We start from the raw sequence: 72,089 nt of genomic DNA, 5'->3' as shown, positions 1-72,089 counted from the left end.
TATATAGATTGTGTATTGATTTGTTTGATATTCAGATATACCGCCTCGGAGATTTCCAGAAAGGGGTAGTACTTCGTCTGAACAGACAGATGCATCAGAAACTCAGCTAGAAGTAAAGATGAAAGAATTTCAGTTATTGCAGCCGCCGACTCTGAATGGTATCGAAACGTCCGAAGATTGCCAGAACTGGTTTGATGACATAGAAATACTGTTCAATTTACTTGATTGTACAGATGAACAGAGAGTTAAAATGGTACCTTATCAGTTACGAGAAGCCGTCAGGAGTTGGTGGATTACCAGTAGAAGAATGTGGGAACAGAGAGGTACAGTGATTTTGTAGTAACCCGATTCCTAATTTGAGTTAATTATCGGATTAATTATATTTTCGGTGGGATCGGAAGGACCGAACAAGTTTGGATCGTCCGATGAGTTCGGATCGTCCGAGCCAGTGTCGGACCGTCCGGGACAGGTGGCTGGACACGTGGAAGGGTTCTGGACACGTGGTAAGGTTCGGATCATCCGATTGGGGTTCGGATCGTCCGAGACAGGTGGCTGTACTCGTGGAAGTCATGCAAGGATCGGATCGTCCGATCAGAGTTCGGACCGTCCGAAGTGTGCCGGATCGGAGCTTCCGAAATGGTTCGGATCGTCCGAACATTGGCTATAAATAGAGGCGCGAGGCTTCATTTGTGACTCGCCAATTCAGAGAGTTCCATAGCATTTCAGTCGTTTCTGTGAGATTCTAGTCTTTTTCCGAGGTTCGGGCACTAGCGGGGAGCTGCTGGTCTTGTAGCGGAGCTGTGCTCTAGTTGGGAGCTAGCAGCATCAGTGGGCTAGCGACGGACGAAGGTTTGGAATTGTATCATTATTATTTCAGGATTATCTAGTTAAGTCTGGTAGATAAGTTTTAGTGATGGTTTTCACTTGATGCATAGGCTTGTTCTAGACCTGAGTAGAGGTGTTGCGTAAGGCTAGGCTTGCTGTGATAGAGGTACGAAAGTACTATCCGAGATATCCTGGTTGAGTATACATTCTTATATGTGTTGCATGATTATGTGGTGCATTGATATATGTCATATGATGCATGCTATTATGTCACGTTTATTACTGCACGTTGCATTTCATGTTGAGCCGTATCTCCTTCGAGATAGCCTTTACTGTTGAGCTGTATCTCTTTCGAGATAAGCTATATCTTGTGGGGCCGCTCAGCCCTGTCTTGTCTTGTGGACGCATGGACACCGAGAGTACACAGTGGCCGACGGGTCGGGAGGGCTTCGGTGGTCCGGGACATTTTAGGTCCACGTCTGTTCTTGCAGTTGATGCAGTGACCCAGAGGTAGGACCGCGCGGCACTATCCACTTGGCGCCTCTAGACTGAGCATTTTGAGATCTTTTGTGACTCCTGTTTCTTGACTACCCTGGTATCATATCATAGCATGTGCATTTCATATAGGTTTGTATACTCATGCTTTTGTACTGGGTGTTCTTATCGCTCACGTCCTCGGTTTTGTTTATCTTGGACACCCCATTTCCACGGGGCAGGCCTCAGGTTGGATGGCTCAGGAGGAACAGGAGGAGGACATTGAGTAGCTGGTTGGTTTAGTTTTTAGTGTTTTCCATATGATTTGATATGATTGTAGCAGATACTTTCAGTTAGTTGAGTATTTTGGATTTCGATTGGGTTGTATAAACTATTGTTGTTAACCATATTTCCGCTGTTATCTCTGATTTTTTATTAATTAAGTTAATTGCATGCTTAGTTCTCAACTAGTAGGTGATTCTGGAACGGGTCACTACATTTATGGTATCAGAGCATGCTTACGATTTTGGGATATAGATTTCTGTTTTGGGATTTTCGTTGACCATTTTACCCCATTCTATCTTGTAGAGATGGCTGACCACTTTGATGACGAGAGTAGTCAAGGGAGTGTAGGTCGTTGGGGCGACCAGGATGATCATAGGCGTCATCGTGAGCATCGTCATCGTCGGGATGGTCCTAGGCGTTTTGATTTGCATCGTTTTATTCAGATGGGGCCTAAGCCTCTAGTCGGTGGAGAGACTCCCGATGATGCTGAGGACTGGTTAGAGCGCATGGAGAGTTGTTTCCGTGCATTTCAGTGCACCGAGGAGCAGAAGATAGAGACCCTTAGCTTTCTTCTCGAGGGCCGTGCGCGCAAGTGGTGGCGATCGACTTCTGCGCCGATAGTCCAGTCCCAGGGTAGGGTGACTTGGGCCGATTTCCGTGCAGCTTTCATGCAGCTGTATTTTCCTCCAGCCCTTCGCCAGGCGAAGACGATTGAGCTCCTGAACCTTAAGCAGGGGAGTATGTCTGTTGATGAGTATCAGCAGAAATTCTTCGAGTTGTTACCCTTCGCTCCTCATATCAGTGGCAGTTCTGAGGCCAAGTATGACCATTTCCTCCAGGGTCTTAACCAGGAGATCTTTGACCGAGTCACTGTCTGTGATAATCCTACTTCTTATGATGGGTTAGTAAACCGGTGTCGCCAGGCAGAGATCAGTCTCCAGCGTGGTAGGGCTATTCTTTCTTCTAGACCTCCGAGTACTTTGAGGCCTCGATCTCAGTCTTTCAAGAAATCTAGTTCGTCTTCTTCTGGATCTGGATCTCGATCTAGCGGTGTTTTCCGTTTTGGTAAGAAGAAGGAATCTTGTGCGCATTGTGGGAAGAACCATCCATCGGAGCAATGCCGAGCAGCCGCAGGAGCTTGTTATCAGTGCGGAGAGATGGGGCATATTAAGAAGAATTGTCCTCAGTTGCGAGGTGGAGCAGGATCCAGTTCTGGATCTCAGACGACTGTTCAGCAGAGGAGGCAGGGTCAGGCAGTGGGTAGTTCGAATCTTCGACCTCGTGCCCAAGGTCAGGTGTTTGCGCTGAACCAGGATCAGGCTGCAGATGAGACCGGGAGAGTCATAGCAGGTACTTTTTGTTTATGCGGTATTCCTGCTTTTGTTCTTATAGATACCGGAGCATCTCATTCATTCATTTCTGCACGATTTGTTAAGCGTCATAAGTTACCGTATGTTTCTCTAGACGTTATTCTTTCTGTTTCTACCCCGATGGGTCATTCGGTTTTAGCCAAGCGTCTAGTGATGGGTTGTCCTTTAGATTTTGAGGGTAACGAGTTGACTGCGAATCTTATGATTCTGGAGATGGAAGACTTTGATTGTATTTTGGGTATAGACATTTTGACTACCTACCGAGCTACTGTGGATTGTTACCAGAAGCTTGTTCAGTTCCGTACGACTGAGAGCTCTAGTTGGTTTTTCTATGGTGAGGGAGCGCGACCTCCGATGCCAGTGGTATCTGCTCTGAAAGCCTGTCGTGCTTTAGAGGCGGGCGGGGAAGGCTACCTCATCTATGCGATTGATACGTCCACAGGTAGTGTTGGTATAGAGGATATTCCAGTGGTTTGTGAATTTCCTGATGTTTTTCCAGAGGAGATTCCTGGTTTTCCTCCGGTTAGAGAGGTGGAGTTTGGCATTGAGTTAATGCCAGGGACTGCACCGATTTCTCGTGCCCCTTATCGTCTTGCGCCGTCAGAGATGAGGGAATTGAAGCAGCAATTGCAGGATCTTCTTGATAAAGGTTATATTCGCCCGAGTGTTTCACCTTGGGGAGCTCCAGTTTTGTTTGTCAAGAAGAAGGATGGATCGATGCGATTGTGTATTGATTATCGCCAGCTGAATCGTGTGACGATCAAAAACAAGTATCCATTACCTCGTATCGATGACTTGTTCGATCAGCTTCAGGGTACCTCTGTTTACTCCAAGATTGACTTGCGATCGGGTTATCATCAGATGAGAGTCAGAGATGATGATATTTCCAAGACTGCATTTCGTACTCGTTACGGGCATTACGAGTTTCTAGTTATGCCATTCGGATTGACGAATGCGCCAGCGGTGTTCATGGATCTGATGAACCGAGTCTTTCGTGATTTTCTAGATCAGTTCGTTGTGGTTTTCATCGACGATATCTTGATTTATTCTCACAGTGTGGAGGAGCATGTCCAGCACTTGAGGATTGTGTTGCAGATTCTTCGCGAGAAGCAATTGTATGCTAAGCTGAGTAAGTGTGAGTTCTGGATTGATCGTGTAGTATTCCTTGGTCATGTGATTTCCAAGGAAGGAATTTGTGACACCCTGACCTCTTTTAAAATAAATACGCAGCGGAAATAAAATTTTCTCTTTAAAATATACGGAAGGAGTTTCAAAATACATATCATCAATATCTTTACAAAATAAATACATGATCATTTAAATGACATAACAAAAACAAAATATCATTCCTATGATCATGCCAAAATCCTCCTTCCAACGGTGTATGCATATGACCCCCGATCTACAGTCAACGTCCCGAGGCACCACTCTGATCTGCATCACATGAAAATAACTGAAATGAGAATAAATCTCAACAAGTGGAACTCTTATATAACAATGAACAATAACTCTGTAAAACATCTCTTTGAAATCATAAATACCATCAACTCTGAACTGTAAACTCTGAATATCAATAATATAGCAATAGCATAAAATATGATGGTATTTCTCTTTTGCTCTGGGGATTGATATCAATAGTATCTCTGCTCTGGGGTTGCTCGTATCCCAAATCGATATAAATACCGATAACTCTGAGGGATATAAGCCTCTGGGCGATGATCATCTAATATTGCATGCAATCTCTGACTATGTATTTATCAATCCGAAAACATTTAAATTCTTCTCTGGTTTTAACAATCACTTTGAACTCTATATATCTCTTTGTATTTCCTTTAATCAATAATGAGACATACAATGCCTCCAATACATATAACAATACATACTATGGATCAAATGAAAGGGAATAACACAATAAACTCTTTGAAACACATACATATAAAATCATGTGAGCAAAAGGAATGAATTTCCACTTACAAACCACAACAAACACCTCAACTTAGCTCTTGATCACCACCTACAACAAATAATCCACAAATAACACCAATATCAACTAAATATCCAAGATTACAAGCTAAATAATCCATAAATCCACATAAACAACCAACCTAAACAACTCTTAATTTACAACCTTAACAGAATCGCACCAAAAGCTTACCCAAGCTTCCTAGCACCAAGGAGAACGTCGATCTCAAGTCGAAATTCCAAACAAACGCTTGAATCGAAGATAGGAAGTGAAAGAAATGACCAAAAACCCTTGCAATGGAGAGAAATGCGAAAATGAGAAGGAAAGAAAAAGGAAAAGTGATGGCCAACCACTCCAAAATCGACTAAATATCTCGCCCATACCTTCACCGCGGGTGCGCCAACACAAGGACCGCGGGTGCGCAATGGCTACGGCATCTCAAAAAAAATCTGGAACTCGAACAGCGCGGGTGCGGCACTGCAAACAGCGCGGGTGCGGTCTCCACCGCGGGGGCGGTCACTACAACGCCGCGGGTGCGGTGTGCTCACGGCAAAACACTATTCCCATGCAACAAAAATCAAACCGAAACTCTGAAACGAACAACCAACATCAACCAACACCTCAAGACAATAAAACTAACAATACTATAGCCCAAAAATACAACTCTGAACATCTAATCAAATATCCCAAATAACAAACGAAACTTAAATCGTACCGTACACCGGGCTCGGCTATTACAATCTCCCCCCCTTAAGGGAATTTCGTCCGCGAAATTGACGTCACGGCACGAACAACTCAGGATACTTCTCTCTCATCTCATCCTCTGGTTCCCACATAGCCTCCTCTAACAAATGGTTCCTCCAAAGAACTTTGACAATGCCGATCTCTTTGTTCCTCAGAACTCTAACTGTGCGATCCAAAATCTGAATCGGAATCTCATGGTAAGTCAGACTCGGCGTCAAGTCCAATGGCTCATGGCGAAGAACATGGGAAGGATCTGTAACATACTTCCTGAGCATCGAGACGTGAAACACATTATGAACTCTGTCAAGATCTGGAGGTAGGGCTAATCTGTAGGCTCTGTCACCAACTCTGTCCAAAATCTCGAATGGACCAATAAATCTAGGACTCAACTTGCCCTTCTTACCAAATCTCATCACACCCTTGAGAGGTGCTATCTTCAGAAACACGTGGTCGCCAATCTCGAACTGCAAAGGTCTGCGACGAATATCTGCATAGCTCTTCTGTCTGGACTGGGCAGTCTTCATCCTTTCTCTGATAACAGCAACAACATCAGCAGTCTGCTGGACCAACTCTGGTCCCAACATCTTCCTCTCACCAACCTCGTCCCAATACAAGGGAGACCTGCACTTCCTGCCATAAAGTGCCTCATACGGTGCCATGCCAATCGTCGCCTGGTAGCTATTATTATAAGTGAACTCAGCCAAAGGCAACAAAGAATCCCAGCTACCTGGAAAGTCTATAGTACACGCTCTGAGCATATCCTCAAGAATCTGAATGACTCTCTCTGACTGACCATCACTCTGAGGATGATAGGCTGTACTGAACGCTAATCGCGAACCCATAGCTCTGTGCAAACTCTTCCAAAACTCTGAAGTAAATCTGGGGTCACGATCAGACACGATCGACACAGGAACACCATGAAGTCTGACAATCTCTGCTATGTAGTCCTCGGCATACTGGTTCATCGAATACGTCGTCTTGACTGGAAGAAAGTGCGCTGACTTAGTCAATCTATCAACGATAACCCAAATAGAATTGAAACCTCTCCGCACTCTGGGAAGACCAGTCACGAAATCCATCGTAATATGCTCCCACTTCCACTGAGGAATCGGCAACGACAACAATGTCCCAGCAGGTCTCTGGTGCTCAATCTTCACCTGCTGACAAGTAAGGCACTGAGAAATGAACACGGCAACATCCTTCTTCATACCTGGCCACCAGTAGAGTCGACGAAGATCCTGATACATCTTCGTACTGCCTGGATGAATCGAATACGGCGCGGTATGAGCCTCTGTCAGAATATCTCTACGAATATCATCGCCAACAGGAACACAAATACGACCTCTGAAAGTCACCAAACCATCACCATTCAAGGCAAACTCTGAATTACCTCTAATCTCTGCTCTATCTCTCAACTCTGTCAACTGAACATCAGTCGACTGCTCTCTACGAATCCTGTCCGTCAATGAAGATCGAATAACTAACGCTGAAAGACGAGCAATGGTGCCTGGAATCACCAGATCAATATCCTCTCTCTGCAAATCCATCAGTAACGGTCTCTGAATCAAAGAACTCAATGAAACACTCGACTTGCGGCTTAAAGCATCAGCCACAACATTCGCCTTCCCTGGGTGATAACTGATAGTTACATCGTAATCCTTGACAAGCTCTAACCACCTCCTCTGCCGCATATTGAGCTCTTTCTGCGAGAACAGATACTTCAAACTCTTGTGGTCTGTGAAGATCTCACACTTTTCGCCATACAGATAATGTCTCCAAATCTTAAGGGCGAAAACCACAGCTGCTAGCTCCAAATCGTGCGTCGGATAATTCTTCTCATAATCCTTCAACTGGCGAGAAGCATAGGCAATGACCTTACCTCTCTGCATCAACACTGCACCGAGACCCTTCTTCGACGCATCGGTAAAGACCACAAAATCCTCTGAACCACTGGGCAATGCGAGAATAGGAGCTGACGTCAATCTATCCTTCAACTCCTGAAATGCGCTCTGGCAATCTATAGACCACTCGAACTTCACAGTCTTCCTTGTCAGATTGGACAATGGCAGGGCAATCTTGGAAAAGTCCGAAATGAAACGACGATAATAACCCGCCAAACCAAGGAAACTGCGCACCTCTGAAACAGTCGTAGGAATAGGCCACTTCTGAATCGCCTCTATCTTCATCGGATCAACAGCAATGCCATCCCTCGAAACGACATGGCCTAGAAAAGAAATCTGATCCAGCCAAAACTCACACTTCTTCAACTTAGCAAACAACCTCCGCTCTCTCAGCAACTGGAGAACAACTCTGAGATGCTCTGAATGAAGCTCTCTGGTCTTGGAATAGATCAATATATCGTCGATAAAGACAATGACGAAGCTATCCAAATACGGCTTGAACACACGGTTCATCAGGTCCATGAAAACAGAAGGGGCATTGGTCAAACCAAAAGACATCACGAGAAACTCATAGTGACCATACCTGGTCCTGAAAGCCGTCTTAGGGATATCAGACTCCCTAACCTTCAACTGATAGTAGCCAGACCGAAGATCAATCTTCGAGAAAACAGTGGCACCCTGAAGTTGGTCAAATAGATCGTCAATCCGTGGCAACGGATACTTGTTCTTGATCGTCACTTTGTTGAGCTCTCTGTAATCGATACACAGACGCAAAGACCCGTCCTTCTTCTTAACAAATAGAACCGGAGCTCCCCAAGGCGAAGAACTCGGACGAATGAAACCCTTATCTAGAAGATCCTGCAACTGCGTCTTCAATTCTTTCATCTCGGTAGGAGCCATCCTATACGGAGCCTTAGAAATAGGAACCGTACCTGGAGCAAGATCAATAACAAACTCTACATCTCTATCCGGCGGCAAACCCGGAACATCATCCTCAAACACATCCGCAAACTCCCTCACCACATCAATATCATCAATATTCAACTTAATCAGTCTATCCATATCCACAACAGATGCTAGAAAAACATCACAACCTCTACACAATAGCCTCTCAGCATCAAGACACGAAATAAAAGGAAGGACCAGCGAAGTACCTGAGCTGGCGAGAACTCCTCCCTGGCCATCATCTGCAAAAGTCACCGTCTTAGCAACGCAATCAATAACAGCACGATAGGTCGACAGCCAATCCATGCCAAGAATAACATCAAAGGCAACCATCGGGATCACAATCAAATCAGCAAAGACCTCTCGATCAACAAAACGAACGGGGCACGCATACACTATGGAAGTCGGGCACAAAACATCTCCCGAAGGCAAAACAACACTAAGCTGGAGGGGAATAACAGAAGGAACTATACCCAAAGATCTCAAAAACAATTCAGACATAAAAGAATGAGTAGCACCAGTATCAATCAAAGTAGTAGCTACTCTGCCTGAAATTAAAATGGAACTAGAGATTACAGAAGAATTACGATTAATACCTTCCTTAGTCATCGAAAAGATACGACCCTGCACCTTCTCCTGGCTAGCTCCCCTAGGACAATCTCTGGAAATATGGCCTGGCATGCCACAACGATAACAAGAACGAGTGCCAAATCTACACTCTCCACGATGAGGTCTGCCACACTTGGGACACAAAGATCTCTCAGAATCAGACGGAGCAACTGGCACTGACGGTGGCCTAGGACTCTGATCCACCTTGCCCTTCCCCTTGAATCGATCTCTGCCACGCTGACCTGAACTCTGGCCTCTTTGAACATTAGCCTGGTGCCTCGCCTGTCTCTCCCTGGCGATATCCTTCTCGTCCTGCTCTGCTAGCAACGCCTTGGACACAATCTCCTTGAAAGTCACAGCCTTGGACATATTGATATCACGCCTGATCTCCGCTCTAAGGCCTCGAATGAAGTGAGCACCTTTATCTTTATCACTGGTAGCAATGTACGGAGCAAAAAGGCAACCCTCCTCGAACCTGAGAATATACTCGTCCACATTCAAGCTCCCCTGACGAAGCTCCAAGAACTCTGTGACCTTCCTCGCTCGCAGTGCATCAGGAAAGTACTTGTCGTAGAAAAGCTCAGTAAACTCAGACCACTTCAAAGTAGAAACATCAATGCCAACCTTGGTCGCATTCCACCACAAACGTGCAGCTTTAACCAGCATGAAAACAGCACAACTGATACGGTCTCTGTCCTCATAGTGGAGATGATCAAAAATCGCCTCCAAAGCCTTGACCCACTCTACTGCAGCTAAAGGATCGGAGCTGCCTGGAAACTCGGGTGGATCCATCCTCTTAAACGCAGAAAAGATAGCATCAGAACCAACTGCTACTGGAGCAACCTGCCCCCTACCTTGGCCTCTGCCCTGGCCTGCTCCTTGCAGTCTAAGCAACTGCTGGATCTGCTCACTGTGAACCTTAGCCTGCTCCTTCAGTAACTTGCCGAACTCGTCGACAACTCTCGAGGACGAACTATCCTCCCCCTCTGACGCCTTACGCTTAGGAGGCATCCTCTACTCTACAATGCTCACAAGATACCAATCAATACATAACAATAGATAGATGCAAAGAAAACATACCCGGACAGTTGAAAGTAGACGAAGTCATATGCATTGGTCCGAAGAACACCGCTCTGATACCACTAAATGTGACACCCTGACCTCTTTTAAAATAAATACGCAGCGGAAATAAAATTTTCTCTTTAAAATATACGGAAGGAGTTTCAAAATACATATCATCAATATCTTTACAAAATAAATACATGATCATTTAAATGACATAACAAAAACAAAATATCATTCCTATGATCATGCCAAAATCCTCCTTCCAACGGTGTATGCATATGACCCCCGATCTACAGTCAACGTCCCGAGGCACCACTCTGATCTGCATCACATGAAAATAACTGAAATGAGAATAAATCTCAACAAGTGGAACTCTTATATAACAATGAACAATAACTCTGTAAAACATCTCTTTGAAATCATAAATACCATCAACTCTGAACTGTAAACTCTGAATATCAATAATATAGCAATAGCATAAAATATGATGGTATTTCTCTTTTGCTCTGGGGATTGATATCAATAGTATCTCTGCTCTGGGGTTGCTCGTATCCCAAATCGATATAAATACCGATAACTCTGAGGGATATAAGCCTCTGGGCGATGATCATCTAATATTGCATGCAATCTCTGACTATGTATTTATCAATCCGAAAACATTTAAATTCTTCTCTGGTTTTAACAATCACTTTGAACTCTATATATCTCTTTGTATTTCCTTTAATCAATAATGAGACATACAATGCCTCCAATACATATAACAATACATACTATGGATCAAATGAAAGGGAATAACACAATAAACTCTTTGAAACACATACATATAAAATCATGTGAGCAAAAGGAATGAATTTCCACTTACAAACCACAACAAACACCTCAACTTAGCTCTTGATCACCACCTACAACAAATAATCCACAAATAACACCAATATCAACTAAATATCCAAGATTACAAGCTAAATAATCCATAAATCCACATAAACAACCAACCTAAACAACTCTTAATTTACAACCTTAACAGAATCGCACCAAAAGCTTACCCAAGCTTCCTAGCACCAAGGAGAACGTCGATCTCAAGTCGAAATTCCAAACAAACGCTTGAATCGAAGATAGGAAGTGAAAGAAATGACCAAAAACCCTTGCAATGGAGAGAAATGCGAAAATGAGAAGGAAAGAAAAAGGAAAAGTGATGGCCAACCACTCCAAAATCGACTAAATATCTCGCCCATACCTTCACCGCGGGTGCGCCAACACAAGGACCGCGGGTGCGCAATGGCTACGGCATCTCAAAAAAAATCTGGAACTCGAACAGCGCGGGTGCGGCACTGCAAACAGCGCGGGTGCGGTCTCCACCGCGGGGGCGGTCACTACAACGCCGCGGGTGCGGTGTGCTCACGGCAAAACACTATTCCCATGCAACAAAAATCAAACCGAAACTCTGAAACGAACAACCAACATCAACCAACACCTCAAGACAATAAAACTAACAATACTATAGCCCAAAAATACAACTCTGAACATCTAATCAAATATCCCAAATAACAAACGAAACTTAAATCGTACCGTACACCGGGCTCGGCTATTACAGAATTTCTGTGGATCCCAGCAAGATTGAAGCAGTGCTGAATTGGTCACGTCCTACGACGGTGGCCGAGATCCGTAGTTTTCTAGGTCTGGCAGGGTATTATCGTCGCTTCATCGTGAATTTCTCCCAGGTAGCTAGACCTTTGACGCAACTTACTCGGAAAGATGTTCCATTTGAGTGGTCATCTGAGTGCGAAGATAGTTTCAGAGAGCTTCGTCGACTTCTGACTTCTGCACCTGTTTTGGCGTTACCGTCAGGATCTGATGGTTTCAGTGTTTACACCGATGCCTCTTTTCAAGGCTTAGGGTGTGTGTTGACACAGAATGGTCATGTGATCGCTTACGCTTCCAGGCAGCTGAAATCTCACGAGGAGAAGTACCCTATTCATGATCTAGAGTTGGCAGCTATAGTGTTCGCACTGAAGATCTGGCGTCATTACTTGTACGGGGTTAAGTTTGAAATCTTTACTGATCACAAGAGTCTGAAGTATCTGTTCACTCAGGCTGAGTTGAACATGAGACAACGTCGTTGGATGGATCTACTGAAAGATTATGACTGCGAGATCAAGTACCATCCAGGCTCTGCGAATCTCACAGCCGATGCTCTTAGTCGTAAGGTGAGAGCCTCTGCACTTCAGACCAGTGCTATGATTAGTACTATTCAGGATTGTTGTTCGTTGGGATTTAACTTCAAACATCGGAAAGGTATGGAGAGCATTCGTGTTGCTACCATTTTATCTGAGCCAGCTTTGTTCGCTCGGATTCGAGATGCTCAGATGTCTGATCTGAAGACTCAGAGATTAGCTCGGTTAGCGGGTGGAGATAGCGGTTTCCATTATCAGTCTAATGGTCTTCTATGTTTGTCTAATCGGGTTGTAGTACCAGAGGATGATAATTTGAGGGAAGAGATCTTGTCTCAGGCTCATCGAAGCAAGTTGAGTGTCCATCCAGGAAGCAATAAGATGTATAAAGACTTGAGGACACGATTTTGGTGGAAAGGGATGAAGCGCAGTGTTTATCAGTTTGTTTCCAAGTGTCTTGTTTGTCAGCAGGTTAAGGCAGAGCACCGTCGACCTGGAGGATTATTGTTGAATCTACCTATTCCTGAATGGAAGTGGGAGCATATCACGATGGATTTCATTACTCACTTGCCATTGTCTTCGAGGAATAGTGATGCTATTTGGGTAGTGGTGGATCGACTCACCAAGTCTGCTCATTTTCTGCCTTATAACCGTGACTTCACTTTCGATCGGATGGCTCGCTTGTACATTCAAGAGATTGTACGTTTGCATGGAGTGCCAGTCAGTATTGTTAGTGACAGGGATCCTCGTTTTACCTCACGATTTTGGGGTAGTTTCCAGTCAGCATTGGGCACTTCACTGAGTCTGAGTACTGCTTATCATCCGGAGACTGACGGTCAGTCAGAGAGGACTATCCGTACGCTTGAGGATATGTTGCGAGCTTGTGTTATGGATTTCGGACCCGCTTGGCAGGATCATTTGCCTTTGATTGAGTTCGCGTACAACAACAGCTACCATCGTAGTATTGGTATGGCACCATTTGAGGCGTTGTATGGGCGGCGTTGTCGTACTCCATTATTCTGGGATGAAGTTGGGGAACGACATGTTGAGGGACCGGAATTAGTCCAGCAGGCTATTGATAAAGTTGCAATAATCAAGAAGCGGATTAAGATTGCCCAGGATCGACAGGCTAGTTATGCGAACACTAAGCGGCGACCTCTTTATTTTCAGCCAGGGGAGAAAGTGTTTCTCCGAGTTTCGCCTTTTCGCAGGATTTTGAGATTCGGTCTCAAGGGTAAGCTATCTCCGAGATTTATTGGTCCTTTTGAGATTCTGGAATGTGTGGGAGATTTGGCTTACAGGTTAGCATTACCTCCGTATCTGTCTGGGATTCATGTCGTGTTTCACGTATCCCTTTTGCGACGATATGTGGCAGATGAATCACATATTTTACATCCATCTGAAGTTCAACTTGAATCGGATTTGTCTTACGTGGAGCGACCAGTTCAGATTCTCGATCGCAAAGATAAGGTGTTGCGGAATAAGATCATTCCTCTTATCTTAGTTCAGTGGCAGCGTAGAGGCACTGAAGAAGCCACTTGGGAGCTAGAGAGTCGTATGCGTTCGGAGCATCCAGAGCTCTTTTGAGTTGTACTGTAGTTGTACTATGGATGTATGTATGTTTTCCGTTGTAATCCAATTATCAGTTGTGTTTGGCAACAATTGAGATGTAATAACAATGTTGTTATTTCAGTTTTGTTCATCCTATAAACTTGATTTCGAGGACGAAATCTTTTAAGGGGGGGAGAATGTAGTAACCCGATTCCTAATTTGAGTTAATTATCGGATTAATTATATTTTCGGTGGGATCGGAAGGACCGAACAAGTTCGGATCGTCCGATGAGTTCGGATCGTCCGAGCCAGTGTCGGACCGTCCGGGACAGGTGGCTGGACACGTGGAAGGGTTCTGGACACGTGGTAAGGTTCGGATCATCCGATTGGGGTTCGGATCGTCCGAGACAGGTGGCTGTACTCGTGGAAGTCATGCAAGGATCGGATCGTCCGATCAGAGTTCGGACCGTCCGAAGTGTGCCGGATCGGAGCTTCCGAAATGGTTCGGATCGTCCGAACATTGGCTATAAATAGAGGCGCGAGGCTTCATTTGTGACTCGCCAATTCAGAGAGTTCCATAGCATTTCAGTCGTTTCTGTGAGATTCTAGTCTTTTTCCGAGGTTCGGGCACTAGCGGGGAGCTGCTGGTCTTGTAGCGGAGCTGTGCTCTAGTTGGGAGCTAGCAGCATCAGTGGGCTAGCGACGGACGAAGGTTTGGAATTGTATCATTATTATTTCAGGATTATCTAGTTAAGTCTGGTAGATAAGTTTTAGTGATGGTTTTCACTTGATGCATAGGCTTGTTCTAGACCTGAGTAGAGGTGTTGCGTAAGGCTAGGCTTGCTGTGATAGAGGTACGAAAGTACTATCCGAGATATCCTGGTTGAGTATACATTCTTATATGTGTTGCATGATTATGTGGTGCATTGATATATGTCATATGATGCATGCTATTATGTCACGTTTATTACTGCACGTTGCATTTCATGTTGAGCCGTATCTCCTTCGAGATAGCCTTTACTGTTGAGCTGTATCTCTTTCGAGATAAGCTATATCTTGTGGGGCCGCTCAGCCCTGTCTTGTCTTGTGGACGCATGGACACCGAGAGTACACAGTGGCCGACGGGTCGGGAGGGCTTCGGTGGTCCGGGACATTTTAGGTCCACGTCTGTTCTTGCAGTGGATGCAGTGACCCAGAGGTAGGACCGCGCGGCACTATCCACTTGGCGCCTCTAGACTGAGCATTTTGAGATCTTTTGTGACTCCTGTTTCTTGACTACCCTGGTATCATATCATAGCATGTGCATTTCATATAGGTTTGTATACTCATGCTTTTGTACTGGGCGTTCTTATCGCTCACGTCCTCGGTTTTGTTTATCTTGGACACCCCATTTCCACGGGGCAGGCCTCAGGTTGGATGGCTCAGGAGGAACAGGAGGAGGACATTGAGTAGCTGGTTGGTTTAGTTTTTAGTGTTTTCCATATGATTTGATATGATTGTAGCAGATACTTTCAGTTAGTTGAGTATTTTGGATTTCGATTGGGTTGTATAAACTATTGTTGTTAACCATATTTCCGCTGTTATCTCTGATTTTTTATTAATTAAGTTAATTGCATGCTTAGTTCTCAACTAGTAGGTGATTCTGGAACGGGTCACTACAGATTTCGTGGGAAATATTCAGAACTGAATTTTATCGACGATTTTTCTCAGTCTCGTACCGAGAGGACAAGAAAGCAGAGTTTGAGAATTTGAGCCAAGGTCAGTTGAATATTGATGAATATACCGCCAAATTCTCTACTCTACTGCATTTTGCTCCTCAGATAGCTGGAAATGATGAAGCTATAGTAAATCAGTTCATCAGAGGGTTGAATTCGGAGGTAGTTGCATTTATGAATTTGCAGCGACCTTACCATTTTGCTGACATCCTGAGTAGAGCGAAGAGAGCTGAGGCGAGTCTGATTAGACAGCTAGGGAGGTTGTGTGTGAAACAACCCCAGACACAGCAATCCCCTCTCCGATTTGATCGAGGCAGTACGAGTGGAAAGCAAGATTTGCTGAAAGCTCGGAAGAAACCATTCAAGAAACTAGGAAGCGGTTCATCTAGCTCCAGCGTTTCTGGTCCAAGCCATACTGGAGTGTATTGCAGGAGTTGCGGAGGGAGACATCCCACCGAGCAATGCCAGGGAGTGACTGGCAGATGTAATATTTGTGGACAGCCGGGACACTTTGCTAAAGTTTGTCCCCAGAAGCGTTCCCGAAGATTGTAGGGAACAGAGTTCAATTGAAAACACAGAACCATAATTCACAACATGTACTATTCTTTATGATTCTATTGCATATGTATTGATATATACTAATGCATTTGTTAAGAATATCTTTAACTGAGTTGCATGTAAATATGCTGTATCTGTTGGGTTTATATGTACTGTAGTATTGATGTCCTTGCTTGTTGAGGAAATGTTGATATCAGAGATTTCTATATATATTGTATACTACAGTAAGATGAGAATGGAATAGAAATAGATTATGATGTACTTGTGTTTTCTGATTTGAACGCATTATTGATATGTGTATGCTGAACAAGTACAGACATATTGTAGAATTTTTCCAGAAATGGTAAGAGTCAGATCAGAGATGACTGATCAGTGGAGATACTACGATAAGGATTCTAGATTTAGAATTCCTTTGATATCTGTATTGTATATGACTCGATTAATACAGAAAGGAGCAGATTGCATCCCTATGTATTCGGTAGACCTACTGAAATCGAGCCTAGCATTGACAGATTTGCCAGTGATATATGAGTTGGCTAATGTTTGCCTAGATAAGATTTCAGATTTATGTGATCTCAAAAAGATAGATTTCAGAAATTGAATGGAGATTATGTATGGTTTGTATGTTAGATTCAGTACAGAATGATATTGAATATACAGAATAATAAATACCGAATTGAAAAAGTTGAATATCTGGAGATGGTAGTGAATATTCTGAGAATTAGAATTATTGAATACAGAAACTATTCAGATAAGAATTTCGCTTGAAACAGATTGTATTCAGAGTAGGTGATATCTGAAATTAGTATACAGATTGACTTTGACACAGTTGCGGTTATGATCAGTGACTGAAAGATATGGAGATCAGAAATATCAGAAATGTCAGAAATTTATGGTGTCTTATTTGACAGATTATCTCATTCAACTGTTGTTTTGTATCTGCTGGTGTATCGTTATTGTTTTAAATCAGTATTCGTGATACCTTATATTGGTTGGGAGCACATTTTATTTGCAGATAAGATATAGCAGTTGATCAGATGACATGAAGATATTTACCAGAAATCATTGTTTTATGAGTTCATTGAACTCACTAGATCTGTATAGGTTACTGATATTTTGTATCTGACTTGATATTACTGTTGTTTTGAATCCGTATATGATACAGATTGTTGTGAACCGTTGATAATATATACAGTTCAATTGTATCAGAGTTATTTTCGAGAGGTACAGTTATTCAGAAATGTGCTCAGAATGTTCAGAACTTGATTTCGATAATCAGAATAATGTATCGATCAGAGTAACAGATATGTGATTCTGTGTTTTGTATTAGGACTGATTATCTTGTGATGTCAGAATGTTTCAGAATTGTATAACAGAATTGATATCGATAGTTAGAGCCGAATATCAGGTAGGTATTTCTTCTTTAAATTATGTTATTAACTGATTTGTTTATGTCAGCAGTTCGAAGTTGAAATCACAGATAATGTCAGAAATGCGCTGTAGTGACTTCAGTTATCATGTTCGTGACTGAGAATGTATGATATTCGAACAGACAGTTTGATATAGACAGATTAAGTCAGTTGTGACAGATTTGTACTGAAATTTTGGCAGAAATTGTACTGAATTGTACGAATTGTCAATAAATGAAGACATAAATCAGAAGATTATTACAGATGTGTATGTTTCTGAATAGAAATAGGAGTGCATTTCTATGGCTTTTGTAGTGAAATTACCGCCATTTTCTCCAGATTGAAATATAATATGATTGTGATTGACAGATTGTTCAATCTATATCTATCAGTTTGTACAAGATGATGTACAAACATAAGCAAATGACACAGATTGATCTCAAAGAAATGATCCGATTGCACAGAATGTGGCAATAAAATGTATCAGATGGTGATTGTGATTCATTTTGCACATATGGCAGAGTATACCATACGTTATTTCGCAAATTTTTCACCGATTGACGGATAGCCATAGTGTACTATCCAGATATGGAAGATATCCAGAGAGCGGTAGTGCTGGATGTTAGCACTAGTTGACATGATGTATTGTTACTTTATGGGTAATTGTGTGGTGATAGCTATCAAAAGAGTACTGAGATAGTTACAGACGACACATTGTACAGTGAGTACTACAGAGTCCTTATAAAGAAGATTCAGAAAGGAATAAAGATAGCTCAGAAATGACAGATTTGATAAACCAACATCGGATGATGATGCTTGGTATTGGGAGTGGAAGATTGAATATATCCTTGATCGGGATAAACAGAATTAATAATCGTCAATAGTATTGATTTACTATGAACTGTGGATTGACATATACGGATGTTGTATAGCCAGTACTGCGAGATTGACTCTGTCAAAAGAATTTAGAGAAGTATTATGATGTTATACTTAGTGAATTCTTATTCCAGATTGGAATCAGAGATTTGAGTTTTGATTTAAACTTTACGATACATTCTTCTTCTAGTATAGCTGAATCAAGTACTTATGAGTTCGCGGGGACGAAACTCAGATCTACGAGGGGGAGCAGGGGGAAGAAAGTAAGGCCCCGAGAAATTAATCCGGTTAGCTGAAAAGATTTGGAATGATTCTTGTTACTCATAATGATAATTGATATGATTATAGACAGAACGATCAGCTGTTTGTGGAGAACCGAGGAGAAGATTTGACATGACTCTAAGGAGTAGAGTTCCCGCGCCACATGCGCGAATGTATCGGCGCACTTATGCGCGAGAATTACAGAAACATCGGCGCAATCATGACTGGTATTGTATTGATTACGAAAGTATGATTATTATATTGTGATGTTTTAGACTGACGGGGTTATCGCGACAGTAGTTATTGCCGTTGAAAAGAAACACTCAGTTTAAATTAGATTGTTCAGATCAGATTTGATTTCGATTGTATTCCAATATCGTTGATATAAATCAGATTGTATTTTATTCAGATATTGATCAGATTATGTACTGAGTTGAGTATTGATCAGAACAGATTGTGAATTGAGTTATTCATTGATACTATGTATTCGATATTGTCTTTTCAGATTGGATATGGACAGATTTGAATACAGGTCATCGTCTTCGTCAGACAGGGAAGACAAAGATATAATTCATGTGATATTCGGGAAGACATAACTCAAATCAGATCTCATTTCAGTTTCCCAATAAAATCACATACTAGATTAATGTTTATGTTTTGATATGATTATGATTTGTTTATAGATTTATATGCATTGCATTTCATATAGGAGAGTCTTGACAGACAGTCATACCTCTAGACGTTCGGTGTATCGTTACATAGGAGCAGACACCCTCCGATTGTAGATTATTCGATACAGATATGACCGAAGTCTAGGAATAAGACGTACGTTACCTCGATTGGGAGAGTAGGTAACAGACAGTGACGTCTTATTCACACCGGGATCCCTAGAGTCAGCATGGAGTCGAGTCATGACATGAGTTGATTAGAACTGCATGCGTAGATGAATGGGATTCATAGATTATGGAGCCCATTGTTATTGCTTTCAGTCATGATAGCATGTTTTTATGATTAGATTTGAGTAGCATGTTTATTTGATTTGAGTTGCATGCTTATTTTGATTTAATTTCATAGATTATGAAATCTATTGCTTTAATTTGATTCATGACAAAATATTTCATGATTCGTTTATGTATATGCATGTTTACCATGTTTTATACTGGGATTTATTCTCACTGGAGTATCCGGCTGTTGTCTTGTTTTGTATGTGTGCATGACAACAGGTGGGACAAGATCGGGGTCGAGAAGATGATGAGAGAAGACGAGTTTAGCGTGGTGATTCCGGACTTGGATAGATTTGGTTTTATTACTTGAACTTTAGTAGTTGAACCTTAGATTAATTGAAAAGACTGTTGTACATTCTTGTACCTTTATACTGAAATGTAGTTTTATACAGATATGTATATTATGTAGATGTCATTATCTTCCGCACTTTATTTTAAAAAGAAAAATTTTTAGACCCTGTTTTATCTTAATTGATAATTAAATCCCAAAGATGATTAATAAGAAAGATCAGCGTCCGGGTCCCCACACAATCACTCACACATATACATGAGAGTTAATCTTCAAAGTTTAGTCGAACGAGTTTTCACACAAAGACATTAAAAATTGTGTTTGTAGTCTTTGCATGAGAGACGTCAAACATTATGTAGATTATGAGATTGCGGCTTACAATCGAGAGTGTGCTAGGAGTTCCAATTATGCAAGAGATAAATACTAAGTTGAAATTGATTTTTACAAGGAGTGGTATAAATTAAAGTTTTCTAGTGGATCAATTCCAAGGGGAATAATGGATGATGTAGGAGTTGTTAATATCCGAACATCCATAAACAAATTCGTGTCTATTTATTTATTAGATTTAATTATTTTTAAGATGAATTGTTGAAGCATCTATGTGTTCTTCAAATACTCAAAATATTGCATACCAAATGTTTGATAAAATATTTCAACCAAAATGTTTTTACTCATTTAAATTGCATATATTTAAATGCTTTACAAAATATGTGATCAGTTTATACGAATGATTATTTTGAGTGTCTTTTACTTGGTTTGAAAACCAAACTCGATTTAATTTATCGATGTTCGAATTTCAAGAACTGAGTTAATGTAACTCAGCGATTATCCCCCAATCGATCCTATAATTATTGGTATATAATTGTCTTTCTCCATGATTGTACATATTTGAGCTTGAAAAATGAAGATTTAGATGATAATGAATTTGAAGTTGGTGTAAAAATTTACAAATTGTTGGTATACTTATATAGAAAATATCTGATTGCATGACATTAATAAACTTTGATTTCCGTTTAGTTACCTGATTAGAGGTTGATATTTTTGCTTTCTTAAATGATTAAATTAAATTTAATGATTAATTAATATAAGTTATGTATTTTGTGTTGTAACATCATCACAACTCCGTAACCAAGCAATTTCTTCTCCAATGTGATCAAATATTTGATACCATCTTACACGACGGAACAGGGGCCATGAAGCCTACCATGCATCTAACGGTCATAATCATTCCTCAATTTCTTTTCTTTCTTATTGACATCGTCAAAACATATATGACTATAACATTCCGATGGAGACATTTTACGTTGTCTGATCTCGTACTTGAATGGCTATTCCGTTTACCATCGACAACAGATGTTTCCCTCACAATACACATATCCGAAGATGGCTCATTTATCAATAACGACCGATGACAAACCGTGAATCTGGCTGTTAGATATGGTTCTGCTAGTTCGATTTATCGGGCAAACAACTTCATTCGAATCATTGTTTTTCAAACCATGGTCAACATTTTTTTGTCCCATAGCTAGATCATAGAATTTCATTCCAAATGAAAGATCAACAATATTTAAATAACAAACTCATGATCCACCGAAAAGCCTAACATGAAATAAATTGGAATACCAAATGTGTTCATTAATTCCACTGACATTTATTTGATGATTGTCATCTTTATTAATCTCACATTGCTTATCATTCAACGTTTTGATATTATTTAGACACAAACTCCAACAGAAAACACTGAATATCAAATGATATCTATAATATGCAAGACAAAAACATGAAACAAAACGTTGAATGATAAGAATGCAAGATCTTTTCCTTTTTGATATTATTTAGACACAAACTCCAACACTCACTTAAATTATATTTTAATTAAATTTCAATATATAAATATAATATTAAAATAACAAATTATTACTTATACTAAATAATTTATCGTCAACCATAGATTGTACGGTAAAACATTATTTTAAATTCAATGTTTTAGATACATAAAATATTTATTTCCAATTTTCAAAATAATCTCACATTTGTTATCATTCAAAGCTTCTCATTATTTAGATACAAAAAAAACGTTGTCTTATTATTATATATACCATAATTTAGTGTCAACCATTAGACTATAGTACAAAACAAAATATTGAATACATAAACAATATCAAATGTATTTTAAATAGGGAAGACGGAACAACACACGGGATACCATGATGCCTTTCAATGCGGAAGACCAAACAAGGATCAGAACACCACAAAACCAGGAAACATAATAAAGAAATAGAAAAATTCAGGAGCCATGCATTACTAAGGGTTCTGAGGTAAAAACAAAACCAAGATAAAGACAAAGAGATGAGAAAAAATCGCGAAATGTGCATTATTAAGGACCCTAAAGTGAAAACGTATTTGTGATTTTTATTCAGGCTTTTATACAGAATATTAGATAACCCAAGTATTCAGACTTTGCAGACTAAATCCCAAAGGAGGAAAAGCATGTTCATCCCAAAGTAAATCTAGATGAGATCGTAGTCTATACACGTGAAGTAAAATCTAGAGAAGGTAATAGCTATGAATGAAGATTTTAGTTGAAGCATAAAGGGGGCAAGTTTTTAAAAAGCCCTATTGTGTGTGTGTGTGTCTTTCTAAAGAAATAATCATAACACACAATCAGTCCAGGAGGAAAACCAACATTTTGCCCTTCAGATCAATTAAAAAGGAAAAGAAAACTGAAGGTTTCCAGTGCTGGAATTTGTGTAATTTGTCCAGACATTACCAAGGGAGTAATGATGCATTAGGTTTTTTTTTTTCCGAAACAAGTTTTGCGAAAAATGTGTATAAATTTGATTCACAGAATTCGTCAATTAGCACTGTGCAAGAATGTGATTGAATATGATACCTGTCTTCATTGTGATAATTATAAACCGATTCCTTCTTTCTCTCCTAGTTGGTGATATGGAAACTTAAATCCCTACTAAAACTAATCATACAATATTCAAATTAGCAAAGCAACAAAGTCAAGAAGCAGCATACGCGAGTAAAACCAAAGATGAACAACGTTAAGAGAGACAGAATCACGTGGAAGAGGCCAATGTTAAGCAGATGCGGAGGAGGGGAACATTTCCGCCCTCCCTCCGGACATTCTTTCAGCCTTCAATCCCCGTTCACCTGAAAAACAAACAAAAATTATTAAAAGTGTTAGTGGAGAGAAACACGCTTTCAATAAGTTCAAACAACACTTGCACATATAAATAGGAATTGGCGGTTACTGTGACTTTTTTCCTTTGAGTTTGAGCACTTCTTTTTTCTCTTCCAATTTTTTGTACTCGTCTGTTGACTAAGCTTAAACCAATGAAGATTTCTTTGTTCAATTGTTTTGTATTTTCTAATATGGTATCCGAGCTAATAACTCGCTGAGCCGCCGTTCCGATCTTCCATGACCAAGGGAAATCAAGCTTCGACCTCTTCTCAAGCTATGAACAATTCAAGCGGCCGAGCAGTCTCTGAAGATTCAACCAGACACTTCCCCTGCTCCCTCAGTCAACCCAGCGGCAAGCTACCTGAATCCTGATCAGTGCAGACAGCTCATTACCTTCTTGAGTTCACAGCTTCAGCTTGGTCATCCCAACACACTAGCCACACAACAGCTTGAACCCTCTGTTTCTTGCTTTAGTGGTACATATTCCTTATCCTTTGGTCTTAATCCTTCTCTTAATTCAAGTTGGATGGATACTAGACACAGGGGCAACTCATCACATTTGTTGCTCTTTGAGTTTTTTGTCTTCAAGCAAGTTATTCTCTTCAAAGGTTACTCTACCTGATAACTCTGTGGTTTGTGCCACACATATTGGCTCTGTGCAGCTGTCACCAGATTTATGTTTGGATGATGTGTTGTTCGTACCTCAATTTAATTTCAACCTGCTTTCTATCAGCTCGCCACTAGTAAGATTCCTTGCTCAGTTCGCTTCTTTTCTGATTCATGTTTTATTCAGGCACTTACCACCAAGAAAATGATTGGGATGGGTAGCAGGATGGGAAACTTATATGTTCTGCGTCGTTCCTGCCCTCCTTCTCCAACAGTTTGTAATGTTTCCTTTTCAAAACTGAAATTGTGGCATTATAGAATGGGTCATTCTTCTTTTCCTAAGCTGTCAGTTTTTAATAATAATTTTGGATCTAATTCTTTAGGACATGATGATGTAATGCATTGTTTGATGTGTTCTCTATCCAAACAAAAGCGATTATCTTTTATTTCACAAAATACACTGTGTAATGCTCTTTTTCAACTACTCCACATTGATGTTTGTGGTCCTTTTGCCCCTTTAAGCATTGAGGGATACAGGTATTTTTTTACCATAGTTGATGATCACACTCGTTTTACATGGCTCTATTTGTTAAAGTCTAAATCAGATGTTTTGAGATGATACAAACTCAATTTGGACATAAGATTCAATCTATTCGATTGGACAATGCCCCTGAACTTTTCTGACTTTTATAAATCTGAGGGGATCATTCCTTACCATTCTTGTGTTGAAAGGCCACAACAAAATTTTGTTGTGGAAAGAAAACACCAACACATCTTGAATGTTCTGGAGCGACCAGAATGTGTTGTGGAAAGAAAACACCAAAATTTTTGTTGTGGAAAGAAAACACCAACACATCTTTCATGTTTCAATCCAACATGCCCTTGCCATATTGGAGCGACCGTGAGCTTACATTAGTTTATCTCATTAATCGCACACCGTCCTCTTTACTTTCAAACTCCTTTTGAACTCATTTTTCATAAGAAACCTTTGTATGGTCATTTGAGAGTTTTTGGTTGCTTGTGCTATGGTTCTACCCTTTTGAGCCATCGCACAAAATTCTCCCCTCGTGCCATCAAGTCTGTTTTTCTGGGATATCCAAGTGGTTACAAAGCTTATAAGCTCCTTAATGTCCTTACCAACGAGGTGTACATAACCAGGGATGTGGTTTTTCATGAAACCATTTTTCCTTTCGTGGACCAGCCATCTCATTTTGCACATCAAGATGTTTTTTCTGATAGTGTCCTTCCTACACAGAAACCTGTTGTTCATGAAACCATTCCAGCACCTGGTCATTCATCTCGGTCACACAGAGTTGTCCATAGACCTTTCCATTTACGTGATTACCATTGCTATGCTGCTAGCTCTACTCTCATATCGTCCACTGCTCATCCCCTATCAGTTGTTCTTGGTGGTACTCGACTATCCAAAATTTATTCCACTTTCATCCACAATGTTTCGTCTGTCATTGAACCTCAGTCCTTTTCTCAAGCTGTTGATAAGCCCGAATGGTGTCAAGCCATGGCCACTGAACTTGAAGCTCTTGGTTTATTGTTTCCATACCTCCTGGGATGACTGCGATTGGATGTCATTGGGTTTATAAAACAAAATTTCACGCTAATGGTAGTCTAGAAAGATACAAAGCTCGTCTTGTTGCTAAAGGATACACGCAACAAGAGGGAATTGATTATCTTGAAACGATTTCTCCAGTTGCAAAACTTGTTACAGTCCGAGTTCTACTAGCTTTAGGTTCACTTCGGGGATGGTTTCTAACTCAACTTGATGTTAATAATGCCTTCTTACACGGCGACCTTTCTGAGGAAGTTTACATGTCCTTGCCTCCTGGTTATCACCGAAATGGGGAGACTCTTCCCAGCAATGTAGTGTGTAAACTACACAAGTCTATCTATGGTCTTAAAGAAGCTTCGAGGCAATGGTTTGCCAAATTTTCTTCAACATTAATTCAGATTGGGTTTGTTCAATCACATGCTGATAATTCCTTGTTTGTTCGCACTCGTGGTCATGTATTTTTGGCACTGTTAGTATATGCTGATGATATTGTGTTGGCCACCAATGACAAAAAGGAAGCCACGGATTTGAAAATGTTTTTGGAAGCTGTTTCAAGCTAAAAGACCTTGGAGACTTGAAGTACTACCTTGGTATTGAAGTTGCAAGGTCTTCGAGTCGGATCTCAATATGCCAGCGTCATTATGCTCTGCAACTTCTTACAGAAACAGGACTACTGGGTTGTAAACCACGTTCCACTCCTTTGGATGCTAACTTGAAGTTGAGTAATGAAGAAGGTGAATTGTTGACTGACCCTTCGTTGTATCGAAGATTGGTAGACAGGTTATTGTACCTCACCATGACTCGACTAGATCTAGCTTATTCGGTGAACAAATTAAGTCAGTTTATTGCTTGCCCAAGAGAATCACACTTACAAGCCGTGTATTCTGTCCTTATGTATGTGAAGGGCACTGTTGGACAAGGTTTGTTCTATAACACTTCATCACCTCTAAAACTTAGTTTCTTCTCGGATTCAGATTGGGCAACATGTCCAGATACACGTCGTTCTGTCTCTGGCTTCTGTGTTCTCATTGGAGAGTCTTTGGTTTCGAAATCTAAGAAACAACACACCGTTTCTAGATCATCTACTGAAGCAGAATACAGATCAATGGCTAGTGCTACATGTGAGGTCATTTGGATGCTTGCATTACTTAAAGATTCATGCATTCCATACAATGAACCTGCGGTGTTGTTCTGTGATAACCAATCGACCATACATATTGCTTCCAATCCAGTGTTCCATAAGCGTACGAAGCACATAGAGAATGATTGTCATATTGTAAGAGAGAAGTTGCAGCGTGGTCTCATCAAAGTCTTGCATGTCTCCTCTCATCTTCAGCTTGCAGATTTGCTCACTAAGTCCTTATTGCCATCTCGATTTCGCATGCTACTTACCAAGATGGGTGTTCACAACATTCACACTCCATCTTGAGGGGGAGTATTAAAAGTGTCAGTGGAGAGAAACACGCTTTCAATAAGTTCAAACAACACTTGCACATATAAATAGGAATTGGCGGTTACTGTGACTTTTTTCCTTAGAGCTTGAGCACTTATTTTTTCTCTTCCAATTTTTTGTACTCGTCTGTTGACTGAGCTTAAACCAATGAAGATTTCTTTGTTCAATTGTTTTGTGTTTTCTAATAAAAATTATAATTCTTTTTCTTTCTAGAAAAGAGAGAACTCGTAATTCCTTAATTGATACTAAAACTGAAAATGCAGATTTCTTTAAATATTCAACTTCAATGTATTCTATACATTATTAGACCAAGTAACATTTCGGAAAAAAATCATTTCAAACAATTAGTAGTTATAAGATACAATGAATGCTTCACATAAGTATTAGTGGAGCGATGACATAGCAAATCACAAGGAACACCAAAAACAAAACTGGAAGAAATTAAGATACTGATGAAGAACACATATAATATAGGAATATATATTTAAGAAACAAAAAAAGACATCATAGAGATGAAAATTGATTACTCTGATAGGCATAGCCTGGAGCTGAGGTGATGTCCAAGAGGCGACCCCGCCTCAGGCTTGATTTTGAGAGGAGTAAAAAAAAATTATTATTTAGAAATAAAAAGATTAGACTTGCGAATTCAATGCAATTTGTACAACCACTGACACTTACAAAGAAAAAAGTAAAAAAAATTTCTGAATTTTGATTAATTTTTATTATTTACCTTTTATATTTAAGTATATACTCAACACGCTTAGTTTTTGAAATTATCATTAACGAAAAATATTAATCTGACACGGCTTTACTGATAGGCTCTTGCTAAATTAAATGTACAGTAAGAATACGGACAGATACATCCTTATAAAAAACAACAGAATGTTGAAGCTCACATACCAGTGCGAACTCTGATTACGTCTGAAACTGGAACCACTGCACCCACAATCAATAACACAATTTGAAAATTAAGCAATTGTGCACCATGGGAGTTGGAAAGGAGGCAGAACGATGACCACTTTCACTTTTCTATGAAATTGATGGATAGAAACTAGGTAGATACTTGCAGAAGATTAAACAACCCACAAGCAATCTCTTATGATCCCCACACTTTTAAAGCTAAATAGACACACAACCACATGAGGCCAGCCAAAATACAAAAATATGGAAATTATATCATGATTTTTTAAATAGACATTTTGTACGCTCTAAAATCACTGAAGCACGGAAGACACAAATAGAAGAAAGGAAAAATCATACGATCAAATTTGTAACATCGATTAACTTGACTCACACATCAGTATACATCAATAGAACCCCACATTGTTCAATTAAAGACGGAAAAAACCACACCTGACGAACTATTTCTTGTACTCAGTTTAAGCTCGTAAAAGTTAAGTTCACGAGAACTCTAATTTCCTAATTTGAATGAATATATTTTCATAAGGATAAGCTAAGGTAAGCCTAAGCTATAAACAAAATTAAAGTACTCACCTATTTTACTTCTCAGTAAAGAGCCATAAATGTGCACTCTTGAAAAAAATATATAGAAGTGACAAATAAGTAGCATCATTTATAGCGAAACTGTGACTAAAAATGAAGAATAAAGGAGAATAACAAAATTTTTTTAGTCTATTTTAGCGATAATGTATTATGAGATATAGCACAAAACATGTAAGTGGAACAACCATGAGGAAACTGCCGCATAATGGCAGGGGCCTCAAGTTTGTGAAAAAAGGTTACACTAACCAAAACAAGTTTATCAATTGAATCATTGACAACAGAGGTAATTTCTTATCTTACAAAAAATCTTGCCATCACCAATCTCTCCTGTCCTTGCCTCCTCCATTATCTTTTCAATTACCGCTTCAACCTAAGCAATCAATCAGGAGTCATTATTAGAATGAACAAACTAGTATCTCACCTGTGTGATACACAATGTGTTATTAATTAATGATTAATTTTAGTAAATATGAGCGTTTGAATAGTTATTTAAATTTTTGATATAATGTAATCAATATATTTAAATACTATTATAAAAAGTTATTATAACAAAAATGTTTATACAATTGAGATAACGCTCAAAGGAAGATAACAATCTACTACCGTCATTTTTCTGTTTAGCAATTCAAAACTTTAAAAATTTTGTAACCTCATAAACTAACAACATACTTAAACCAATTAAATTTATAAATTACAAAAAAATGAATACATTTGATTAAAGTAGACAAATCATTTGTCCTCGTGATAAGTGCATTTTGTGCACTTAAATTATTCTTATATTTCATACAGATTGTTAGTCCTTTTCGGGCAGAATTACGCGTTTTTGTTATTATTGGTGTGATTGCAGGAATCTAGGTGAGACCACTGAAAGGGCGTGAAAAGGAGCGAAGATGGTGCCTAGTAGAAGAAATGTGAGCCAAGCGAGCAATGGAATGCAGAAGCACCCGCGCACATGCGCGAACCATACAGTGAGCAGCGCGCATATGCGCCATGAGGCGCGCATATGCGCGAAAGAGAACAGGCGAGTCCAGACAGCATCACGCACATGCGCCACCCAAGGTCGCGCACATGCGCGACCCATCCAGAGAGCAGCGCGCACATGCGCGACCCATCCAGAGAGCAGCGCGCACATGCGCCACTCATGGCGCAGGAGGCCCGCTCGCGCATATGCGCGCGGCGCGAACATTCAGAAATAAATAGGTCTCGGCGTGTTTTTTTTAGGGGTTCCGAAATATTATTGAGCGGCCGTCATACCACTCGAGAGAAAGGAGAAAAAGTCAGAGCGCACGGAGCACGGGACGCGAAGAACGGAGATAGAAGACGCTGAATCCGGATACGGAGACGCACTTCCATCTCTCGCCAACACGTTCTTAATTCGGTTTCTTACTTTTACGTTTTTAATGATTACAAACAGGTTTTGTATTGATTTAATTACGAGTATGAACTAATTCTATTTTCTAGAGATTGATGTAGTCTTGGTTGATCCTATGTTATTGACTTTTTAACTTTTCATCTAATTAATTCGTCGTGTTTATTTGTGATTTCTTGTGATTAATGCTTTTGGATTACTGGCCATAATTCGATTGATTGAATAATTAAAATCTAACACTCGAAAGAGGGGATTGAAATTAGGACAGGAGAAATCACATCATTAGATATTTATAACGTGCAAAAGACGTATAACTCTGACGAATCCATAAGAAGACCTTGGTTGCATTTATTACGTGTTGCTTGATTTTGAATAGACATATTAAAATCGGTAATAAGTAATACAGTTCTATTTATCACTCGACAGAGGGAGTAGAAACATTGCGAGTTCTTGGTTATAAATGCGATGCAATTTAATAACATGTTAGTTAATGCCGATTTAGCATAGGGGAAGCCAGACGAAATCATATATCTAGATTTACTTCCTCAGTGAATTCTATACTGCGTGCTAGAATTACAGTAATTGCTATTTTATTTGAAGTGATTACAAACCAACAATTCGATTTGTCTAAATAAAGTTGAGCTATGTCAATTATGGTAATTAATATACAACTTTGAATAATTACTCCTCGTGGGATCGATATCTGTACTCATACAGTACTAAAACTTGACACCGTATACTTGCGGTAGTGAAAACACGCAACAAGTTTTTGGCGCCGTTGCCGGGGAGTAAACTATTTAATTGCATATTGATATCATTACTAAGTAGTCTTTACTTTAATTTAGACTTAATTTTGTTTTATTTATTTATTTTGTTACGTTATAATTTTTTTTCTGTTTTGCGGTGCATGCTAAGATCGCACAGCCCTGATTTGCTTATTTTTGATCCGGAGATCGAAAGAACTGCGAGGAAACTAAGAAAAGCGAGAAGGGAAGAAATCAAAGCGATGGCTGATAACAGAGAAAACGACCGACAGATGCCACCTGATGCGATACCAATCAGAGATCACTTCCGACCAGTGATCAACACGCACTATTCTGGCATTGCTCGGGGGACCATAAATGCCAACAATTTCGAGCTGAAGCCTGCCTTGATCAATATGGTTCAACAAAACCAGTTCGCTGGAACTGCCACTGCAGATCCTCATGTTCACCTGAGAACCTTCTTGGAGATTACGGATACGGTAAAAATTAATAATGTTTCTGATGATATTATTAGATTGCGCTTGTTTCCGTTTTCTCTCAGGGATCAAGCTAAAGGATGGCTTCAATCGCTTCCCTTGGGAAGTGTCACGACATGGCAGGAGTTGGCAACGAAATTCCTTTCTAAATATGTCCCCCCTGCGAAATCTGCACAATTGAAGATTGAGATCAGCACTTTTAGACAGACTGACTTCGAGCAGTTGTATGAGGCATGGGAAAGGTACAAAGAGTTGTTGCGGAGGTGCCCAAATCATGGGTTTGAAGACTGGGTTCAGATCGAGCTTTTCTATAACGGGTTGAACGGTCAGACACGGACAACAGTGGATGCAGCGGCAGGTGGCACGATCTTTGCCAAATCGCCTGCTCAAGCCTATGACTTGCTTGAGCAGATGACTATTAATAGCTACCAATGTCCGTCTGAAAGGTCAGGAGTACAAAGGACTGCTGAGGTTTATGCTGTGGATCCTATCACATCACTCACTGCACAAGTATCAGCATTGACTACACAGATAGCGACTATGAATAAGGTGGATACATCAAACACTGAGGGACCACCGGTTGTTGTTGAAGAATCACATTTTCCTGAAGAAGTCCAATACATCAACAACAAGAACTTTGGAGGCTTTGGCGGATATCGAGGTAACCCTCCCCCTAATACTTATCATCCTGGGTTGAGAAACCATGAAAATTTTTCTTATGCAAACAATAAGAATGTGTTGAACCCTCCACCGGGATTCAATACATCAAATGGGGAAGGGAAGCCATCATTTGAGGATCTAGTGGGGACATTTGTTGTTGAATCTGGTAAGAGGATGTCTAGAACTGAGTCTAGACTTGACAACCTTGAGACACATATGGCGAGTATTGGTGCTACTTTGAAAATCCTTGAATCGCAAGTGGGGCAGATAACGAAGCAACTCACGTCTCAACCATCAGGCGCAGTTCAAAAGACTGCCGACCCAAATCTGAGAGAGGTGAATGCTTTATACATCATGAAGAGACTTGCGTGGTAGGCAGAGAAGAGAAGAGGGTTGAACTCACACCTGTTCAGGATGAAAAACTAAGTCCAACCAAAGGAGCCCGAGGTAAGAAATCTGAGAGGTATGATTTAAATAAATGCATTGATATTTCTTTACTTCCCTACCCCCAGCGATTTTTACAATTACAAGCTGAATTTCGAAAGAAAAAAGGTCTTGAAAATCTCAAGAACCTACACACTAATAATGAGTTTGTAGATCAGGTGGAAGGTGAAGTTACTGAAGGAACACGAAGAAATCTTCCTCAAAAGTTGCTCGATCCCGGTGAATTTATTGTACCATGTGAAATATGAGGTCATTTAGTAGAAAAGCTATCTGTGACTCAGGAGCAAGTATAAATATAATGCCAAGTTCTCTCTACGAGAAACTTGGATTGAGCAAGATGAGATCCACCGAGTTAAGCGTGCAGCTGGCAGATAAATAGGTGAAAGTACCATTGGGTATTGTGGAAGATGTTGAACTGAAGATTGACAAATTGAAAGTTCTAGCAGAATTCTTGGTACTCGATATGGAGAATAGTCAGGACGTTCACGTCATTCTAGGACGACCTTTATTGGCTGCTGTTGGAGCCATCATCGACGTGAAACGAGGAAAGATGACCATGGAAGTTGAAGGTCAAATGGTAGCAGTAAGGGCATCCCAGAAATCATATGACCCACCATGAACAGGATTGGTGACAGTCGGGATGATGACGTTAAACCAAGCGCTATGTGGGAGGCAACCCGCATTTATTTATTTTTGCATTTATTTTAGTTATTTTATTTTATTTCGATTCCTTAGTCTATTAATTTTAATTTTCTCGACTCAAGTATTAATTTGCATTTTGTTATTCTTTTGCAGGTATTTTATTTTAAAAAAAAAATAAAAAAGAAATGCGAAGGACAGTTTGCCACGCGCACATGCGCAACATTGGCCGAGGGCTCAGCGCATATGCGCCATTCCGAGCACGCACATGCGCGAAATTTCCAGTAGCTTTGGCGCATATGCGCCAATTTCCAGAAAGGTCGGCGCATATGCGCCAATCCGGGCGCGCATATGCGCCAACTTCCAGCATGCCGGCCAGTAGCTTGCGCGCATATGCGCCGCTTCAAGGCGCGCATATGCGCGCGTCTCAGTATAAAAAAAAAAGACCAGATCGCGATTTCAGAGTTCAGTACCCCTCCTCTCCGAAAACCCTCACGCCGTCGCTCCCCAGCAACCACGCCACCGCCGCACCTCCTTCGAAACGCCGCCGCCGCCCTACCTTGCCACCGTGAATCCAACTACACTCAAAATTTTTGGTAACTTTCTTGTGAACTCAAGGGTTTACCAGGATTTTTGATTCAAATCTCGAAAATAGTTGAAATCGGTGTTAATCTAGTGAGGAATTTGTGATATTGTGAAGTGGGTACTTCGAATTGTTCTATAATAGTTTGTACTTGGGGCGTTTATTGTGTGCTAACCGGATTAATTGGTTTGGTGAATTATAATTGCTACGTATATTGGGGTGTCATTATCGGAATTGTGGAGCTTCAATTGTTGACATTAGTTGGGGTTGATTGTGATTGTGGATTATTGAATTGATATGGCGCCAAAAAGGAAGTCAAAAAAGGGTGCTTCTTCCTCCACAAGCTTCGATTCTCATAGATTTTGGAATGAAGAAGCACAACAGGTATACGAGAGCTCGATGACTCGGTTGATTATCCCAGAGAGGGGATTTAATTTATCAACATTGCGTGGTGTTCTTAAGCGTGAACTTGAAAGAAGGCAATGGCTTGAATTTGCTCAACCCCCTTTTGACATTGTGATTTCTGTCGTGAGAGAGTTCTATGCCAATCTGCGGATACGGCATGATGAGTCAAAGGTACTTGTGCGAGGAAAATTGGTATCGTTTGATTCTCAAGACGATAAATACGATATATCAGATGCCGAGCCTCGAAGAAGACGAGTACAGTGCATTCTTAGACGATGGGGTTAATTATTTAGAGGTAAGACGGACTGTGTGTCAGGCAGGCGCCGTATGAAAAATGAGCGCGAATGGTCCAATCTCACTGAAGAAATCCGAGATGTATCCACCACCACCACCACAGTATCCAGGACCACCACCGCAGGCCCCACCCCAGCACATGGATGAGGACATTGATGATGATGCCGGCGAGCACTGACGCTCGTCGTGTGAGGTATGCTTGTCTCGTTTATTTCTTGTTTATACATTGAGGACAATGCATATTTTAAGTTTGGGGGGGTTGATTTTATCTGAGGATCTGAGTTGATTTGCTGCTTTGTTATTTTTTATGTTTATTTAATTTGAAAAAAAAAAAATTTAATTCAGTCGTTATTTTTATCTTCGTAGTCGTTAATTGTTTTTTTTTAGAGTTGTGGAATTAAGGTGATAACCAAACAATGATGAGAGTTGACCCTAAATTCATGTTATTCCTTGATTATGAATCCGAACGCATGCAATCTTTACTTAACTATTTACACATTGACTCACGATTGCTATGATTGTTGATACACCCGATGTCGAGAGAGTGTTCATGTGGTTGTGATTTGAAATAAATGAATGGACTCCAAAACCTGCATGTTGATTACTTGTTGTTGAGTTGCATGTTCACAAACACAAAAATGATTCAAGCAGTCTTTGATTTATGTTGGGCCTGTTTTTCCTTGAATAATTTGTCGATTGTTAGCCCTTTGAGCCTAGATGAGAATGAGATGTGATTTGTTCTGTTTGATTACCCGAAAACATGATCTGTCTGTGTTTGTTGATTGGTAAATTGAAAGTAGTCTAGAACTTGGCTTGGCACTCTTCGAGGCGAGATACGGGTATCGTGTGACTTAGGGATGATTTAGGCGATTTTTGGAACGTTTGAGCCTTTCAAGCCTACCCATAACATCATATACACCCTAGTGTCCCATGTTTGAGCTTAATGAAAATCGAATGGAGTGTGCCAAGGCACACAAAAGCCCCATTCGTATCAATTCTAAACTCCTACGTCAACTACCAACTTTTGAGCATATACACTAGTACCTACCGAAAACTGAGAGAAAATGAACATGTGTATCACCACAAAAGTTCTTCTCCCTTGTTTGCGTATAAGAAGATCATTGAAAAAAAAAAAAAAAGAGATGAAAAGAAAGAAAACAAATAAGGAGAAAGACAAGTTGAATAAAGAGTATGACATGTGATGTGGAAAAAGAGGACAAAATGGTGAAAGTGTTGTGGCAATGCAAGTAGAGGTGAAACTAAAGGAAAAAGGAGGCGAATATTGAAAAATAAATTGGTTTGTTTTCACTCACTTTTGCTTCCCTACCTTCTTTTGTAGCCATTAGCCATAGCCTAACGTTATAAGCTTAAAAGACCTATTAACCGAGTCACACGTACCCAATATACTAGTGGAGAAGAGTTGTTAAGGTTAAGCCTATGGACACTGGAAAAATACCGTCGATAGACACATGATTTGATTGTTTACATGTGCGCATCTCATGATATTGGATTTTATTTGGTCAATTGTTGTCTTCATAATACCAATTTGTTTAGCAAAATGTTACCCTATAAGTCCTGTTGATTTGTGAAGGTAAATGTGTGCTTCAATGATTTTACTAATTACTTGTATGTCGAGGAGTCCAGAATCTTATGAAATAAATAGCTATGAGCTTATCTTGGCATTTGGAGTGGGTAAACGAGAATAGCAAAACACACACGCAAGTGAACTGTGAGTAGTGTTGGCATGTGTTCGATTCAACATCATGGAAATTGTAATCTCTGAGGCTAGAGGTTATCCTTTTATTCCACAATTATTGTTCGTTTAGGTTATTTTAGTCTAGTTAATGTTTTATTTATTTTTAGTTTTAGTTTGCTCGGGACTAGCAAAAGTTTAAGTTTGGGGGGATTTGATAAGTGCATTTTGTGCACTTAAATTATTCTTATATTTCATACAGATTGTTAGTCCTTTTCGGGCAGAATTACGCGTTTTTCTTATTATTGGTGTGATTGCAGGAATCTAGGTGAGACCACTGAAAGGACGTGAAAATGAGCGAAGATGGTGCCTAGTAGAAGAAATGTGAGCCAAGCGAGCAATGGAATGCAGAAGCACCCGCGCACATGCGCCTCCCAAAGTCGCGCACATGCGCGAACCATACAGTGAGCAGCGCGCATATGCGCCATGAGGCGCGCATATGCGCGAAAGAGAACAGGCGAGTCCAGACAGCATCGCGCACATGCGCCACCCAAGGTCGCGCACATGCGCGACCCATCCAGAGAGCAGCGCGCACATGCGCCACTCATGGCGCGCATATGCGCGCAAGAAGGAAGCACACTCCAGGAGGCCCGCGCATATGCGCGAGTCTGTGTCGCGCATATGCGCGCGGCGCGAACATTCAGAAATAAATAGGTCTCGGCGTGTTTTTTTTAGGGGTTCCGAAATATTATTGAGCGGCAAAAAGTCGCACGGAGCACGGGACGCGAAGAACGGAGATAGAAGACGCTGAATCCGGACACGGAGACACACTTCCATCTCTCGCCAATACGTTCTTAATTCGGTTTCTTACTTTTACGTTTTAATGATTACAAACAGGTTTTGTATTGATTTAATTACGAGTATAAACTAATTCTATTTTCTAGAGATTGATGTAGTCTTGGTTGAACCTATGTTATTGACTTTTTAACTTTTCATCTAATTAATTCGTCGTGTTTATTTGTGATTTCTTGTGATTAATGCTTTTGGATTACTGGCCATAATTCGATTGATTGAATAATTAAAATCTAACACTCGAAAGAGGGGATTGAAATTAGGACAGGAGAAATCACATCATTAGATATTTATAACGTGCAAAAGACGTATAACTCTGACGAATCCATAAGAGGACCTTGGTTGCATTTATTACGTGTTGCTTGATTTTGAATAGACATATTAAAATCGGTAATAAGTAATACAGTTCTATTTATCACTCGACAGAGGGAGTAGAAACATTGCGAGTTCTTGGTTATAAATGCGATGCAATTTAATAACATGTTAGTTAATGCCGATTTAGCATAGGGGAAGCCAGACGAAATCATATCTCTAGATTTACTTCCTCAGTGAATTCTATACTGCGTGCTAGAATTACAGTAATTGCTATTTTATTTGAAGTGATTACAAACCAACAATTCGATTTGTCTAAATAAAGTTGAGCTATGTCAATTATGGTAATTAATATACAACTTTGAATAATTACTCCTCGTGGGATCGATATCTGTACTCATACAGTACTAAAACTTGACACCGTATACTTGCGGTAGTGAAAACACGCAACACCTCGCCTATGTTAAATCCCTATCGTTAAAAATAGGCTTCATCATTAAATCTTATACAATCTTAAATATAAATATAAATAATATGAAATATAAATTAATAATATTAGTAACAATAAGAATTACATATCTAATTATATTTATCATAAAAATATAATATAAGTTAATTACAGAAAGACCGGTAAAAATAAAATTTTTAAAAACATAAAAAAGTTAATGACAATAAATAAGTTACTGAAACAGAAATAAGCTAAAATAATAATGATAATAATAAACAGAAGATATTCACGGAAACAATTATGTGACACAAGAGAATAATATCATTCGCAATGATAATAAAATTATTATTAATATTATAAAAAACAACACCACCGACAAAAAATAAAAATGTTATTATAATTATCTATTGCTATTTATCTTTTTAAGGGTATACTTCATGCAAAAACCGAGCCATCTGCTATCAAATTTTTTTGGGAATCTGTTTTCAAGATTTACATACATTAAAGTGTAAATTTAATCTGATTTCTTCTTTTTAACATTAAATATAATGTTATCTCATTAATGCATTAAGTACATATATTCAATATGACGTTTCCTCGTTAATGCATTAGATATATATATTTTATATGATGTTTCCTATACTATTTTTAGTAATAAAGTTCAGGGCAGAAATGATAACTTCTATTTTTAACAGACATTTATGCTTATATATACACATATATATATATATATATATATATATATATATATATATATATATATATATCTATATATATGTATTGTACGTGTACATGTAGATGACACATCTATAACACCTGTGCACGTAGAATACTATGTAGGCTTATTTCCATACATATTTTTGGAAATTAGATAGTATTCACTTTTAGAGTTGTAAACCATTCTCTCTCATATCCAACATATATGATTTCTTCATTCAATATGAGATCTTTTTGCTTCTAATATGGTATCAGAGACCTAACGGAGTGGTGTGATTATGATTTTCTTCAATGGCGAAGGGAAATCAAGTGCCTACTCAAGCTTCAACCAGTCAGAGTAATCAAGTCAATTTTGAAGACTCGAGTAGTCCTTTTACCTCCCAAATGGAAATCATCCTGGTCTTGAATTGGTTTCTCATCAGCTTACTTGATCTAATTACAATACGTGTAGTTGAGCTGTAACGGTGGCATTAACCGCCAAAAACAAAAACAAAACTTTGTTGATCGCACAATTGATCAAGCAACATCTCGTGATTTCCTGTATGAGGAGCTTAGATGCTTCCCGAGACATTGCAAATAGCCTAATGTATATTGTAGAACCCAAAAATCAGTACACGTATAACCCATGCAATTATTTAATTGTTAATTCATTTATTTAATTTAAAATGAGTATTATTTATGCATGACTTATTTAAATGCATTATTTTAAATTATTCATGTTTATGTGATGCACGCTAAAATGTTTTTCGAGTTTCATGTTCAGGCGATTATTCGAAGCGGGATCGAGAAAAAGACTGGTGACGATTCTTGGCAATTTAAAATGCGATATCTAATTTTAAAAGCTAGGAAGGGGCATTTTAAATAATTTATTAAGTTTTTAGTATTTTAAATGTCTTATTTAATTATTTAGTGATTTTAGAATTTTAAAGTTAGCCTTGTGTATTTTATTTTGTTAAAGTGGAAAATTTTATAAAATTAGTGTGTAGTTATTATAATTGAGGAGCTTGATTAAATTAGTGTGTGTTAACTTTTAATTAGTATTTTAATTAGTTAATTTAGCTGTAATTTCTCCTAATTAAAAACACACACACACGTTTTATACACTCTCACACACTTACACATTTTTACACACACTAAAAACCGATTAACACACACACCTTCAGATTTTTATATTTTGAAAGAGAAAAACCTAGGGTTCTTCTACCATTCGGCAGCCGCCCCTCCCTCTGATTATTCCCAGCGTGTTTCGTCATTTTTGTTGGATCAAACCTCGCTCCGCTTCCGCTTCGGTATCGCCGTTACGGTATTTCAAATCATCAAAGGCACGCATATTCTGTTATTTCTGCATCGATCTCGTCATATTATGTGTTGTGTTATTTTTATGCGTAAAAATTTATGTGTGACGTTCGTCGTTTGAGCAGAAAATGGTTTGGATCAGTTTTGAAATAATTTTTAGATCTGAAAACTCGTTTTTGCTGTCTTTTTATATACTGCGATTTTTCGGTCGTGATTCTGAGAAAACTTTTAACACGAAAGTTGTAGAACATTTCGATACCTTCGATTGGACAGTAAATTCGAAATACTTGGATAAAAATTGAGTGAGTTATGGTGTTTTTCGTGGGAGTGTTCAAGCTGCGTTTTTAAGAAAAATTATGTATTGATGCGTTCTTGAAGTTATTTGTTGCAGGCTTCGTTGAGAATCGACGGACGATCGCTGCTGCGTTTAGGTAAGTCAAGAACAATGTTGGGATTATTTTTGGTGTCTCCTATCGTGTCGTTAGGCACCAGGTTGTACTAAGAGTCGTAGGAAGAAAAGTGATGTCGAAATTTCGGGTTACGTCGTTCGTTGTTGCTTGCCTGGTTGGGTGGAAATTTTAATGGCTTGTGCGGGTTGGAGTCAATACCTTAGTGTCCTAAGAGAGGTCTCGAGGTGTCAATTCTCAGCCCTTATGGTTTGGTAAGAAAAGAGAATCAACATGTTAAGTTTTTCATGCGGGTTTCGAAATTCCGAGGCTACACGGACCGGACCCTGACACGGGGTCCGTGCCTTTGTTTCCTTCGCAGTAGCCAAATTCCCGAGGCTACACGGACCCCCACACGGACCTAGGCACGGAGTCCGTGCCCCTCCTTCCTTTTGAGTATGTCCATACATTATGTACACGGACCCTTACCCGGACCTAGGCACGGGGTCCGTGTACTGTGTTTTGTTGGGAACATTTTAGGTTTCACTTCTAGGATTGATTCGGGGTTCAAGATCATGGTTAGTATGTGATTAAGCGAGGTCAAGGCCCGGGCAATCTAGAACGACATATGTTATTGATTTGACTAGGTGGGGAGCACGAATACCTACGTCTAAGCTATGCAAGATAAGTGTTTAATTTCATGTTAGTATGTTGCGGTAGCGGCCCCAAGCGAGATCCAACGAATCCCTCAACGCCAAGTAAGTATGTTGACGTGCAAAGAAAATACTTTTAAGTTTTTGAGGAATGCTAAATGTCTTGTGACCAAAATTTATGTTTAGGATTTGAAAGCGTTAAATTATGAACGGGGACCAATCCGCCCGTTAAATTATGAACTAAAGCATTCTTAGCCTATGAGTGTGTGTACATGTGGATCTATGAAACAGTGGATGCCTTTGTTAAGGCTCTACTCTTGTGTCTCACCGAAGAAAATTTTCACCTTGAGTTGTTAAATCAGTTTTTCTTGGTTATCCATCAGGCTATAAAGGTTATAAATTAATAGATTTTCACAATAATGAGGTTTACATATCAAGGAATGAGGTATTCCATGAAAATATCTTTCCTTTCAAAGAAAATCCACTCTATTCGACTAATAATGATACATTTTCTAAGTGTTTTTCAAGCTTATAAAATTTCAGTCCCAAATGCAATTGATTCATTCCATGAAGGCCAAATCTGTAGATCACAGAGTGCACACATAAAGCCTGCTTCCTTACGTGACTATCAGTGTTATGCCATTAATTCTATGTTCAAATCTTCTACTGCACATTTACTTACCACAATCCTAAGCTCTAACAAATTGTCTAATTCATATAAAGCCTTTGTTCATCATGTTTTCTCTGTTTTAAAACCACAACATTACTCTCAAGTTGCCGCAATACCTATGTAACTGCCCCGAAAATTTAAAGTTCCACGCGAACCACATGCATGCAATTATTAAATTCTCTTGTATTTTAATTAAATGTTTTAATTGCATGAATTAATTATGTTGTGCATATTTATATGTTTAAAATATACTTTTCTACATGGTTGAATCAAAATGTATTTTTAAAGGATATTCGAGTTGCGATCGAGGAACGGAGACCGAAGGCTGAAAAATAGAAAATGTTTTTATCGGTTAATTATATTTTAGTTATTTAAAATATGGGTGATGCTTTTTCTTATTTTTGAAAATAAGAGGGTTTTGAGGTGATTTTATACGTCGGGACGTAATATTTATCGGTGTTCGATTTTCAACAAAAATACAAACGTTTTGGCAACCCGGCTATTAAATTCACAAACTTATTTTTACCAAAACTATTTTTATATTTTAATTAAATCATAATCAAGCACTAATGGGCCTAAACTTATGCTTAATAGGCCTAAAGCCTTAATTAATGAATTGATTAATATATAATATGTAAACCTTACCAAAACCCTACACTTTCTATGCAATTCACACGCCCCACTTTCTGAATTTCTCACCCAAATACACGACACCACACACCACCAAAATTTGGAGAAAAATCGAGGATAGCTCAAGAAAATTCAAGTCAAGGTTCTTGCTCCGTTCTTCGCCAGTCAACGAATAATCGTGCGTTTAAAAAGCAAAGGACACGCCATACTTCTTCCTTTTCTCATCTTTCACACCATAGTAATTATTTAAAATTGTTTTGCATGAAAAAAGGAGCACTTGGATATATTTTCGTATTTCAAGCATATGTGATTTTTAAAGCATGAGTTTTGATCCAAAAATCATGAAATTCATGTACCTAAGGGGCTGCCATGATTAGGAATTAAAAAGGGACGGTTTTACATGTTTTAGAAAGTTCTAAACCACACCAATATGCTGCACACGTGAATAGAACAAAAGCTGGAACCAATTGTTTATTATTGTAGCATATGGGATCGGTTGAAGGAAAATTGATGCATGGGGGTGAGTGGCTTGACCAGGCTTGGTGGTTGGGACCTAGGGGTTATGGTTAGGTTCTAGGAAGGGTCCTAGGAGGGCTAGGGCTCGAGCCTTGGGCTGGGGAAGAGTCCACGTGAAGTGGGACTCTCCCCCAAGGCTTGCGCAGGATCTGGTCGGGAAAGAAGGGGTGTGCGGCTGGCCTGGGGAGAGCCAGGCTGGTCCTTTAGGGTCTAGAGGAGGTGGTCCAGGGTTGGGGCAGGGGATGGTGTGGTTTGGTTCAAGGAGGGCACGAGCGAAACCTGAAGCGCGAGGGAAACAACAAGGATACGCAGGCTGTTGTTGTGTTCAGGAAGATCGCTGCTTGGGTTCAGGGGCTGGGCTGGTCTGGGCAGGGTCTGGGTGTGGTCCAGGGGTGGTCAGGGTCGGCTGGGCTCGGGGGTGGCTCGGCTGGAGGTGACCTAAGCTAACTAGGAGTCCTAATGCACTTAGAACTCACACACGCACACAAGCAGATTTTGGGGTCAAGTTCCAGCAAGTTTTTGAGCGGGCCAGGGCTTGTTTTTCGGGCTGGGCTTGGTCAGTAGGGTCCCTAGGTGGGGATTGTCTAGGTTTTGGCTCAAGGTGGCTCGGACGTGGCTCGAGTAAATTAGGAGATGATTCGGTGTGTTCGATAAGGTGTCAATTTCAAATTTAATTAAACTAAAATTGAATCCATGGGTCCACGGGGGTGGCTCATGACTTGGAAGGGTAGAATAAATCTTAAAAATGTTATGTTTAAAATTTGGGATCAAAATAACAAGTTTCGATTTATTCAGGATTTAATCGCCGCGCGAAACACTAACGAATTAATTAAAACGCCTAGTTTTAAGCTTTATAAAATTATGAAAAATTAGGTTTAAGTTTAAATAATTATTATAAGTTTAAGTTTTTAATTTGGAATTTTATATTAAGATTTGGTTTAATTCGGGATTAAAACACATTAATATGTCACATTTAAAGATTAATTTAAAAGTTCTCGATTTAAGCTAAATAAAAATATGAGAAAATTCATGTAGGCTTAAATATTTATTTGGGACATGTTAGAGTCAATGGAATTAAGATAATGTCAAAAACGTGAAATTTTACGTCCAGGGGTAAAACGGTCTTTTTACACCTAGAAATTAGTAAACGTCATGGCAGTGTCCTGAATGCTGTTTTATATGCTAATATGATTATTTTCAATGATTATGGATGTTTATGAATTTTTATATGTTAATATGTCAATTTTAAATGTTTATGGGTTTTTAAGATGTTAATATGTTTAATGTCTTATGATTTAATATGCTAAAACGTTTATTTTAAATGTTTATGACTTAAATGTTTATTTTAAATTTTTATGATGTTAAAATGTGGATTTTAAAACGTTTACGGCTTTTTATGATTTTTATATGTTAAAACATTTATTTTAAATGTTTACGGATTTTTAATACGTTAAAATATTTATTTTAAAATGTTTACGGATGTTTATGATTTTAATATGTTAAAATTATGATTTTTAAATGTTTATGGATTTTTATGATTTAATCTTGACATTTAAAAGACATGTCGCATGCTTGGTTTAAAAGAAAAACGTTACATGCATGTTTAAATTTTATAAAGTGATGATAATATGAAACGTTGAAGGAAGTGAAGTAATTGTGACTAATACGATGATATGTTGGAAATTTCGTGAGGGTTATGGTCCCAGTGGGAGCCCGACGATCGTGTTTCCTTGGACACGTATATGAATATGTATATGTATACGATGATATGTTAATACGTAAGGCCAAGGCTCAGTTGACCGGTGAGAGTGTTGCCGGTGTCCCCGCCGCCCAGTACTGTGATTATATATAGATGGATCCATCGCCCAACACGTAGACGTAGACGTAGACGTAGATGAACAAGAAAGTCACAATTAACGATTTGAATTCAACGAAAAGGAAAAAGGAATACGTATATGTTGATGATAATATGTATATGAATATGTTGAGGATGACATGAATATGTTTATGAAAAAGGATAATGAAAATGTTTACGAAAATGTTATGTTTTAAGTTTATGCACCTTCATGAAAACGATATTTTAAGTACAAGTATTTTTCACTGTTATATGCGATATACGTATTACTTGTTATCAAGATTATGGTGTGTTGAGTCTTTAGACTCACTACGTGTGATTGATGCAGGTTATTATGATAAAATGTTAATGGAGGTCTTGATGGTTGACTTTGCTGGACTGAAGGTGCACATAACCCCAGGACCGACGTTAGTTTTCCGCACTAGTTATTATTTATGATTTTAAGTTATGTTAAGAATATTTTTATGACTTGTAGTTATTTATGAGTGGTTTTTGAGAGGTTATAGTATGAGCTATTTCCTTTTGTTTTCAAATGGTAGTTGATTGAATTATTTTAAAATGATGTCAAAAATATTTTATGGTTCGGCCGAATGCTAAGTGAGGTTTGAAAAAAAAAATTCTAGCTACGTTTTAAGGAAACGAATAGCAGACGTTTCAACCTAAGTGGCAACAGGCCATCACAGAGGAGTTGCGAGCTTTGGAAAGGAATGTACGTGGAGTACTGTGTCTTTGCCTCCGGGACAGACACCAATGGGATGTCAATGGGTTTATAAAGGTAAACATTTGGCTATTTGGAACATTGCATCATTATAAGCACAACCAGTAGCAAAATGGTTATACACAACAAGAATCAACAAAATCTTAACTGAAAGCAATTTTGCAGCCGGGGGAGACTACAATGGGATGTAAATGGGTTTATAAAGCTAAACTTTTGGCTGATGGAACATTGCATCGTTATAAGCACAACCAGTAGCTAACGGTTATACACAACAAGAGGGTTGGATTATTAGCATAAATAATAGTTAGATTGGTTATTACTGAGTCAAATGTTAGTGGGTTTCTGTAGCTAATTCTTAGTTAGTCTCTGATTTTTTTCTTTGTTTGTTAGGAATTTGTTAAGAGAATCAAGCAACGTGCATCTCCTTGTATGCCTATAAAAGGTAGAGAAATTCCACCCAATGAATTATCCCAAATAAAGTTGTTTTCTCTCCACTTATTTTGAATCGTGCCACTTTTATTTTTCTATATTGTGGTATCAAGAGCCAGGCAATTGCTGGCTACAAACTTATTTTCTTTCCATTTTTATTGGCAAGATGAGCAATCTTCAAGCTCTTGGTGGCACCAAGAAGCTCAACAATCAAGTTACAATATTTGGTCTACATATATGACGTCTTACATGCAAGGCCGAGACTTGAAGGAGGTTGTCAACAGAAGAGAAGTTATGCAACCAGAAGCAGAGGATGCACATGGTACATTGAGAAAGTGCAAGATAAAAGCAGACAAGACAATGTTTTAAAGAATACGGTCGAAGAAGATGTATTAGAGCATATTATGGATGCCAAAACCACGCTATTCTCCAAGAAAAATGACACGAGGCTTCAACTTCTCGAGAGTTAATTTTTGTTGGTAGCGCAACGCGAAATGGAAATATTTCAGTACTTCCACAAGGTGAAGACTTTATGTATTTCCGAGTTGGATCCAAGAGATTCTATTGGAGAAACCAGGATGAAAAGAATAATTATCCACTGTTTGAGACCTTAATACAGGGGCTTTGTTGCTGCAATACAAGGATGGCAAAATCAACAATCACTTGTTGAGTTTGAAAATTTGTTTGCTGGACAAGAAGCACTAGCTAAGCAAATGGGAGGAGTTTCGCTTAAGGGTGAGGAGAAAGCACTTTGCCCCCGGTAAACACAAAGGGAACTTCAATCAACACACAATTGGTTGGTCTAAAAAGAATACTGATAAGGTAAAAGATAATCAAGGCAAAGGAAGTACTAGTTCATGGGGAGCTTCGAAAAATCTCGGCTATGGCAATAAGTTTGATCCATTTGCCCCCGGTAACATCTACAGCTCATTGTGTATTGTTTGGTCCACAAGATGTAAAGGTCTACCATAACCTTGAGATTATGGATGAGCTGGTGATGAATGGACAAATATTTTATTTAGTTTACGTGATGTCTACAGAAACTGCATTTGTAAAGAAAACAAGAAAGAACGAGACAACAGATTTATGGCACACGCGGCTAAGTCATGTTAGTTACTCTAAGCCAAATGAGATGATGAAAAGATCAATGGTGAAGGGGAGTTGACCCAACTTGAAGCAAAAACAAACACAATATGCACAGGATGTCAAAATGGAAAAGCTCGTCAATGGTCAATTGAAGATTCCAAATTTAAAGTGAAGGAACCATTAGAATTAATTCACTCAGATGTGCTTGGACTCATCAAGCAGGCCTCTACTGGTGGGATGAAATTCATGGTAACTTTTATTGATGATTTTTCCAGGTACTTGTGGGTATATGTCATGAAGGAAAATCTGAAACTTTTTCAAAGTTTAAAGAATTCAAGAAAGTGGCAGAAACAGAAATTGGTAAAAGAATTCATTGTTTCCGCAGCGATGATGGTGGTGAATTAACTTCACATGAGTTCTGCGATTTTCTTCGAGAATGTCGAATATATCATCAATTCACATGTCTGATCACTCCGCAGCAAAACGGAGTAGCATAGAGGAAGAATAGGCACCTGGCTGAAGTATGTCGAAGTATGCTTCAAGCAAGGTATATTGCCAGGCGGTTTTGGGCAGAGGCAATGAGGTCTGCAGCATTTGTAATCAATCATCTTCCTCAACAAAGGTTAAGTTTTCATTCATCTTTTGAATTACTGTGGAAAATGAAGCCTATTAGCTATTTTCAAGTGTGGTTGTGTTCGCTATGTTTTTATACCTGATCATTTACATAGCTAAATGGACAAGAAGGAAGTTAAGTGTATTTTTGTAGAATGACAATCAAAGAAAAGGGTGGAGGTGTTGTAATCCTACAACTGGAAAGTGCTATACATCTCGAAATGTGGTGTTTGATGAAGCGTCTTCGTGGTGGCTGTTATAAAATGACATGCGAGCAGATTCAAATGTCATTAAAGGTGAGTTTCAATCTTCCCAAATCCAACTGGGCTTAGATAAAAATGATGATACAGATTTGGTGATGATTTCCAAGAAGCCATAACACAAAGTCCTTGGAGGACAGGTGTGTATGAAAAACTAATCATAGAAGGTGAATATCGTGGAGTAGAAACATCAACTTCTCGCATCAGATCAACCAGATTCAGAAGGCCAAATGCTAAATATGCCAATGCTGCCATAATAGAAGAAGCTAATGAAAAAGAACCGGAGACATTTGATGAAGCGGTTCAGAATCTGAAATGGCAAAAAGCAATGGACGAGGAGATTGTTGCATTAAGAGGAAATCAAACTTGAGAGCTCATACCAAAGCCTAAAGATGTGAAGCCTATTTCTTGCAAATGAGTATAAAATAAAACGTCGCTCAGAAAGTTCAATTGAGAGGCACAAGACTCGTCTTGTTGCTCGAGGTTTTTCTCAACAATATGGATTAGACTATGATGAAACATTTAGTCCAGTTGCAAAGTTTACAAATGCTCGGCTTTTACTTGGACTTGCAGCCAATCAAGTTTGGAACTTATGGCAAATGGATGTGAAGAATGCGTTTTCACATGGCGAATTGGATTTAGAGATCTACATGAATCAACCTTTGGGTTTCCAGAGTCAAGTTCATCGCAAATATGTGTGTAACCTACAAAAGGTGCTTTATGGGTTAAAGCAAACACCGAGGTCATGGTACGGTAAGATTGCCAAATTTCTAATTCATAATTGTTATTCAATGACATCTGCAGATTCTAATTTGTTTGTCAAAAATAATGGAAGGCAGCTAACTATTGTGCTAGTATATGTGGATGATCTAATCATAACAGGAAATTGTGAAGACGAAATTCTTTAAACAAAGAAGAATTTATCAGTTCAATTTCAAATGAACGAAATGAACAAACTTGGGCAACTCAAACACTTCCTCGGTCTAGAAATCGATGGTAATCAAGATGGAATATATCTCTGTCAACAAAATATTTAAGAGAATTATTGAAGAAATTTGGGATGCTTGAGTGCAATATTTTATTAAATTTGGAAGATGCAACAATGTATTGACAATTGGTGGGTAGTTTGATTTATTTAACTTTAACCAGACCTGATATATCTTACGGAATTGGAGTATTGAGCAAATACATGCAAGTTCCTACGAAATGTCACCTGGATGCAATTCGGCGAATTTTGAGACGTGTAGAGTACACTTAGTTGTGGTGTCTTGTATAAGAAAGATGGAAATTGCAAGTTGGTTGGTTACCCGTTACTGTGACGCCAATTATGGAGGTGACCATGATACTCGACGCTCAGCTACATGGTATGTTTTTATGCTTGGATTAGGACCAATTTCTTGGTCTAGCAAAAGACAACCCACTGTGTCTTTATCAACAACGGAAGCAGAGTATCGAGTTGTAGCTACGGCAGCTAAAGAGAGCACTTGGCTTATGCAATTGTTGAAGGATTTGTGTCAACCAACAGATTGTGCAATTCCTCTGTATCGTGACAACCAGTCGGCGATACATTTGGCAGAGAATCCAATATTTCACGCAAGAACTACACATGTGTAGGTGCACTATCATTTTATCATGGAAAAATTTATGCAAGAGGAAATTGTTTTGAAGCATATTAACACAGAAAATCAATTTGCAGACTTATTCACCAAAGGCTTGAGTGGCAACAAGTTCGAAAGCTTCCGCCAGCAGCTTGGGATAATAGAAAAAGGAATCTGAAGTATTTCTTGGGCATTGAGTTTGCTCGTTCGTCGTGAGGTATCTCTATTTCTCAACATCATTATGCACTTCAGTTACTTGCTGATGCGGGATTCCTTGGCTGTAAGCCATGATCCGCTCTTATGGATGTTAACTTGAAGCTTCGTCAAGATGATGGTGAGCCACTTTCAGATCCTTCTATGTACATGAGGTTGATGGAGAGATTATTATCTCTTACAATTACTCGTCCTAACTTCTTATTTGGTGAACAAGCTAAGTCAGTTTGTTTCCAAGCACATACCCAATATTTGAAGACTGCACATTCTATGCTTCAATATATCAAAGGCACAATTGGTCAAGGGTTGTTCTATAGTTCTTCGTCGGAGCTTAAACTGAATCATTTCTCAGACTCTGGCTGTGCGTCTTGCTTGGATACATGGAGGTCCATAAGTGGTTTTGGTGTTTTTCTTGTTTCCTCCATGGTTTCATGGAAACCGAAGAAGCAAACATAATATCCAGATCTTCTACTGAGGCCGAATATCGATCCATGGCAAACGCTACTTGTTAAGTGGTGTGCATAATATCTCTCTTAAAGGACTGTTATCCACATTGCTTCTAATTCAGTGTTCATGAATGAAAGTAGCACATAGAACTTGATTGTTATCTTGTTAGGGAAAAGTTGCTAGCTCGAGTCATCAAAATTCATCATGTTTTCTCAAGTAATCAACTAGCTGATTTGCTTACCAAACCTTTGCATCCTGCTTGGTTACGAATTTTATTTCCCAAGATGAGCGTGCACAACATTCGCTCCACGTCTTGAGGAGTATTAGAATGAATAAATATATTCTATGTGTACATGTAGGATGACATGTCTATAACACACGTGAACATAGAACACTATATAGGCTTATTTCCATACATATTTTTGTAATTAGATTTCACTTTTAGAGTTGTAAACCGCTCTCTCTCTTATTCAATAGATATGGTTTCTTCATTCAATACGAGATCTTTTTGCTTCTAACAGAGATTTAAATTAAGCTTCATATAGATAAATAACAGATGATTAAAGTTTATATAAATTGTAAATTGAAATAAAGAAATAAATTTTATTAAACCTTCTCCAACTGAAGATACCTGATCTTTGCTAACAACAATCTCCATCTTAACTTTTGCAACAAAATTATCCTCACAAAATTCAGAGCCTAGAGATGGAAAATATTAGAAGTATGGAAAATATTAGAAGGATGAGAAATTTAGAGTAACAAACAATACAAAAACGATAGGATGTAAATGCGTATATTCGGTGTGTACATGTGCAACCATTCAATATATAGCATGCCTCATTCAGGACTGAGACGTGATCCATCTCCAACACAAGTACATGGGAATCAACAATAACAACAATAAAATCCTAACAACATAATTTACCTGCCTGCCTCTCAGTTGAGCCACCTTGAGCTCCAAAACCTCGAACATCAGAAACCGTAACACCACGAATACCCATTTTCAATAATGCCTTCATTCAAAATTCAGGAGCAATACTTAGGAAAACAAATAAATTTCGATCAACAAAGCAAGGACTGACATTGTAAGCTAAGTAAAATTCTTACAGAAGACACCTGTGGGATCCTCCAAGGTCTGAATCCAAAGTTTACCAAAAGATCATGGTGCAATGATGATCAAAAGAGTAGAAAGCAGAGAATCTTGATAAGGAATAGAAACATACAGAAGCAACGCTCAAAATTATCAATAACAATGAAGTAGGCTACTGCTTCACGAAAAGAAATAAATAGACCTTAGAATTGCCTCGACTTTACAAAATTGGGCATCAGGGACGTCATCTACGGAGCAAACGCCATTAGACAAACAGTCGGTGAAAAAGAAATAAATAAAATACTTAAAAGTTATACAAAAAGTAGGAACCTGGGGCAATATGGGCTCTGATAATATGATGCAGAGAAGGAGAATTATTACGGCGCTTGAGAGAGAGAGTGAGAGTGAGAGTGAGAGTGAGAGTGGGCTGAATAAGGCAAAATGATTGCCTGAGAATGGGAGTGGGAGCTACTGAGATGCCCGGAAGGAGAGTAGAGTGAAGATAGTTTAAGGTGGCGCTGAATTGGGTAGCCATCGCACTCTGGGACAGCCGAGTGAGCCACAGAATTTTTTGTGTGTGAATTCACTCATTCTGATTACCGATTATATCCTTCCCATCAGCACACGAAAATATTAAAATTGTAATGATTAATAGTTCCTCAAAACTACGAAATTTTATATAATGAAAAAAGCTTATTTTATAAATCAAGCTTATTTTATAATCATGATTTACTTGTTAAAATAAAATCTTATATTAAAAAAAACTAGATTGTGCATAATTTCAACTTCTTTCTAGAACACTGCTTCTTCCATGTTAGATCAAGCACCTTGATATCATTCTCGTTAATATTTTGAAGGACTCAACCCGTCTTGACTTTTTAAGCGAGATAAAAGAAAGTGAATTTGCTGGTCTGCTAGGGGTATTAGATTCAGTTAGGATTCAGCAGGGTGTTGGGGACTTTAGACTGTGGTTGGGGGTATTAGATTCAGTTAGGGTTCAGCGGGGTGTTGGGGACTTTAGACTGTGGTTGGGGGAATCCTCGGGTTTGTTTTCTGTACGGTCTTTCTATAATTTTTTTTTCACAAGTACAAATCTCCAGTCTTTTTCTTTCGTCCGCAATATCTAGGATGTACCTGTACCTCCAAAGGTTCGATGTTTTCTCGTGGACAGTGGTATTGATGAAATTACAGACTTGTGACTCTGTGCAAAGAAGGTGGTCGGCCTGCGCTTTATGCGATAATTGGTGTTGTCTTTGCCGGAAAATAGAGGAAAATCAGGATCATTTGTTATTGCATTGTTCATTCTCATATAGCATTTGGCTAAAGGTGTTACAAGAAATGGGTTTTCTGTGGACTTTTCTGAACAAGGCAAAAGAGATGTTTTTATTACAACCAAGTTGGCAAGTAGGGAGAAGACATTCGAGATTCTGGTATGTGATTGTTCATTGCACATTTTGGTCGATATGGCTGAAAAAAACACAAGAATATTTGAAGACAAGTCGGCGCCGCTGGAGGAAGTCTGGGAAAAAATAAAATTCAGGGTTCCAAGTTGGTCGATAGTATTACAAGAGTATAAACATCTTCGTATCTCTGATTTAGTTAGAGACTGGAAATATGTTTGGTCATGATAATGGCTGTGTAATATTGTAGTCTTTTTAATTAATTTGCGGATGGCTTATCCGCTGTTGTGAACCTTAATATCATTAAAAAAATATAAACATACCCGGATCCACACATGATGTTACAAGAATGTCGCGCAAATAAAGGATACAATATTAATGGCGCCTCATGTGCAAGGGTGTAAACAAATCAAGCTAATTCGTGCATTTTTCCAGCGAGATTGAAAAATATTGATTCATATTCGAAATTATCAATTCGAGCTGAAATTGAACTTATTGTAATTTTTTTCGAGTCAAACTCGAGCCAAAATTATTTTGTTCGATATTTTAAGAGCCGCTCCCAAGTTTTGATATTTATTATTATAATAAAATTATATATCAAATAACTATATCTCGAGTACTTCAAGTATTTATTTATGAGCAATGTTTTGAATAACTTATAAACATGTTCAAATCTTTCAAACCGAATACGAGCTCTAATTCGACCAGAATTCGAGCAAAAAATTTTAAACTATTTGAGCTTCAAATTGAATTCGAGCTCGAGGGGATAGTAAGCAAAATAACCTTGGTCAATTTTTATTTTATTTTTTTGAAAACTACCAATCTCAAATGTATTTGGTAAGATCTATTCTTCAAAAACTTATTTTGACCAAATTATTTTTCAAACTTTTTCCTAATTTGAGACTTAAATTTTTCTTCATATTCGGATCGATTTGGCTCGTGACAACCCTTATTCATATGCCAACAATCAAAAAACCTACCTCCAATCCTAGCAAGTATATCTGGTTAAATTAAATTGTCATGATAAACAACAAGCTCCTCAAAATTTGTGTGTAACTAAGTTCCTCTAAAAAATAACAAGCTGAAGCTTCTGGTTGAATACAGATAAAAGTACCTTTGACAGCAGAACTGTGAGCTGAGATGATATCAGACATAAAACCTTCATCTGATGGCAATGGTTGGTACAATTGCTCAAGTTAGCTGGCAGAGCAACCCAATCTAATTTAGCGCGATATCCTTAGAGTTCTGACCAGTGGAATTTCTTCCCAAATCATATCTAACAAAATTAATTGCTTGATCATCACCGCCACTTAAAACATAGAAAGAGAACCTAGAGTTAGAAAGTTGGAGGTTCTCAATATCTGAGACATGAAGGCAATTGGTGTTGGAAATTTCAGCTCATTATTGTGGAGGTATGTTTTCGGTTCACCGGTGTAGTTACTTCATGCTAATTTGCTGCAAGGTTTTTCCGTTGTATCCTAGGAAACAGTTTTCCGCCGAGATCCTCGAAGTACCGTAGGAGGGGACAAATCTATTTTAAAGAAACCGCACTTCGTACATTACTCGATTTAGTTTACTTTAAGCTTTGTTCTACTATATTTTCTTAACCATTTAGTTCATTAGTTTTTACGAAAGTTAATGTACTTTATCATTCGATATATTTGGCTAACAATCTTAAAACATATTTTTTTATACTCATTATGTGATTTGTTGACAACATGGCTACTGATTCGAATGACTCGAATGTGCCAAAAGTTAGTCCCTAATTATGAAAGTCATTGTTGTCGATGTGCCAGCCATGATGATACACCGAAGAAATTTGACGGCTCAAATTTCAAAAAGAAGCAACAAAAGAAGTTAATCTATCTTACCGTATTGAATCTAGCAAGGTTTCTCACCGAGGATGCTCCCAAACCTGCTGTGGTTGATGGAGATGTGTAGAGAACTAGTGATATTGATCATGTCACCACTCATATTTCTTGTGTAGAAAATGAATGGTTTGGCCAATTCGCTGTAAAATGTGTATAGTGAAAAAAAGACGACTTAGGAATTGTGGGAGTCTCTGGATCAGAGATACAAAACCGACGATGTCGAGGCCAAGAAATTTATTGTTAGTCGATTCTTGGTCTACAAGATGGTTGACTCCAAAATGGTGATCAGTCAGGTTCAAGAAATCCAAGTGATTCTTCACGAGATTCACGCCGAAAGGATGACTCTGAACGAATCTTTCCAAGTGGATGCTATTGTTGAGAAACTACCACCGGCCTGGAAGGATTTCGAAATCTATTTGAAATACAAACGAAAGGAGATGAATGTTGAAGAACTCATTGTCGACTTTATATTGAGAAAGACAACAAGATTTCTGAAAGACGATTGTTTTCTCCAGTTGCTACGAAGACAAATGTTATCGAGCATGGTCAAAGCTCGAAAAAGAGAAATTTTCTCCTTCCAACAAAAAAAATAGTGAACCACTTGATCTAATTCACAGTGATATATGTGATTTAAAATGTGTGCAAACACGTGGTTGAATAAATACTTCATTATTTTTGTTGACGATAGCACAAAGTTTTGTTATGTGTATCTTCTTAAAAGTAAGGATGAAGCAATTGAAAAATTTGTCCACTACAAAAGTGAAGTTGAAAACCAACTTAGCAAGAAAATTAAGGTGCTAAGAAGTGATCGTGTAGGTGAATATGAATCATCATTTACTGAGTTTTGTGCTCAACATAGGTATCAAACACGAAAGAACTGTACCTTATTCTCCTCAGCAAAATGACATTGCAGAGAGAAAGAAGCGTATTTTAAAAGAAATTATGAATGCAGTTGTTGTTAAGTTCTGGTTTACCTCAGAACATGTGGGGGGAAGATATTCTAACAGAAAATTACCTTTTAAATAAGGTGTCCCGAAAGAAGCAAGATAAATTTCGATGCGAGTTATGGAAAGATAGAAGTCCTTCCTACCAATACTTGCGAGTGTGGAGGTGTCTTGCCAAGTAGTTGTACCCACTCCAAAGAAAGTAAAGATATGACCAAAAACTGTTGATTGCATTTCATTGTATATGCTCAAAACAGTAGTGCGTATCGTTTTCTTGTACACGAATCTCAAAAACCTGATATTCACCAGAATACGATAATGGAATCAAGAAATGCTTCATTCTTTGAACACATGTTTCCTTGCAAATCTAAGGAAGAACCAAGTTCATCCAAAAGATTATATGAGACGATTGAAAATGAACATGAGCTTAACCAAGATATTGAACCTAGACATAGCAAAAGAGCTAGGACTGAGAAATCCTTTGGTCCGGATTTCATCACTTTCATGATGGAAAGTGAACCTCAAAGCTTCAAGGAAGCAGTGAGTTAATCTAAGGGGCCTCTATGGAAAGAGGCTATCAATTCCAAAATAGAATCCATTTTACAAAACTATATGTGGGAATTAGTAAATCTTCCTCTGGGATGCAAACCACTAGGTTGTAAATGGGTTTTCAAAATAAAAATGAAATAAGATGGAACCATAGATAAGTATAAAGTCATATTGGTAATCAAAGGCTACCATCAACGCGAAGGGCTTGATTACTTCGACACATATTCTCCTGTATCGAGAATGACCTCTATTCGTGTGATCCTTGTGATTGCCACCTTGCGAAATCTTGAAGTACACCAAATGGACGTAAATACAGCTTTTCTAAATAGAGATTTAGAAGAGGAAATTTACATGGAACAGCCTGAGGGATTTTCTGAGATTGGGCAAGAAAATAAAGTTTATAAACTGGTGAAGTCTCTGTATGTCTTAAAACAAGCACCGAAGCAATGACACGAAAATGGATTTAAATTCAGTGAATGTGACAAATGTGTATACATAAAGAATACTGAAAATGGATATGTCATTTTATGTCTTTATGATAAGATGATTAAATCTACCAAGAATTTATTAAACTCAAGATATGACATGAAAGTTTTGGACTTAGCCGATGTGATTCTTGGGATTAAAATTCATAGAACATCTGAAGGCCTAGTTCTAAGTCAATCACATTATGTGGACAAAATACTTGAGAAATTCAATAAAGATGACTCTGCATTGACTAGAACCTCGATAGATACCAGTCAGCATCTATCAAAGAATTGAGCTGAGAGTATATCTCAATTAAAATACTCTCGAGTCATTGGAAGTTTGATGTACTTAATGAGTGTTACAAGACCAGACTTAGCTTTTGCAGTAAGCAAATTGAGTAGATTCACGAGTAACCCATGAGTTGAACACTGGAAAGCAATTATCAGATTGCTAAGGTACTTAAGGTACACTCATGACTTGGACTGCAGTATACAAGATATCCCACTGTTATTGAAGGATACAGTGATGCTAATTGGATATCTGATATGAAAAACTCAAAATCTACAAGTGGATTTATATTCACTTTAGGAGGTGCATCAATTGCATGAAAATCTTCTAAACAGACTGTAATAGCCAGATCCACGATGGAATCTGAGTTTATAGCTCTCGAAAAATGTGCTGAAGAGGCTGAATGGCTCCGTCAATTCTTAGAAGATGTTCCAGGATGGGAAAAACCTGTGACGGCTATATGCATACATTGTGATAGCCAATATGCGATTGGAAGAGCACAAAATAATATGTATAATGGTAGTCTAGGCATATACGTCGTAGAAAATTACACTCAACTGGAGTTATCTATGTTGACTTTGTAAAGTCAAAGGATAATATAGCGGATCCGCTAACCAATAGATTAAACAGAGAGTTAGTTGTAAAATCGTCAAGGGGAATGTGGCTCAATCCTATTGAATAAATTGGTGCGAAGGAAAACCCAACCTACATTGACTGGAGATCCCAAGAACTAGGTTCAATGGGACAACCTAATCGCACTGATTTGGTATATCAATGTGGGGTTATCCCTAGCCCATTCCTATTATGAAACAGTGAATGTTGATGATAAGCTTACAACTTTTAATGATTCCGATGAGAAGAATATAGTATCACCCTATGTGAGAGAGAAGTAAGGCAGCTTCGAAAGAATTGTTAGGCTCGATTCTAGACCCTCTCGCAGAACTAGACATGTGTTCATGGCGAAACGAAACGAACACGATAATGAGAACTGAATATTTTCAGGGAGAGTCTTGTGTGAAATATATCTTAATTTACATAAACGACAGAACAATTCAAGGACATCATGTCTACGGGTCAGCTAGTAAAGCAAATATATTTCATAAGGGAAGGTTCAAAGGGTAACACCTACCTATCCTATGTAGGATTCAACTGTAGAACTTTGTCACCAAGATTTGTATCAATTTTCATTCATGTGGGGGATTGTTGGAAATTCCAAGTAAATTTAAAGATTGAATAAAAATTATGTCTCATGAATGTGGGAGTCTCTTTTGGCTCTCCACATTCTTGAGTTAGTTGTGGCTCATTATTGTGGAAGTGTCTTTTGACTTTCTATATTTTTGAGTTAATTGAAGACTTTTGGCTCTTTGTATTCTTGAGTTAATGGGAATTTAATTAATTTACTCAATTAATCTTCTATGACTCTTGGTGTGCATTTTGAGATTTATAAATAGTGTTCATTTCCTCATTCCATATGCATAAAAAATGGTTTTTACAAACATTCAAGATCTTTTTCAAGCATTCTCTTGCATTTCATATTGTTAGCTTTCCATTTGGCCTCCGTTAAATTTCGATGATAAAGTGAAGGTATGTTTTCGGTTCGTCGGTGTAGTTACTCCATGCTATGTTGCTGCAAGGTTTTGCTGTTCTATCCTGGGAGACAGTTGTACGTCGAGACCCTCAAAGCACCGTAGGAGGGGACAAATCTATTTTAAGAAAACTGTACTTCATACATGACTTGGTTTGGTTTACTTTAAGCTTTGTTCTACTGTGTTTTCTTTACCATTTAGTTCATTGGTTTTTACGAAAGTTACTGTACTTTATCGTTCGATATATTTGGCTAACAATTGGCCCCAGACTGGTGGACATATTAAGACGTGAAACATCCAATATAGTTGTTTCAGGGATTGATTCATCATTCTTCTGTTCTGAAGCTTGCTCGCTGCATCGGGGAGCTACTAGAGGATTTCTTTGTTCAGAAAGACAGATTTCATATGCTCCACACATGTGACCTTGCATTTCAGGTTTCAAGGTCACCTGATATCTTCTTAAAATTGTTTGGAGTATACATGGATCGCCACCATCAACCACCTTGACTTCCCCTACCAGTGCGTGGCTTTTTTGTAATTCCATGTAGCTTTTTGTCTGAATGCCTGATATCCGTAGCATAAAGTCTTCAACACATTCAGTCATACACAAAATGAAATGATTCTATCAGCAGATCCACAAATTGCCAAGTAAAGACTTTCAAACAACATGTTTCTTGTAGAATGGGACACTGAAAAGCAGTAAGAGAAAATTCGTTGGGATTTCAAGGAAAAAATTCTGGGTGGATCAACTGTCATCATTTTCCAACTACAAAAACTAAAACACTAGGTGCAGGTTGTTGAATATTAAGAGTAGATATTTATTTTAAATATTTGGTAGTTAAGATATACTTTTATCTTAATTTCATATTTTATTTTTTTTATTAGATTGATATCTGACTATATTCCTTAGTTTAGGGGAATCAGGTAGAACTAGACTCTATAACTATTCTGTAAATCTATTCATCCAACATAGATCAATAAAATATTTTATTCCCATGTTTATCTTCCAAAAAGAGACAGGTAAAACATAAGACCAAATTGAAAACTCTGTGAATAACATTGGAATAACTACTAGGATTTGATTATACACTTTAGTCCTCGAATTGGACTAACCACTTTCACTCACTTATTTGCTTCAACCTGTCATTTTTTGAAAGAGGAAACATTGTGATACATGAGCTAAACCATACTATCACTATAATAAGAGAAACAAAATATTATAAATTTGAATTTGAGCTCTTATGGGTAAGCAATCAAGTAAATAGAAGGGGTTTATAAAAATTTCAGTAGTTAGATGCAACTATTCACTAAACACAAACTATATAACAACATATACTCGTACGTCAACACCAGGGATGGAGCCATCCCAAAGGGTAGGGTGGGCTCCAGTCATGGATCAAAAAAACAATTATTAGTAATTATAATATATATGTAATTTTATCCTACATTAAAGTTTTATCAAGTCCATAAAATAATTATATTTACTAACTTAGCCCATTAAAATTATTTTCAACCCATTTAATCATAAGAGAAATTACTCTACCAACAACTGTACTTTTGTAAGCAAGTACCTCGAGTTGAAAAAAGTTGTGAGGGTGAGGATTTAAAAGGAATTTCTGTTAAGAGATTTGAAAAAGCTTGTGTAGGAGAGGGCCTCGATTGTGTTCGCACGAGGTGAAAGATTGTTTTTTGCTACTAGTTTATTCCATTTATTATGCAGAAAGAATCAAACTATGGGCTCTTCTTAAAATACTTACCACACGAATGGCTGTATTCAAGTGAGATGTCTTTGGAGCATGCATAAACTGGCTCAAAGACTAGACTGCATAACAGATATCAGGTCGAGTTATAGTCAGATATATTAATCGACCAACCAAACATTGGTATTCACCTGGATTTGCCAATAAGGTATCAGCAGAAACATGCCTCTGACTTTGTTCCATAACAGAATCAAGCTCATGACTTGTGAGCTTCTTGTTTTGCTCCATAGGTGTATCAAATGGTCTCGCTCCTGCCACACCTATGTCAACTATAAGTTCTAACACATACTTTCGTTGGTTAAGATAGATACCCTTCTTGGAATGAGCCACTTCAATTCCTAGGAAGTATTTGAGATGACCAAGATCTTTAAGCTGTAGCTTGGAATGAAGAAACATTTTAAGCTTGTGATGGCTGCTGCGCTGTTCCTGGTAATGACAATGTCGTCGACATATACCACAAGCAAAGTGATTGACTTATCCTCATGTTTAAAGAACATAGAATGGACATATTGGGATTGACAGTAACCACCTTCAATCATAATATTCGAGAATTTCGTGTTCCATTGGCAAGAAGCCTGTCTTAAACCATACAATGACTTTCGTAGTTTGCAAACCTGATTTCTCTTTTGAACTATGTAACCTTGTGGCAGGTCCATGTAGATCTCTTCATCCAAGTCTCCTTGAAGGAATGCATTGGTAACATCCATTTGAAATAGAGGCCAATTATGACTAACTGCCGCATTTAGAATACATCGAATCGTTACGATTTTTGCAGCAGGAGAAAATGTGTCATGAAAGTCAATACCGGGCTGCTGCGTATAACCATTAGCCACCAAATGTGCCTTGAACCTTTCAATACTACCATCGGATTTGAGTTTAACTTTGTACATCCACCTACACCGAATTGGTTTGACTTGTGGTGGGAGATCCACAATATCCCATGTATGGTTTCTTTCCAGAGAAAGAAGCTCATCATTCATGGCATCACGCCATCGAGCATCACCAACTGCCTCATGATAGAAATGAGTTCCTTTTACTGAAGACATGGTTGCCAGAAAGCTCTGATGTGATTTGGAAAAATTAGCATATGTTAGGTAGTTGGTCATAGGATAAAGGCAAGTGTTAAGATCATAATTGTGGGCTATTGAACAAGAGCAATCATTTGCCCAAACTGGAGGGACTTTGGTTCTGGTTGATCTTCTCAATGGGACATCAGAAGACACGGGGCTAGAAGTTGAAGGTTCATCCAAAGGTAGAACATCTGTTGGTGTTTCATCAATGAGTGAGGGATCCTCCATAGGTGATGGATTGAAGATAAGACATGGTCGATCATCAACAGCAAAGAGAAATATGTGCTCATGAAATACCACATCCCTGGAAATTATTGTCTTTTGTGACTGAAGATTAAGAAGCTTGTACCCCTTCTGCACATTGGAGTATCCAATCAAGACACACGACACAGCACGAGGTGAGAACTTGTGGCTTATTGGCAGAGCTGAAGCATAACATAAACATCCAAAGACTCTTAAATTGGTTAAGGAAGGAGCCTTCTGAAACAACAGCTCAAAAGGAGTTTTATTTTTTAGCAATGGCGTGGGAGCTCTATTGATTAGATACACAGCTGTCAAGACACAATCTCCCCAGTATTTGAGTGGTAAGAATGACTGGAAACGAAGTGCTCGTGCTACATCCAGGATATGTCTATGCTTTCTTTCCACCGTTCCATTTTGTTGTGGTGTATAGGGGCATGAGCTATTGTGTATCACTCCTAAAGAGGAAAAAAAGCTGACATTCACTCTTGAAGAAGTCAGTTGCATTATCTGTTCTCACAGCTCGAATTTTCCTTAAAAATTGATTGTCTACCATAGCAAAGAACGACTTAATAAGTCTAAGCACATCCATTTTTGATTGCATAAGATAGACCCATGTGCTTCTTGTGAAGTCATCAACAATGGTAAGGAAATATTTTTCACCATTGTAGATAGAAGTGTGAAATGGACCCCATATGTCCATATAAATTAACTGAAATGCAGATGAGGATTTAGAGGAACTAGCTTGTGGAAATTCTAGTCTACTTTGCTTGGAAACAGGGCACACAGAGCAAAGAGATAATGTGTCATTTCTTTGTATAAAAGGTAACATTTGCATTCTTGATATAGACATATGTCCTAATCTTCTATGCCAAGTATCAACACTGACATGCTTATTAGATTCAGCAGCAGAACATGATAAGCACCATCAAATTTAGACACATAATGAGGAAAAATAAGACTATCCTTTGAAGTTAATTTTGGCACCATTTCTGAGGTGAAGTGATAGAGTCCATGCCTCTCTTTACCAATCTCCATTACTCTCCCAGTCCTGAGGTCCTGAAATGTGCAAAAATGAGGATAAAATGTGACAAAGCAATCATGACTCTTTGTGAGCTTCGAGACCGAGAGAAGGTTGAATTGAAATTGTGGTATGTACAGCACATGCTCAAGTTCAATTGAGCTTGTCAAAGATGCTGATCCGAATTTATTAACATTAGCTCTATTACCGTCTGGTAGTCTCACTGTGCCATTGGAATCTACCATAGGTTTGGAGCCTTTTAACAGAGAACAATTACCAATCATGTGCTCATTAGCCCCTGTATCAATGATCCATTCAGAGGTTATGTTGTTTGAGGTAGTACCTATCATATTTACAGCTGGTGTGCTGTTATTTTGTGTATTGCTATTGCCCAAAAGCTTCAGAATTTCAGCATACTGATCTGGAGTAAAGAGAGTTGGAGCTCCCGTCACTGTCTTCGGTTGATCAGTAGCATTGTTTTCTTCTACAAAATTGGCATCTCCTGATATCTTTCTGCTTTTCCAATTATCCTTGGATAATTCTTTTATTTGATTCTTTGTTCGGAGCTTTGTATAGCTTATGCCATGGAGGATAGACAACTAGCTTGTAACAATATTCTTTTGTATGACCATTCCAGTTGCAATGATCACAAAAAAAAATTGTCTTCTTCTTCATTATTTTACCTCCCTTGGACTGATTAGTATAAAAGGCTGCTATTGGAACCTCAACCGAAGATAATGCTCTATGTGATTCCTCCTGGGACAATAAGGAAAAAGCTTGTCCAACCGTAGGTAACGGGCTCATCATTAGGATCTGAATTCTTATATGCATATAGCTGTCATTGAGTCCCAGTAGGAACTGAAGAAGTCTATGTTGTTGCTCATGTTCCAAGTATTTCCTAGCAGCTTCACACTCACATGATGGCAAAACAACAAGAGCTGAATATTCATCCAAAGCTGTTTAAGTTTACAATAATATGTGGAAACAGTGCTATTACCTTGTGTTAATCTTCCAATTTCTCTGTGTAATGAAAAAACTCTCGATCCATTGATTTTATTAAATTGTTCCTTCAGATCTATCCACACTGCCGAAGCGTCCGAAGCATAAATGATTCCACCAAAAATCTCCTTCGAGACGGTGTTCATGATCCAGGATAGCACAAGCACATTACATCTTTCCCACTGGAGAAAAGTTGGACTCCCAGCTGGTGGGCTTTGACAGCTTCCATCTATTAAAGCTATCTTGTTCTTCGCTCGCAATGAAATCAGCATCGCCCTCCTCCAGACACCGTAGTTTTCCATCCCAATCAACTAATCACTTACCAGATTCGTTCCCGGAGTGTCAGATGGATGGATGTATAAAGGATCATTTAAATTGCAATTGTTTGCCATCAAATCGATGATAAGAATCAGTCAGGAACAACTGCTGAATCAAGCAATCGAATAAAAAAAATGAGCTCCAGGAATAAAACCTAACGCTCTGATACCATGTGAAGAAACAAGAAATCAAGTGCAATGAAATGAGGAAAATGTTCTGTTGTATTCATTAACCGCTAACAAGTTGGTTTATATACAGAGCATACAGAGCAAGAAGCGTGCTTCCACATAACAAAAAAACAAAAGCGTGAGAAACTATATTCCTAACAAGAACAAAGATATCCAATGTACAAGCGGATAAATTGTCATTTGCAGCCAAATTATCAGTCAACTTTACCAAATTTTCAGTCTTTTGCAAAGTAATATTGTGATAAATGTTTCAGGTATGAACCAGATAAAAATATATACTTGGTCAGTTTCAAAGAATCTTGGGGAACATGTTGGAGGATCAGCTGTACGATCAATAGCCCGTGTGTGAAAGTATCTATATTTATTCCAAATGGGGTTTGTGGAAACAGATCAAGAGAATATTTTTATTTTAATTTCTGTTTAAACAAAAAAGGTTATAACTGCATGGAAACAAACAATTGGGATGAGCAAAATACCCATTGACACTCGATGTAGTGAATCAAATAACATCGTTGGAAATAACATCACTAGTTCATTTACCGCAACCCCGTCTTTATCCTTCCAGTGGCTTTCCACTGATATGCCATTCAAATCATCTACTTACGGAAAGATACAAAACACAAAGGAAGTTCATTCTATGGCTGAAAATCTTATAACGATGACGATTGGCATTATTTCTGGTGAATGGATTTCATCAAAATACAGGAAAATAGACTTAGACCTTGAAGATAATCATGAAAATGACTGGCGATACCTAGGAGTCTCCACTTTTCTTGTTAAAGATGCTAGATTCAAGCCTGTTATAAGAAGTAATAAGAGTACATTTCTTTCTATTAGCATCTCTCTCCATTATCTATCTGGAGTATTATCTATAAGAATCATGATTTCTTCTTCTGCAGGATTTCTGTTTGTTTTGTTGTTGTTGCTTGCTCAGATGCCACGGTTACGCTACGGGCTCTTGTGATGCCTATTCAATGTTATTTTGTATCGAATTCCAACCAATTAGTTCTAGGACATTTCGCTGGATTTTGTGTTTGTGCTTCTTAATTTTGTTTGTTTTGTTCTTTTTATTTGAAGGTATATATAGTTCTCTAAACAATTTCCATTGTGTCCTTGGAATCTTTGAAGTGGTTATATTACCCCTAATTTTCTTGCGCCTCTATATATTTTGGTGCAGGTTTGTCGTTGCCTTGTTGTCACCCTTGTCTTCACATGTGCTAGCTTTGTAGTAGTCATTCCTATGCTTCCACCATTAGTCTAAGATAGACTAATCTAGCAAAAACTGGTCGAAGATTTTTTTTAGTATAGATGAATATTATTATGTTGAACGTTGGTAAATCATCGGAAATGGGTGATTTGATATTGTATTTGTTGTTGTTTATTATTGTTGATGTTGTTGGCTGTTGTTGTTGGGAGACGTCTCATTGTTGTTGTTCGATCAATGACATTGCTGTCGCCGGAGTAAGGGTGCGACGTATCGTTGATGTTGTTGATCGTTCGACGATATTGCGACGCATCGTCGATGTTGTTGTTGCAGTAGTATGGGAGTGATGTCGTTGATGGTTTGATTGTACAGAAACAACAAAGTGGGTATTTATGTTATGATTTCAGTTATATTTTATGTTGTTAATATAACTAACGTGTATTACGATGATGATTGTTGTATATGCTCACCCTTTGGGGGCTGTATCTGTTAGACAAATTACAGGACTATACCGTAAGACATGATAGAGGTGAAGGATTAGGTGTGTCTAGTCAAGAAGTCATGTTGTTGATAGTAGATAGAGACAATATAATTTATTTTATTATTTGAGTTGTGTATGTGTATTTATTATATTTTTTTCTGCTATACTGATGTAGATAGTGTGATAATTGCACTATTTTGTCGTATATGCATTATATTATTACGTCGTTGAAAAGAAAATTTTATGCATATGACGTCACATATTGTATGATTACGTGGCGAGGATTGGGGCGCCACACATAGAGTTTGGTGGGCTTATTAAATAAAAGTTACCATGCAGAGAAGACTATCACTGAACGTAGAATACACAATCAAGATTGGATTATCATAATGCGATATAGAAATGAGTTGATCCAATTAAAAAATATCAATTTTTTGAGCAAGAAAAAAGTCAACTAGGTGGTTATGTTTGCATATAACATCGCAACATCAATTTTCTCAGTATAGACAGGGAGAGCCAGGCAGTACTAACAATATGAACATGAGTTCTTCGCCAATGTAGTCCCAATATATGTCCTAGCAATAAATATGACACAGTTTCTCCAAAAAGAACAATGTACCTGCAGAAAAAGGCAAAAAAAAAAAAGCTTGTCTCTTAAGTTTTAGATTTTCGATAGTTAGCTCCTTTTTGATACATAACAAGAAAGCATGGATACATAGTAAGAAAGCATGAGTTCTGGATGAAATCATGGTTCGCTGTCGCGGTCGCGGAGATTGGAACGGATGATACCGTTCTAGTTACAGTAAAATTTTGCAGAACGGTCGTGGAACGGGTATTTTAAAAAAATATTATAAATATATAAAAATTAAAAATTTTGAAAAATATTTAGAAATATGAAAATTAAAATAAATATCATTTAAATAGATTATTTGATGTAAATAAGAAATTAAAATATTTTTAAAATTTTATTAACAATTTATTGAACACAATTTATGTCGTCATTATATTTAAAATATTTCCAACCATATCAAAAATTAAATATACTATTAAAAATTATATGTATTTAATTAATTAAAACCAATAAATATTTTCGATTGGATATATATAAATTCGCACAAATTTGAATCAATTAAGAGTGATGGACTAATAATAAGCATAAAATCTTATATAAAGTGATGTTACAAATTATTTAACATCAATTAAAATAGAAATATTTTATAATTAACTTAGTTTTTTTCACACTTTGCAATGAAAATTTATCAATAGAAATAGTTGACTTGCGGTCTCTTCTTTATTAGTCTTTCATTGATGGATGCAGCGGGAAGAAGACTCAAGATTCACCATCTCACATCAACCGATGTGCTTTGCTTTCCAATGTTCCTAGTGAAATTAATGTTAAGCTTATTAAATTACTCATATCATATGATAAAAAAATAACAATGAGAAATAAAATATAAGTTGATGAAAACAAACATTTATATAGAAAGGTACCTGTAAATGTTATATCATCGAGACTAATACCATGAGGAATGACGTGGAGGAACAAAATCATTAGTATATTCTTCTTTGGGATTCAGTTGAGAAAATTGATCTCCACCATATGGTTGTCGATATAAACAAGTGTTAAATTGTCCTAGTGGATATGTATTGAATAGTGGATTTGAAATTGAATGTATATGGTGTAATGAGGGAGAATTTAATAATGTATCGTCACGACGATGGTAGTCTCCAAATTCTTGATGTCCAAAAGAATTACTGGCCTCACTTGAAGATATAGAACCATGACCATCATGTCTAATACAAGTGGCTGCTGGTGCTTGAGGATTATGATATCTATTTCGGCCACTATTAGAAAATCTCTCAAATTGATTATTCCTAGAACCGGTGTATTGAGACGATCCATAATCATGAGATGATAAATCATCATGTCTTGTGCTATAATCAAGAGAATACCCAAAATATGGTTCATTATATCCAATGACACCACGACCAAAATCTTGAGAGCTCCAATGGTAATTTCTCGAATCATCTCCAAACTGAAATTGATGGTGACCCCCCAAGCCCAAATTTTTTATTTTCTCTTCAACACGCATATATGAATCTGAAGATCAACTAAAATGTTCATCATCTTCAACACTCGAGAACCCTGTCAAACTTGCTAAAAAGCGACGTTGTTCTTATATCCCAGGACGATACCCATGATAAGTGTTTGTGTTGCATAATAATTTTCTTTCCCCCGTGCCCATGACATGCCAGTATCATATTGATCATCTTGACATGCTTGATCATCATCTCCATGTTTTTTGCCACTTTCTCGATTGTTCCCATCAACACTATCATCATTGTCGTCACTTTTATCGTCATTGTCAGTTTCATCACTTTCATTTAATATGATTCCTTTTCCTTTTGATAATCTTGAGGTGCCCTCATTGTTTTTGTTCTTGTTGCTCTCTTGGGCATTTGATATTTCATGACCTTGATCTAACCATTTAGTCATCGTCTTGCAACACAGAGGGTTCATTATCAGTCCATTCATTTAAAATAGCATCATCTTTGAATATGTGATCAAGATCTATAGGACTATAGTAATCATCATCTCCACTTTTTTGCATCAAATTTCGTACTCTTAACCGCATATTGTAATGGACATATACCAATTTATGCAGTTTTTCAATCGTCAAACGATTGCGAAGCTTAGTATGTATTAAAGACCATGTGCTCCAATTTCTCTCACAACCAGAAGATGAACATGTTTGACTAACATGTCTTGTGCTATAATCAAGAGAATACCCAAAATATGGTTCATTATATCCAATGACACCACGACCAAAATCTTGAGAGCTCCAATGGTAATTTCTCGAATCATCTCCAAACTGAAATTGATGGTGACCCCCCAAGCCCAAATTTTTTATTTTCTCTTCAACACGCATATATGAATCTGAAGATCAACTAAAATGTTCATCATCTTCAACACTCGAGAACCCTGTCAAACTTGCTAAAAAGCGACGCTGTTCTTATATCCCAGGACGATACCCATGATAAGTGTCTTGTGTTGCATAATAATTTTCATTCCCCCGTGCCCATGACATGCCAGTATCATATTGATCATCTTGACATGCTTGATCAGCATCTCCATGTTTTTTGCCACTTTCTCGATTGTTCCCATCAACACTATCATCATTGTCGTCACTTTTATCGTCATTGTCAGTTTCATCACTTTCATTTAATATGATTCCTTTTCCTTTTGATAATCTTGAGGTGCCCTCATTGTTTTTGTTCTTGTTGCTCTCTTGGGCATTTGATATTTCATGACCTTGATCTAACCATTTAGTCATCGTCTTGCAACACAGAGGGTTCATTATCAGTCCATTCATTTAAAATAGCATCATCTTTGAATATGTGATCAAGATCTATAGGACTATAGTAATCATCATCTCCACTTTTTTGCATCAAATTTCGTACTCTTAACCGCATATTGTAATGGACATATACCAATTTATGCAGTTTTTCAATCGTCAAACGATTGCGAAGCTTAGTATGTATTAAAGACCATGTGCTCCAATTTCTCTCACAACCAGAAGATGAACATGTTTGACTAAGAACTTTAATTGCAAGTTTTCTTAGGTGGGGAGCTTCTTCACCATACTCATTCCACCATTCAGCTGAGAAATGAAACATATGATATATATTGTATAACTTTAATATCTATGAAAAAACATTAAGAAATTCAGACCTGGAATACTTTTTTAACCGCCATTTTTGCAAGTGGGGATCCAAACTCTCCAATTTGTTCAGTAAACAATTTAATCTGTTAAACATGTTTGATTAAAACTATAGTATACTGGATATAAAATATGTTAAGCAAAACTTATAAATATCATACCTCATTAATCATTGCAGCTTGTGTATTTAAATCGGGCTCTAGTCTTTTGATTACTGTCTTCAATCATCGTCTTACTTCATCAGTGTAAACACAGGTTCCAGAATATTGGAGCATTGGATTGAGAAAATATGCTAAAAACACACAAATTTAAAATTATATAACGATAACCACAACAATGGATTATTTTGTAATATAATCTAATTTTACCTGCAGCATGTAGGTATTGGTGTAATTGATTATACCAACGCTCATCAATCACATCCCAGTACAATTTCCAGTCTTTCACACTTTTTTATAGATAATTTAGCTCTATCCATTGCTTCATATATAATCGACAACGTTGGCTTATTGTCTTGATCAACCAACTTCAAAACTTTGACGAGAGGTTCCATTGCCGTGCATATATCACGAGCCGACTTCCAAAATTTTGTGTCCAAAATGATCGCTGTAATTCTTTCGACATCTTTTCTTCACTTGCTTGTATTGTTGTACTCATGCCACTCAACCGAAGTGCACAATCTCTTCAAATCTTGACAATACCGGACGTGACTTTCTAAAGAAATAAATTCAGTAGCAAAGCGAGTGATTCCAGGTCTCAACAATTCACGATCATTTTTGTAGATTTTCATTAAGTTCACGATTTTGTCACTATTGTATATAAAACTTGTTATTTTGCTTTGCTTTGTCAATGCACCTCTTTACCTTCGTCATCTTACCAATATCTTCAAGCATAAGATCAATGCAGTGTGCAGCACAAGGTGACCAAAACATGTGAGGTCTTTCAATCAGCAATTTTTGTCCAGCAGCTTTGTTTGCACTTTCACTATCTGTAACCACATGTACAACATTTTCTTCTCCAATATCGTCAATAACATTATTCAAAAGAGATAATATAAAATCGGCTGTCTTTCTTTTGTTTGTGCAATCCACTGAACTATGAAATATCATGTTGCGATCGCATTATATCATAAAATTAATGATAGGATGCTTGTTGCGTGTGCTCCAACCATCACACATTATTGTATATCCATATTTTGGCCATTTGTATTTTAATGTAATCAAATATATAGTGATATCTTCTACCTCCTCTTCCAGGAAAACACCACCTATTTGACGTCCCGAAGGACCTTGTACTCCAGGTCCAACATCTGCGATGGTATTAATCATTGCTTGGTAGTATGGACCACTATCTGCTGCATGAAATGGAATTGCATTGTATATAAACCATTTTGAAATAGCCTTCCCAACATCTTTGACCTTTTCAGGAGCAACCCAATTTTTTATACTCTTTCGTTTTGATGATAATATGTAAGAATCAATCCCTTTCGATGATAACTGAGCTCCCTCTCGTATGCTAAAGCTACGAGTCATCTGTTTTCTTAAATTTGGGATTTGCACTTGGTGATGATGCACTACCACCAACATTTCCTGAAATTAAATAATATAATTTAATCAGAATTTTTATATTACTCCATTAAAAATAAGTTTTTAAAATGATGCATTAATTTTGAACCATATCGGATATGCATCAACTATAAAAATAAAATATTTATTTACCTGAACCATATCAGTTTTGCATATCTTCCTCAAATGCTCTTGTTCTACGACTTTCTTTCATTGCTTTTCGCAGTGCCCTATTTTCCATATCTTGTAAAGTTTCTTCATAGGTATCATCAAATTTATCATCATTTCCACTGTCAGTGCAATTATCGAGTCCATGTATGCTCTGTTGAATTGCATTAATAGCAATTTTTTTCTTTTTTTGATTAAATTTCTCTCGTTCTTAGTATCTTGAAGATGTTTCCGGAACATCAATGATATTTCTTTTGGAGCTTTAGTGCATGACTCAACATTTACAGCAACATGAGCAATATGTTGCTTTAATCTTGTAATTCCACCAGTTATAATTTTTCCACAAAGTTTGCATTGTATTGTTTTTCTATCACCTCCGATGGATTTACCAAACTCCCAACCAATATCGAGTTTTGGAGCCATTGTTCATAGGATTTACTGATTTGCATTTTAAAATAAAGAAATTGATAAATTGTATCAAGAGGAAAGTGTAACTGATTTGCATTTTAAAGTAATAAACCAAATATATAATAATGTATATATTTATTTAAAAGCACAAAAATATAAGTAGAAAAAAATTGGTTGTTTTTTTCTATTTTTCAGGAATGTTTGAATATGTTTTTACCAATTATATAATACAAATTTATAGTTGGATTAATATTTGAGCCAAACTATTATTAATAAAAGTCGTTGAGTCAATTTAGATAATATAATATTTATATTATATTTTAGAAACTATAATCATGTACAAATAATTAAGTAATAAATTCACTATAATTTATATATATTCAAGTCCAACTACATATATTCACACAAAACTAACGAAATATATTCGAATTAAGCAAAAATCAAACTGTAGTAATTTATTCACTACCATTTTGTATGAACATTAAACCCAACAAACACACACAAATATATATACACGTACACACAAAACACAAAATTCAATATGAACTAGACCATATATATTCAGGCAAAGTGAAGAAAAATAGGATAGTCAATAACAATACGAAATACGAAGTCTAAAATTTCATACAATAATTTAAAATAAACAAATTGAGTTATATAAACTAAAAAAATTTAAAGTTAGTGGTTGGCTTACCTATAACCGGCGGTGTACGGAGGCAGCGATGCAAGATTGTCCCTGCTGTGTAAAGCTGAGGAAGTAAGAATGCCTTTTGTCTCTTTATTTACCAGAGATAATAGCTCAAAGAGTAACCATGGCGGCAAATGAACGAAGAAATAATCAATAAGATTGTAATTCAACAGCAACCTCAGGAAACAGAAAATTGACAAAAGAAGTGGTGCAAAAGTTCACGAAAATGGTGAAGCCTTTGTATGTTCGCGTCTCGAAACGTTACGTGGAGAAGTTGAACTTTTCTGGGCAGTTGCACTTTTCTGTCGGAGCAGTTTCCAATAGAGGCTAAGCTGTTTTTATGCTGGCGGAGAAATGAGAGTTATTAAAGGGAGAAAGCTACCAGGCACCAGCTGCAATCCTTTAATTGTTTTGAGAAAAATTCAATGTATCTATAGGAAAGATACTTGCTTTTGGTCCAACAACGCATGATTGCATGTGCTACTATTTGGAGCATCATGCAACAGTGAACTATCCAAAAAGCCACACAATGCATGTGCTCAAAATTGCATTATTTGTACTAGAAAGCAAAGATACGTGCATTAGGACCTACAATGCATGTGCTCAAAATTACATAGATTTTTTTGTTCTTGTTGCAGATGCACAAATCCCTTCCGTTCCGTGCCGTTCCGCGTGTCCCGTTCCGTTCCGTCGTTAGATCCC

The 72,089-nt window shown here is 38.0% G+C and overlaps 1 protein-coding gene and 1 long non-coding RNA gene across 2 annotated transcripts; both read right to left on the bottom strand.

The window, feature by feature from the left end:
* Positions 1-22,862: 22,862 nt before the first annotated feature.
* Positions 22,863-51,047, bottom strand: LOC140830374 (uncharacterized). Its single transcript, XM_073193637.1, has 8 exons — positions 50,780-51,047; positions 50,652-50,697; positions 50,467-50,494; positions 50,285-50,372; positions 49,991-50,058; positions 28,635-28,704; positions 27,732-27,767; positions 22,863-23,174 (listed from the first exon to the last, which is right to left on the bottom strand). Exons 1-8 carry the CDS (start codon positions 50,982-50,984, stop codon positions 23,101-23,103), a joined length of 615 nt encoding a protein of 204 aa, XP_073049738.1. The 5' UTR covers positions 50,985-51,047; the 3' UTR covers positions 22,863-23,100.
* Positions 51,048-67,614: 16,567 nt separating this feature from the next.
* LOC140830372 (uncharacterized) lies at positions 67,615-71,846 on the bottom strand. Its single transcript, XR_012117607.1, has 5 exons — positions 71,394-71,846; positions 70,277-70,353; positions 68,927-70,147; positions 68,720-68,850; positions 67,615-68,644 (listed from the first exon to the last, which is right to left on the bottom strand). It is a non-coding gene; the product is annotated as an uncharacterized lncRNA (long non-coding RNA).
* Positions 71,847-72,089: the final 243 nt, after the last annotated feature.

Source organism: Primulina eburnea, chromosome 4, assembly GCF_022965805.1.
Source record: "Primulina eburnea isolate SZY01 chromosome 4, ASM2296580v1, whole genome shotgun sequence".
Taxonomy (NCBI): Eukaryota; Viridiplantae; Streptophyta; class Magnoliopsida; order Lamiales; family Gesneriaceae; genus Primulina; species Primulina eburnea.
The sequence above is the reverse complement of the archived record's forward strand: the minus strand, read 5'-3'. Positions and strand labels throughout refer to the sequence as shown.

Bases quoted from the DNA above. Each gene is read 5' to 3' on its own strand.
- LOC140830374 (XM_073193637.1), bottom strand. From the start codon at position 50,984: ATGGCTACCCAATTCAGCGCCACCTTAAACTATCTTCACTCTACTCTC. The intron at 50,495-50,651 runs GTCTATTTATTT...CTTTGGATTCAG, and splicing joins AAAGTCGAGGCAATTCTAAG to ACCTTGGAGGATCCCACAGG. The intron at 27,768-28,634 runs GTAAGATAAGAA...TTGTGGGTGCAG, and splicing joins TGGTGATGGCAAGATTTTTT to TGGTTCCAGTTTCAGACGTA.